At 43.8% G+C, this 60,948-nt stretch overlaps 1 protein-coding gene across 4 annotated transcripts; it reads right to left on the reverse strand.

The window, feature by feature from the left end:
- Nucleotides 1-6,824: 6,824 nt before the first annotated feature.
- LOC139678673 (calpain-5-like) lies at nucleotides 6,825-60,409 on the reverse strand. Of its 4 annotated transcripts, none has more exons than XM_071569677.1 (14): nucleotides 60,113-60,409; nucleotides 52,720-52,800; nucleotides 51,741-51,915; nucleotides 29,563-29,694; nucleotides 28,909-29,117; nucleotides 28,356-28,548; nucleotides 24,492-24,685; nucleotides 22,758-22,835; nucleotides 21,349-21,544; nucleotides 19,663-19,785; nucleotides 17,361-17,563; nucleotides 16,577-16,698; nucleotides 10,676-10,812; nucleotides 6,825-10,080 (listed from the first exon to the last, which is right to left on the reverse strand). In XM_071569677.1, the coding sequence occupies exons 3-14, from the start codon at nucleotides 51,903-51,905 to the stop codon at nucleotides 9,898-9,900; spliced, it is 1,935 nt and encodes a 644-aa protein (XP_071425778.1). In that variant the 5' UTR covers nucleotides 51,906-51,915; nucleotides 52,720-52,800; nucleotides 60,113-60,409; the 3' UTR covers nucleotides 6,825-9,897. The 4 variants fall into 4 exon arrangements, with proteins under 4 accessions (XP_071425778.1, XP_071425780.1, XP_071425777.1 ...); XM_071569679.1 differs by having other exon boundaries at nucleotides 51,741-51,911; nucleotides 60,113-60,118; XM_071569676.1 differs by lacking the exon at nucleotides 60,113-60,409 and adding an exon at nucleotides 55,852-56,200 and having other exon boundaries at nucleotides 51,741-51,911.
- Nucleotides 60,410-60,948: the final 539 nt, after the last annotated feature.

A 60,948-nucleotide genomic window follows, 5' to 3' on the forward strand; every position in this document is an offset into this window, starting at 1 on the left:
TTATGAAAAAAGGTTAAAGGTGTATATTCATGTGAAAATAATGTGTACCTTTTAAGTACAACTTAAGTAATAGTCTAGCAGAGCCAAGTGCTGAGCAGACATTTAGAAACTCACCTTGGCATATTGTTTGCTTTCTCACTAGGGAAAACAAAACCAAATGTGTTAGTGAACTGATACAAGAAATCAGAAATTGTTTTAAACTGTTATTTAAAGAAATCAACAAAGCAGAAGCTCCCACCAACTCAATAATATTCATTGGAATATGGTGTAAAGGGGAGCACTCTGGACTCTGAATCCCAAGGTCCTGAGTTCTAGTCTCAGTGGGGACTGTCCTCTGGCAGTTCAAGCCTCCCTGCCATCCGAACCTGTCAGATCTTGGATGCTGAGCAGGGTCAGCCCCTGGTTAGTACCGGGTGCTGTGGACAGTCCCAAGGACTTCACTGTCACTGCCAAGCTCGCTCAGCCATGGCAAATGGATAGGACTTAAATGGTGAGAGCAGTTCTGTGCACACTGTGCCTCACCTAAAAAATCCACTGCTCAGGCTGGAAGGGCACACCCACGTGGGGAGAGCACTTCCCAAATCTTCATTCGTGAAGTCTGGCCATAGACATATAAACATTATAGAGAAAGTGAAATTCTGTTGAGCTACACATATTTGCCATAAAGCTTTAAATTTGCACTTCTGCACTAAGCAGGAGTGAGGAGAGCTGCAGTGGGTTATTCTTCCCTACTGCAGAATAGCCTTTAGTACTGGCCTAGGAGCTTTCTCTGTGTGGGGGAATGAATGGGGAAACAGGAATCCACTCCTAAAGAAACAAACCTGATTCTTAACTGACTTGAAGAAATTGTGGTAATTCACAAATATGCCACGAGATGGCAAGTTATGATTGCATAAGACATCTTGTACTGTCACAACTGCAGCGAGGCAGTCAAAGGAAAAATCAACCTACAATTGCAGGGGTGGGGAAGGTGCATTTAGAAGAACCATTTATGAAATCTAATGTTTCTTTCAAGACTGAAAATAGTTTTGAAACTTTTTTCTTTCTCTGTCTTTAAACTTGGTAGGTCCCCCGTTCCCATCCCCATCCCTAGTCTCAACCCTACTCCCATCTCCATCCCCATCCCTGGTCCCAACCCTGTCCCATCCCCATTCCCATCTCCATCCCCATCCCCATTCCCATCCCCATCCCCATCCCCGTTTCCATCCCCATCCCCATCCCCATCCCCATCCCCATTCCCATTCCCATCCCCATCCCCATCCCCATCCCTGTTCCCATTCCCATCCCTGTTCCCATCCCTGTTCCCATCCCCATCCCCGTTCCCCATCCCCATCCCCGTTCCCATCCCCATCCCCGTTCCCATCCCCATCCCCATCTCCGTTTCCATCCCCATCCCCATCCCCGTCCCCGTCCCCATCCCCATTCCCATCCCCATCCCCACCCCGGCCCCGCTCTCCGGCCCGACAGCGCCCCCTGGCGGCCCCGCTGCAACAATCCCTCCGTCTCCCACGCGCCGCCAGCGAGGCCACGCCCCCTCCCCGCCGCCGCCGCCGCGGATTGGTGGGAGCGGCCCAGGGGCGCGCGGAAGCTCCGCCCCCTCCGGCCGCCGCGTGAGAGCCGGGCCGGTGGCAGCAACAACAACAACAAGAAGAGCAACAACGACAATGACAACAACAACGACAAAACACCACCGCAGAGGAGCGGTGGGTGGGGCCCCTCCCGCGCACCGCATTCGCCCCTCCTCGGGCCGTCCCAGCCGCCGCGCAGCCCGGGTGGGCCCTGGCCGGGGCGGGCACCTGGAGCATCCTCTGCCTCAGCGGGAGGAATCAGGGCGGGGGGCTCCGTCTGTGCAGGGGGACGGAAAAACCTCTTCAGATACACCGAATGAAATCCTGGAAAAGGAATCATTGCTTCTGAGAGCTAATTATTTAAAGGCTTTTAGTTTGTTTGTTTATTTGTTTGTTTTCAAAATCTATTAACAGCAGATGGGCGCTCATGGAGAAGATGAGAAGATAATTGTTGGAGCAAGGCACACTGCAAACACGAGGTGCGCTTTCACGCTTGAAGCTGGATAAATCTCCGTGTTGGATAAATCTCCGTGTCTCCACTGGTGGATAGTGAACCCCACCCCGGAGGAATTCTAATGGATTCCGTGGTTAACCCCCAGATGCGCCAGAGCAGTGCGTAAGTAAATGAGCAGGTTTATTAAGATGGGGAGCCCTACAAAAGCCATTGCAAATCCCTTGGTCAGGCCCAAAATGGTTAGTAAGGGATGCCTCGCTCCCTTCCCGGTGTACCTGAAGGAGACTGTATTGGTGTGCCGCTCATTTGTTATGCAGAGTGTGGGAGGTGACAGGCATGGGAGGTGGCAGGATGGCTGTGATCATTGTGGGGTGTCGGGGAAACGCCGTGCACCCCAAAGGGACACCATGTGCTCTCTGTGTAAGAGGAGCACGGAAGGTGGAAGGGAACAGCTTTAGGACTGAGCTGGTGCAGGTGCAGGACCCAGCTGGGGGCAGAGGGGAGGGTGGGTGAGTGCAGTGTGCATGTCCTGGGTGCAGAGAGCACCCCACGGTAGCCTGGAGGTGACACAGTGCCCAGTGCTGGAACTCTGCCTGCATGGCAGCTCTCCTGGCAGCCTTTTGACTGGGGTCAGACACGCCATGGGACAGACGGGGGATGAGAGTGTCTCCTTCACTCCGTGCTGGTTTGCAGAGGATAGGGAGTGAGCTGCCTTAGCATCCGGAGTGACTGTGGATCTGTGCTTTCCCCAGGCCTGGATCCAAACGCCCATTCCTGCAAAGCCAGAGACCTCCAGCACGGGTGACCAAGCCCCAGCCCAAGGGGGTGATGCTGAGATTCTGATTCTGTGGATGGCCAACCAGGTAGAGGATTGTTGAAAGGACAGGAGGCACCTGGCACCCTGCAGCAGCCCTGCCACTAAGCTGTTAACACCACACCCGGGTTTCTGGGGCTGCCAGCTGGGTTTATCTAACATAGCCCAGGAGGAAAGTCCTGGAGCCATGCTGGCCAGGTTGCTCACAAACGTAAAGGCACCTGAGAAGTCTGTTCAGCAAGTACAGACTTAGCTCAGTTTTCCTCAATCTGTTGGCAGGTCCGTGTACCTGCTTGGAGTGTGAAGATCTTGCTGTTAAGTGATCCTGGCCCAGGGGAACCAATTCACTGTTGGTGCTCCCTGCTCCTCAAGAGACACACAGCTCTTCTGGGCTTTGCTCTCTCTTTGCTCTGGTGACCTTCTCAGTGCCACATTTTACACTGAATATGGTCCAAGAGTGCTAGGGCAGCTCAAAATCCTGTTCCACCTTCACTGCTGGCTTTTTTTGTCTGAGCAGTTTGGTTTTACTTGATGCCTTGTGTTCAAATGCCATTTCCTTACTCCTGTTCTTGCTGAGGATACCTGGTGATTTGGGGCTGGGTACTGCTTGGAGCAGAGAAAGACAAGATTGCAAGGAGCTTCCTTTCAAACCTGGAGAACACGGGATCCTGCAGAGACAGATACTGGGACTGTGCCCAGTGCCTGGCAACCTGCCTTCATCACAGTTCCTGGGGCACAGAGTCTGCTTGTGAAGCCTCTTCCTCTCTCTGCCTATCCCTTATCCCTGAAATCTGTATTTCCTAAAATAAATGCTATTTCACCCTTCAAAAGTTTTTCCCAAAGCAACAGAGTAAAAGTTTTAACAAAAATACAAAAGTCACATTTTCTGTGCTTCCTAAAGTAATATGACAGATCTAATATCTGCATTGTTAACTATGAGCATGGGGTTCTTTTCTTTCCAGGTGCTTTCTAACACAGAGTGTTTCTCATACTGCACAAGCATGTGGCTGTAGCCACTCCCAAGAGCCTATGGGAAGCAGCTCCCTGGGACCACTAGTTAATGTCTTGGCAAAAGATGCCCTTTCACTGCAGAAATAGGTGTGTAAATGTTCCTTTTTTGGAAAAAATTGTATTTTGATTAACTGTCTCTTTTTGACCAGATGTGGACTTGCTGTGTTTAGTGATTCTTTGATGGTTTTTTTTTCCTCCTTTGGTTCTGTCTCCTCCCAGATTGTTTTCTCCTTGTCTTGTTCCCTTCAACAAGCACCATAGGCTTGTCCCTCTCTCCTTGTTTGCTAGAGCGCTGTCTGACACCCCAGTGAGGGCATTTCTTCTGCAGCAAAAGCCTGAGCTCAACTGCCTTGCTTGTCTGTCATGTGTGTTCTGAAGTGTGACACGTGGGAGGCTCCATCTCTGTCAAAAGTCTGGCAGATACTTATTTATGAAAGAACATAATAAATAAAACACCACAGCATCAGCAGCTGGGGAAGAACACCCCCACACTCCCCATGTTCCGGTACATGCTCAGAGCCTGGTGCTGAGCACACTTGGGTTGGCCAAGAGACAATTCTGTCCATCAAGTCCAGTCTGGGGAGAAGTCCTGATAACTGGCAGACGGTTTTTTCAAGCAGTTCTGAAATTCAGTTCCCTTACCATTAAAAATTGTCTTTCCCCCACTGAGGAGATGGTTTAATCCATATTCCAGGAGGGATAACAGCACTTTGCTTGCTGGCTTAATCATCATATAACCTTCTCCCTCCTCTGTCATTACCTTGCTGTGCTCCTCTGATAGTCATTTTGATAATGGTTATCCCATCTCAGCCCAGGAGGAACTGCATTTCAGCAGGGACCAAAGTGAACTGAGCCCCTGAAGAATTATGGGCTAAATTCCCAGTCGTGGTGAGTTTCCCCAGATTGCTACTGACAGTAGCACCACACAGCATGGTGGGTCTCTGCACTTGGTGGGGCTGAATTCATACTCACTGAGAACCTAAGGAATACTAAGACTAGCAGAAATAATTCTATAAATAAACAGAAAAGTTCTCCCATCTATGGAGAAGCAAAACAAAGTATTTCTCAATTTATTTGACTCTGGATGCAATGCTTTCCTGAGTGTGGAAGAAGAGAAAAGCCTGTGTTTTGACAGAAAAATCAATTTGTAAAGGGCAGTTTTCATTCTGTTTTGAACTGGAGCAATCCTCATTAAGGCAATATGTGATGGAGACCAAGGACCAAGAACACAAGGGTGGGAGGAAGATCAGAGACAGGCAGGATTGCTCCCAGCAACCCCACTGTCCTGATGTGCCATTGGCACGCCAAGACTGCTAAGACATTGTTGCAAAATGTCATTAAAATCTTTAAGGAAATGATTTAGCTGTAATAAAAAAATTATGGAGATAGCATTATATGCAGTAGATCACTTTAGTTTTTAGGTAAAAGCTGGTGGAACATAGTGTGTGATCACTTCGTATAAAAAACTCCATAAAAATAGCACATTTGGCAAAAGTGACAATTTTGCACCAATAGCTGAGCTATCAAAGACAGTTACTGAAGGGGTAATTTGGGTAATTTTAGTCAGTTCTGGGAAAATGAGGATTAGGAAGAGGCATAATTAAAATATGCAAAGCCAAAGGGGAATAGAGAATAGATATTAAGTCACTTTAAATTAGTAATTCATAGGAGGGTGGAAGAGAGAGAAATGGATGATTTTAAGCTCTGAAAGGGCCCTGATATTCCATTGTTGCAGAGAGAAAAGCTATTCAGGGCCTGAGTACATCTTATACACACTCAGAAATTGGATAGGAGAAGGATTTAAGGCCTCTGTGTCCACTGAGGGTTCCCACCCTGCAGGTTTTCTACAAGCCTAAGGGAATTTCTTTTTGCAGTGGCACCAGGAGCTCAGTGCTGGGCAGAGAATGTTTTTGAGAAAGTCTGACTTGAATGGCTGTAGGAGAAGTGGTGAAAGGGAGGACAATAGGCAGGAAACACCCATGGGGGCACCCACGCTGTGACAACTGCTCTGAGGGCTCCTCTGCCATGTGTGGGATGTGGACATGTCCCTGATGGATTAACAAATGCTGTCCAGTGTCAGGAAATCACAGCAAATTTGGGGCATTGTGTTGTAATGCTCTGCCACTGAGAATCAGCTGGGACTGGTGGAGGGAGTTCAACTCTCTGCTAATTTGATAATTAAATTGTATTGGGACATATTGTAGAACTGAGGCCCATAGGACCAAGTGCCTGTCTAGATTGGTTTCTAATGTCTGTGTGTAATTATCAAACCTCCCAAGTGGCACTGTGGTGACTGTCACTGATGGTGCTGATTGTCCCTGGGACACAACACTGGCACCAGAATCTGCTGGCTCCCTCTGGTTCTGGACAGGAGGATAAAGGGGAGGAAGTGGAGAAGAAACCTCCAGCTATTGCTGGAGCAGAGCCTGAAGAATCAGTAAGTGCCCTTAGAAGGCAGCATGCCAGGTGTGGGCATTACCCTCACCTTTGCATAGCTTGATTTTATTGTGTAGCACAAATGTCAGCAGTGGGCATTTGACTGCATGGGGGATTATTTACACACTCTCTTTACCTCATTTCTCTGAAGCTGCTGTAAGATTTGGCATTCTCCAAGACAATCTATAAATGTACTTTGTGAGTTGGAGACAGTTACAGAAGAAAAAAAAGGGTGAATAAAGAGTCAAACAGGGATTTCACAGCTAAATTCAAGCTTTGGTTAGCACTGCTTTTGGTATAATTCAGAGCTGCAAGGTGCCTGTCATTCATGGCTGAAGATTCTGAGGTCTGGAGTCCTGCCATGATATGGTGCTTCAGTCCAGACACTGACACCTGGAAAATGAGTTTTGACCTTCGTGTTTCATCATCAGATTGCTGTGCAGGATACATAGGAGACATGAGAAACTGTCCCCTGGAGATACCTGCCCCTCTGCATGGCAGGCAGCATATGGAGGATTCCCTGCCCTCCCTCCCTCCTCTTGGCAGAACATTGTGACATAGAAGACATATAAATATATATAGACTACTAAAGTGGTGTATATAATGCATAGAGATTACTAAATGTTAGAGCATTATATGAGGGGGGTGCAAACTGAAAAAATACATAGACACACCATGTACTGTGTAATTATTATACATATAGGCAGTGTGTTACAGTGCTGGGGACCTACATGTACTCTCTGCTGTGTAGGGCACTTGCACAACACCCCACAACTCTCCTGCACTGTAGCCCCTTATATAATGCTCTCTTATATGTAGATAATGTATATATGTGTGTATATATACTGTGTATATAGTGTTATATACATATTGTGTGTAAATGTATATATACTATATGTATAAAAATATATTTTTATATACATTCGGAGGCCCTTCAATAACTGCTACACACTGAGTCCCTTCTATAACTGCTAGAGAGATATAATATCATGGATAGGATACTGTGTGGTATCTTCTATAAATGATGCACTGTGTGTGTCGTCGTGTCGGTACCTGGCCGTGACTTTACCTGGATGGATAGATGGATGGATACAGATCGCCCTCTCGCGGCTGCCAGTGGGGCAGGCGGAGGCAGAAATCCCTGAATATGGGTATTTTTTTGTAAACCTTTGCTTAGGCCACTTCATATTGAAAAGTTACAAAAGGTCAAAATGAAACATTTCCCACCCTTTCTCCCCGTTTTCATTTCTGAGGAACTCTCTGCTGAAGGTGGCCTGCAACCTTCAGATGCAGCATCCTCCAAAAAAACCCTGTTTTCCCACAAGCTGACATTAATTGTTAAAAAATCCTGTCCAGCTCTGTTAGGAGCAGGAGCCCACAGAAAATGGGCATCTTCCCTGCCCAGCCTGGGCTCTCGTGCAGGGAGCAGACAGCAGCACAAACCCCTTTCAACCTGCTCTGACCTTGCTTCACCTGTGATTCACCTGGGAAGCCAGAAGCCTTGTAAATCAACACAGGCAATTGTGTTCCCAGGTTGGATCAGCTCCTTCTGATGGGCAAATCCTGCCTGCTCCAAGTACTTCCAAGGAATAATAAATGCAGAGGTACAGACACTCTGCTTGGCCTCAGCCTCCTGCAGCTCCCAGCACTGCGATTTCCTCAGGGCAGCACTGGCCAGCAATGGTGTTCAAAGGCTCCTGTCCCGATGCCATGGGGACAAACTGGGAATGTCTGGAGCTGACATAATTAGCAAGGCATAAAAATCACCACTTTAATACTCACCATCCTGACTTCCTTCTTTGTCAGACTGCAAATGACCAAGAATTACTAGTCATGCTCCCTCTGCCCTGCTGATATTGGGGTCGACCCTTATGAGGCTGAAATTTCAGAGAATGAGGAACTCTGAAGCCGTGAGTTTACAGAGAATTTCACTTGCCTATGGGGCATGTAGTTCACACCCCTGACAAATGCTCTGTGTGCCAAATGGCCTGATTCCCAAGCTATTGGAAAAGAACTGGATTTAGGTACTTGGTACATGCAGCTGAGTTGATGGCAGTGTGGCATCATTCACAGCCTCATGTTCCATCTCCAGTGTGTCAGAGAGCATTTTCTTACCACAGCAGTGATCCTTTTGGAGCCCTGAGGAGACCTCAAAACTTTTTGTGAAAACATTAACTATATTAAGAGCCATTTATATATTATAAAAATTGCACAGTGTGGCTGGAGTGGTTATGAGGTACACAGAAATCCAAGTCTCCTGGCTGTACAAAAGGCAGCACAGTCACCCTTCAGCTTCCCTTTACAGAACAGAATTTGTGACTGAGTAAAATCCATTTCCAAATGTTTGACACAGTGAGCCCCTTGCACTACCGGGGTCACTGCCCAGTGTGCCCACACACAGACAGCTCTGAGAGAACCCTGCCATGGGGCTGCAGGCAGAATATAAGAGAAAGTTTGTACCAGAACCCTGCTTTGAAGGAAATGTTGAACAATACCTGTCCTCCATGACAGCCAAGTGAAACTTTATCAAAGATGTTGGATTTGTCAGCAATAAAGCAAAAATTTAAAAGTGAAACCTGGCACCTGCCAGGGCACAGAACCTTGGTTTTACAAACCCATTCTTGCCATGAGCTAATTTTCTCCTCTTTCAGTCTGATGCCACCCATCTAACAAAACAAAAGGAGTGTTATTTCATGTTTAGTGTCATGTGGATTGAACAAGTTTTCCTTAGCTAGGAGGCTCCCATTACTGAATTTGTGCTCTGAGCAAAACCACAGCTGAACTGTGAGGTGCCTTTCCTGTTCTTGGACAGAGATACCAACTTGTGAGTCATCAGCTTGAAATGGATAAAAGAAGAATAAGAAAGTCAATCTGAGAGCCTTTACATGGCCAAAGCTCTTATTTGCTGTGGTGTTCAAACAGGTAGTGCAAGATCTGACCCTCTGTTTTAATTGCCCTGGCTTGCAGGGTCTAAGCCCATGAGCTATGACTGAACTCCTTGAGTAACGACATTTTCATCAAAGAACAGAAAGATCTGATCTGTACCAATAACAGTGAAATTCATCAAGAAATATATATCCCTCTATTAGGGGAAAAAAATCTCCTTCCCAAATCCGAACTGGTGATGAACAAGGACTGACTGATGTGAATCCACCTTGTGCTTGCCACTCCCCAGCCTGCTGGTAGGTGCCCATGGAGCTGGAGCCATTTCTGCCTGCATGCAGTCCTGCTGTTGGGAACAGATAAGGATATGCTGGGAACCTGTGAGGACAGTCACATGGGCTTCCAGCTTATATGCTGAGAGCTCCTGAAAGGTGCCACTGGGAAGATGGTCACATCTTAATGAGCTTATTTGCTAACATTTTGTCTGGCCCCTCTTCTACTGTATGTGCTGTGTCATGAACTTATATATGTATAAATACGTATTTTCCTCTCTTTCAAAGCCTCTCTCTCCCCATTATCAGTGATAACGTGGAGAGTTTTGAGGGCTTTATCTTTTTAAAGCAATTATGTTGATGTGCACCCAGTGCTCCCGAGTCCCTGCCCCGGCAGGCACAGACGAGCCCCGCTGCTGCGAGGTGACAGCTCAGTCTGGCTCTGCGGGGCTCCGGCGCTCAGAGCTCCGCGAGGTCATCGCTGGAGAAAGCCGTGATGGTGATGTGACCCGGCACCTCGGCTGCTGCCTGGCCGCCTCTCCCTTGGAGCTGCAGCGTCTGCCGCTCCCTGGGGTCACTGGGGGAAGCTGCCAGCACCGCCTGCCCCAGGAGCTGGTCACACAGGATGTTGCTGTTCCAGACCTAGAGACAAGGGAACAGAAATAAACCCAGCTGAAGCGCTGCTGCTCTCACACTCCACCTGAAAGGGTTGTGCTCGAAAAGGGTCACCCCTATTAACCCCCTGAAAAAGCAGTGAAGAGTGGGCGTACATCTAAATTTAGCTCACTGTCTAGAGACCATGTGGGAGAGTCTGGATTTGCATGCTCATTTACATACTCTATGCAAATAAGGAGTGAAATGCAGCATTTTTCCCTTCTAGGTCACAGTTTGCCTGTGGTTTTCATTGAAACACTAACTCTGGACTAACATGGCTTTGTCTCTATTCCATCAGGTGGCGTATGAGGCAAAAGGTAATTTGGTAAATTCTTTCAAAGCCTTGGAATGAAATATGCCTTCAGATTCCTAAGTACCATCAGCTGGTGTTTATAGAGTAGACTTAGACCACAGAATCAGCAGAACAGCTCCAGACATAGCCCACTAAGGGGAGCAGAGATTCTCACATTTCTCCCCTGGGTATCAGCCACACAAAAGAAGAGTTGGCACATGTGAAGCCCAGTGATGATGCTGTGCTCCCCTCCCTGCCCTCAGTGGCCCTGTCCTGTGTTGCTTGTCTCACCTGAATCATAATAGGACTGTCGATGTTCTTCTTGTAGAAAATCACTTGTGTGTTGAAGACGGGACTGGTGGTGTTATGCTGCACAGGGGAGCGCACGTGTTGGTTCTCACACTGGACAAGCACATAGGGATCTGCTCCTAAAACACAATCAGCAGCACAGCTCTTAGGACACAGAATGGCAGCTGAGACCTGCCCAGAAACCCAGGAGAGACAATCCCCTCGTGTGCCTGGCAGCACTGCTGCTACTGAGCACAGGGACACAGAACCAGAGCATGTCACAGCCACTGCTCCCTGCCCAGGTGAAAACACAGTCATGGAATGGCTCGGTTTGGAAGGGACCCTAGAAATCACTTCATTCCAAGCCCCTGCCATAGGCAGCAACACCTTCCACTAGACCAGGTTGCTTCAAGCCTTGTCCAACCTGGCCTTGAACACTTCCAGGGATGGGGCAGCCACAGCTTCTCTGGGCAAGCTGTGGCAGGGCCTTCCTACCCTCACAGGGAGGAATGTCTTCCCAAAATCCCATCTAGTCCTGCCCTCTGGCAGTGTGAAGCCATTTCCCTTGTCCTGTCACTCCAGACCCTTGTCCCAAGTCCCTCTCCAACTCTCTTCGAGCCCCTTTAGGCACTGGAAGGGGCTCTAGGGTCTCCCTGGAGCCTTCTTTCTTCAGGATGAACAACCCCAACTCTTTCATTCTGGTAACTGGGTGCTGAGAGCTGGAAACCAAGCCCCATTTGCTGTGAACTCGGCTCACTCCTAGACAGGGATGATGATTTTTCCACATTCCCTTGCTGTGCATTCTCCTGGTTCATCTAACAGGAAGTTTTCAAAGGGATTCTCTGAGCTTCCTGACACTGCTTTAGATGTGAGAGCCAAAATGCATCTGTGTACTGACATCTGATATGAAGATCTGAGTGCCTTGGCCAAAATTAAAGGTAAAAGCTGATAACTTCCACAATTCCTGTGTAGGGCAAGGACCAGGAACTGCACAGAACTGCTTTTAGATCCCTGAATGCACACATCAGTGCCCACCCCTAGACTGCCAAGCAACAGAGTTCTGTCTCATGTACTCAGATGTATTAGTATTAGGAGGTAGTTTTCAAGAAGCAGTTTCTCTTCCAGAAAGCAAAATATTGGCAAAATACTGGCAATATTTTGTACAAGTGCACTGCTTTCAACAAAGTTTTCTGTGGAAAACTCGTTTGTCATTTCATTCCCATAGACCTAAGACAATCTCTTCAGTTCTATAATTTGGATTGAGGTAATTCTAAAGCTTATGTTATCACAACATATTGTGTATACGAGAAGTCCTAGTTAATATTTTAAATTATACTTGAGTCCCACCTGACCCACTGAGATTATTTACCATTCTAGAAATGCTTTGTTGTTTTTACACTGAGCATTTTTATTTGTTATTAATGTTGACTTTTTTTACAATTAGGATCAAGAACCACCTGTCTTTATCCTCAAATAGAATGGGTCATTCCACTTTTAATTAACTCTTAATTAAACACAGGCAATGCCATTTTTTAATATTTCAACACAACTATCTCTGTCCATTCCTGTTGTTACTTATTACACACTGATTTTAAATAAACCAACTGAGTGTAAGTCAGGCTCATAATAGTTTCTTACACACATTTTGTCACCATCTACTTGCAAATACCACCAGTGGAGTGACAGCCCTAAGGAACCATGATCTTAAGGCAGCTTTGTTTTTTTAACAATCCACATCCAGGATGATTTTCCTCAAACGCATCACTCGTTTACAAGAACAGATATCAACATCTCACACAAACAAACCATGTAACAGCTGCAACCAAATCAGGAGGAGTCACTTCCATGTACAAGACACAGATGTTTCTATATTCTGCACTGTGGTCGCACCTGGCCAGACCTGTTACCCTGACAACACCTCACAGTTCTATAACAGGTGACAGGGTACTGGCTTTTCTTAAAGGCAATTACTTTCTGTGTCACTGAATGTGATAATTTAGCTCTGGGCCATGGGGTGTCACCACGTGGCATATCAGGGGTGGAAAATCTGCCTCTTTGCAAAGCAATTTGGAAAATGGGTCTGAATAAAATGGGGTCTTGCATGACACCCCAGTGGTGTCAACTGAGGGCAAAGAGCAGAGCAACCTTTGATCATTAATAGTAATTAAGAGATAACAGGCATAAGAAGGGGTGGGGAAAGGACACAGAGCATAGAGGTGAAGGTATATCCGCAGAAGGGGTGAGGGAGCAGGTATTGAAGGGACTTGCTCAGCGAAAGGAAAAGATAATATTTGAAGAGAAGTTCAAATTCTCAACAAGAGCTCAAGAAACAGAGGGAGGTAGAAGAAAACACAAAAGGTTCCTGAACATCAGGACCCCATGATGGCAGTGCTGAATGGTCAGATGTATGAGGACTACTGGCTCCAGTTTGAGAACAAAAGGAAGAAATGGGAGAGAGGAATATGATGATGAGTCAAGGGATGTTCTCAGCTATGGGTGGCCCAGTTGTGGGCCTGGTTTATTTACCAGCACAGAGACAAAGCAGAAAGGGCTGTTCATATGGAAAAGCAATGTCCTAGTGCCAGCCATGAGCTGGGAATGGAAACAGCTAGAGCCACTACTCTGGCTACTCTTCTGGCAGTGGAAGGAGGGCTGGGTTCAGTTCTCAGGCACACATATATGTTCCCAGTTCAGATGTAATGCCAGTCTAAGTTCTCAGAAGCTCCAGAATGAAGTTCTCCTTTATCTCTCCTCCTTTATCATCAGGGTTTGTCTTCTCTCTGTGCTAAGAGTTGACAGTGAGAAACCAGGCAGGTGGCTGGCCAAGGTAGAATACAATTGACAGGAGACAGGGACTGAGCATAAGGAATGAGGCAGCTTGAGAGCTGAGATGCTGAGGATCTGAAGGTGCAGGAGTCAAGAAGCCCTGGTGAAATGCAGTAAGACTAATCAGACACAGCAGCTCCCACAGAAACAAGTTGCCAACAACCTTTGTACCAGAAAATGAGTCACCTTTGTGTGAGGTCCTCTTAGCAGCAGACAAACACAACCACTTCATCTACCTATTTTCTGCTTGAATAAACATATTGACAGGACTTAACCTGAAAGGAAACCTTTCCTTGTCACTCCCAGTGGCAATTGCTGTGTGGCCTCTTCCCTCATCTCACAGTGCTAATTAGACAGAAGGCCTGCTGTTGACTTTTAAATGTAGTTCCCATCAGGAAATTCTCCAGGAGCAGCAGGTAAGGCCAGTTTTTTAGTAACTGCCCATGTCACTTTTTCAAATTTCTGGCTGTTATTTCTGCTTGAAGTAAGCATGGGAGAGTGTCCAGGTGTGGATCAAGAGAAGCCAGAGAGCACACCAAGGAGTTCCATCCTTTTGTGGCAATACTAGAAGGCAGCCTTGTAACATGGGATATTTCTTGCCCCTGGACACATTAATTTCTAGTGTAAATTTACAATCAATGTGTTTCAGGAAATTTCTAGATACACTCTTTTAATCTACTGAACAAACAAAGTGAGAAATATGTACCATATCCAGGTTTTTCTGCTACCAAAAATGGACTCTAGTATCAATCAGGAGCTCTGCCAAGTTTCCCAGCAAGGTGCCCTTAGAAGGCAGCATGCCAGGTGTGGGCATTACCCTCACCTTTGCATAGCTTGATTTTATTGTGTAGCACAAATGTCAGCAGTGGGCATTTGACTGCATGGGGGATTATTTACACACTCTTCTTACTTCATTTCTCTGAAGCTGCTGTAAGATTTGGCATTCTCCAAGACAATCTAGAAATGTACTTTGCGAGTTGGAGACACTTACAGAAGAAAAAAAAGGCTTATAAAGAGTCAAACAGGGATTTCATAGCAGAATTCAGGATAATAGGGAAGTCACGGAAGTGAAGTAACTCAGCTCTCCTTCAGAGCCCCTGAATGGATGAGATTTGGAATTCCAGGCTGAAAAAAACCAAAGGCTTTTACTGAAAGACTTACGTTGATACAAAATGAAAGTATTTTAACTTTTTTTGGTGAAGTTTTATTCAATGTCAAACAATAAGATTCATCTAGGGTTTGTGTTCACTTCCCTGATGTTTCTGATGGATTTAAAATTGATAAAATGTTCCACACAGGGAAATGGCAACACTTCTGAAAAAAATGATAATGATGGACTGATATTTCTTTAGCCACTTGATGGATTGAATACTAATTCCCAAATAGTATCACTTGACCCAATTATGCACTTTTTCAGCAGATAGAATAATAAAGCAGAAATTTTTGCTTAGGTTTAAACACAAAACCTCTGAGTCCATTTCCAACAGACTGTTCTTTCCACAGCTTTTCAGTTCTGTCAGGGTAATTATCAGCCCAATACTGGTTGTTGAAACCAAAGTGGAAAAAGATGTTTCAGTTCAACCTGACCATATGTGATAGTACTGGGTCCAAAAGGTATTTGGGCTATACTGTAGTTAAGATATCTATTAGACACTGATTGTAAGTCCTGTGTCTGCATTCCTGAGGTTCTGTGTCACAAGGCACCAAATCTCACAACGCTCTCAGCTGAAGCTTCATCTTTGGCATCTGCAGGCAATTTGTTCTAATTGGATCCTGTCAGTGCTGTAATTGTGCTAAATACTGTGAAATGCTAAGGGTGGAAAATTGGCTTTTGTTGCTTTATTGAAAGGAATGTCAGAGGAAAATGTTTAAGGAATTTTAAAAGCAAAAAATCCATTCTTAAAAATGAAAATGTCCTTCACAGGGCAGGAGCAAGAACATGCTCTTTTCAGTGCACTGCTCTGCTACTCTTGTCATATAAAGCCCCTTCAGCTTCACCCATTCACTCTGCCCAGCTTAGAACAGGGAGCCAAACCTCATCTTGCTTGGTTGAGGTGTTTGTGACTCTTATTTTTCAGGAAAATTACCACTGAATCAATTTTATGCATCTCTTCCCAAAGAGACACCCACACTTGACAGAAAGTGGCTTTCCCAGTGAAAAGTACATTCAGTCACCACTCACTGGGTGCCAGGAACAACTACAAAAAGGAGTCTGGAATAAAATTGTAGCCAGTGAGTGGGAGAAATTTTGCAGCTGCTCTGTGAGACCGAAGATGGACTGTACTGCAGGTCTGAGTCTAATGCTTCTCTATCACATGGAGTTACTGCAACTGAGCTCTGCATCTGAAGAGAGTGAAGAGTCACCTGCAGCAAACACAGCAGATGTTTCAAGAACCTCTGTAGTTTCCTCATCCAGTTTCATCACAGTATCTTTGCTCCATTGCTTTCTCCCTGCCAACCACTCTGTGCTGGATGTGTCTACCTGTTTTCACTGCACTGGCCATGGAAAATGAAGGCTGAGAGAGAGTAGAGGAAAATAAAAAAGGAAATGACAACTGGACAAGTTTCCTAATGAAGTCAACATCAGGTGCGAGAAAGCCAGTTTAGTGTCCTTCAGGACACTTCCTTTGACAGTTATAAAGTCCTGTATAAAACATTTAACCTCTGTTCTAGTTTAACCAGCTGAAAGTGGTTGTTTGAAAGCCATAAAGTCCTCCCTGAAGTGCTATTAAGCTTGTGGTAATGAACAACAACTTTTTCTGAAGGCCATGAATAACATTCTGAGGCAACACCCTCCATGGGTCTGTGCCATTCAGCTGTCCCCCTGGATATTTTCCATTTAGAAAAGACATAACCCTGAAAGAAGAATTTCTTACTAATCCCCACATGCAGCTCCTCAGGAGGGCCTGGCTACTCCTGCCCATCTGGACCAGTGGAGATAACACAGAATACGAAATAAAAAAATCCCATAAATCTTCAGTTCGTTTGGATCATTTCTGACTGCTTACATATCAACCTAAATTGTTTTTAGAGGACTGAAAAGTCCCTTCCACTCTTCCAGGCTCACTTTCCACTTACCGCCTGATCTGTCTTGCTTCTGTAAACCCTCTGCAGAGTGAACTTTGATTTGGGTGACTCTGCAGGGATAGCCACAAAGAAGACTCCAACATGTCCTTTTAGGCTTATCTGCCTTCAGCTCCCTGAAAAATCATGGGAAAAGCAACTGAAGAAAAAGAACGTCAAGTAAACAATCAATTGTTGTGGAAATCTGGCATTTTTAGAACATAAGATTCATATTTTTGTCTCATCTGCCATTTTGGAATCCTGTGGTGGAGAAATGACATTTAAAAAATAAAAGTGGAGCAAAGCAAAGGTAAAGCAAATTCATGTTATCTTTTGCCTTGCAGCAAAAGGGATGGGATAAAACCCTTTAAATTATGGAAGATAGTATCATAGCATAAAAAAATTCAATGGGCCTGATGTCATGAAACACTGGTTTTAGTCTCACAGCCACCACTGGTTTCAAACAAGATGCTCCCAGAAACAGAGAACATCAGCTGTAACCATGAGCATCAGTGCTCAGTGTTCTGACCTACAACTGAGGCCTCTACAAAAGCCAAAGTCAAAAGACTCAAAATGAATTGTCCATGAGGTCCCTAAGCAAAAGTGCCCTGACCATGTGCAAATCCCAGTGATCTGGAGATTCTCAGAGGTGACCTGACCATCTCAAGCTCTGGCCTAGTTCTGGAGCAATAGGAATTAGTGAGTCAGGGGTGTTGCAGCACAACCAGGCAACCTCTTCCAGGGAGGTGCAGCCAGTGAGGGCCAGGAAGGCTCTCCTGTCACTGAGGGTGCAGCCTACCTGAGTTTGGATGGCACATCTGTGAAGAGCCTCAGGATAAACTTTGTGGTGATGCCTGGAAGATACGTGGTTGGGATAAGGACATAGCGGCCTTGCTGAAGGATCCTCCTCAAGAACACAGTGCGGGTGTTGATGTAGGGAGACGTGGCCACTCTCTCCTGCACTGTGAGCTTGTGCAGCCGACAGCTCCTGTTATCCTCCACCTGCAGTCACAGGGCAGGACCAGGATTAATGGGAGGAGGGACTCTCCCTGCACATCACAGCCTTTCATGGCCGGAAAACACAAGGTGCAAAAAGGCAGAGCAGTTGGCAAATATTTTTCCACCCACTGAAGCTGTGGCAGAGACAGTCCTGATGGGCACCCCAGTGCCTGGGAAGAATTGGATTTTTTTAGTTGCTTTAAAACGTTGCTGCTGTAGCTAGTTGTGCAAGCCTCCTGACAGGGGATTGGAGAATAAGCTGAAGGGAGGAGGCCATAGCCCATGAATTTAAGTTTATGGAGACCCTAGGGGCTAATCTCTGGGGGGTGGTGTTTATCTCCTGTGGGCCAGGCAGTGCCAAAGGAGGTGCTGTGCACACACACACACCACTACCCAGAGAAGGACTGGTGGGGAACTGGGAGAGATTGGGACTGGCAGGGGATCGGGGGATTGGGAGGGGACTGGGACAAACTGGGAGAAACTGGGAGGAGATTGGGAAGTACTGGGAGGGGATTGGAGAGACTGGGAGGGGCTGGGAGGAAATTGGGGGGGACTGGGAGTGGATTGGGAGGGACTGGGAGGCACTGGAACAAACTGGGAGGGACTGGGACTCTTAGCAGGGGGGGTCTCAAACACATCCCCACACCAAGCCTGAATGACTATACAAAAACCAGCAACTCCCGCCTCTGAAAAACAGCATGACTGTGCAAAAACAGCCCCCCATACACACACAGGGGACCATCAGGAAGGTTTCTGAGGTATAGAAACCCACTGAACTTTATGTTTTGGGGCTTCTCTCTCCCACCTCTCCCTGTAGGACTAAGACATCAGCAACAACAACAGTCAGGTTCACCAGAGACCTTTGAGTGTCTGAGACAGGCTGATGCTCCTCTGCCTCCTTTCTCTAGCATGGGGAGAGCACTCCAGCCTTTCATAGCAGGCTCTCAATCCAAGTGCACATACCTGTATTTTCATTGCCCTTTTCTGAATACAAACCCCACAAAATAACCATTTATGTTTTGTTCTAAGCCTTGAAGCTGTGCTTAACTATTAACATCCTCTTCAGGGGACTGGTATTTGCCACAGCACAGTTAAAATATAAACTTATTTCTTAAGCAGCCCTTGAGGGCCAAGGCATCTCTACATCCTTTTCTGGCAGTTCTCTTCCCAAGGCCTTTAGTCATATTAATGAGCCTGGTGGGTTAGAACATTTCTAAAATAGAAAAATTATTGAACAGAAATAAATATAGATACTTTTCTGAAGGTACAATTTTCTTTTCCAAGCCTTTCCAAATTACATATACAGGCATGAGCAAGACAAGGTAAATTATGCTACTTTCTGTAATGACACTTTTCAATATATGTGGTTAACAGATGATTGTCAAATTAATAGATGTGATGCAGATGTCAGCAGCTCTAATTAACTGATAAAAATTGTTGGTTTTCTAGGGTAAGGCCATAGACTCAGTGTAGTCCCACTCAATGTAGCAACAGAGGACAGGATTATCCAAATCCTCAGTAAAAAATTGGGAAAATAGCTCTTTCTTTGCTTCCTTCTTGTTTTCATTTCACTCAATTTGCCCAGTGAGTGCAATTGAATTACTGTTTGGGATCCCTGTGTTTCCTCTTCCCTTATATTGATTTCCTACTTGCTGCTCCAGCTTTTGAAAAAACTCTTTTTTCTAAGTGGCAGCAGAAAAACGTCAGTCTTTTTGACCTCATTCACTTGCTGTATTTGCTGATGAAATGGAGGCAGAAACCTCCAGTGAGAAGGAATAAAAAAACCTTCCATGTTTCAAACATTAATACTATTTTGTCTTTCTCTTGAAAACTTGGTGTAGGAAAAGCACTTAAAATTCTTTTGCAAAAGGGAAAAATTACTTATGTTCCTTTAGTTCAAATAGATATTGAATTGAACTAAGTTCAATTTAGTTCCAGTAGTCAGTTTAATATCAGCTGTGCTGACTGAGTGCAGTGCCCACGCAGAGCTCCTGTTGAGGGGAGAGCCAGACCCCATGATAATCATGGCTTTATCTGCTGAAGATCTCAGGGTGAAGCAGGACTGAATAAACTCTGTGCCAGGGGTGCAGGTGGCTGCCTACCTTGAGTATTTCAAAGCCAATTGGGATGCTGTCTCCTCTCCCTTCTTTCTTGTATTTGCGGCGATCCTCCTGTTGCAATGAGACCAGCACTTTGTCCTCAGTCTTCTTGACATCAAAGACATACTAGAAGAAGAGAGAAGAGAGTGAGCTGTTACAGGTGCCTCAGGATGCTGAGGGTAAAGCCATCACCAAGGAAATATGTGCAGCCAGTGAGGCAAATACAAATATATTTGGGGTGGGAGGAGAGTTCTTCATATAAAAGGTAATCCCAGCAAATCACAGCTGAAAATTAATCCTCATAAATGAGGATCTTTAAACTAAAGTTATCAAAGACATTGAAAATGTAATCCTAGTGACAGGACAAGAGGGAGTATGCAGCAACATATAGTAAGGCACATTTTAATTCTTGTCCCTGTTGAATCATATGCAGTGTTGTCTGATCAGATAGCCCAGAGTGTTCCAAGGTAAATGGAGTTGTGGAAGGGGAGCAAGTGGAACCAAGAGAGCTCTCTTGGTCTGATGAGAGCTCTGCAACTGTGTCCTCCTTCTGATGACATTTCAGTTGTCTTAATGGGTAATGATCTAAAAGCCAGCAGGTGACTGTAGAAATACATTTACACTTGGCTTAAATTCTCTTATCAAAAAGGACTGAAGTTTCACAATTCCTCTCTGTACAGAAAAATTCCACGGGAGGCCCCAGTGTCAGGCTTTTCACTCAGGGGAGACAGACAGAAACTATCTCTAGATTATGGAAGTGCCTGCCACAGTCTTTTAGAGACTGAAATGAGACTCAGACAAGCACTTGGAATACATCCAGAATTATACAGGAGAGCACCTCTGGAAATAAGGCACTGACAGAAAACAGAGCAGTGAAGAACTGCATCTGCATCTACACCTACATGGCAGGAGAAGCTGGGAGCCTGTGATTCACCAGTAATATGAACAGCAGAGGCTGCACTGCTCCAGTATCCTGCTGTGAAAACACAGGGGTGCAGGCAGAAACCTTGCAAGTGTAGAGAAGCAGGTACAAAAACATCTTTAATTAATGTGGAGAGAAAGGTCAATTTATAAAATAATAACTAACACAGTGAGTGCTCAGCTGTCATTGACAGTAATGAAGTTTTATGCCTGAATTTGCATGTGCTGGGATGAAAATGCACCATATGGAGAAGGGCAGGAAAGTTAGAAATGGAGTAGGAAATGGATGAACAGATAAACTGAATAGCTTGAAATTACCAGGTAGGATGAGACAAGGAAAGTTCATGCTGATGGGAGGCTGAGCTTGGGTAAGAGACAAGATACTGTCAGAATCTTAGATTAATGCCTAAGGATACTAACTAAATACAGTGAATCAACTCCTCAGGCTGTTTAAGGGTGTTAAGTGAATGGAGCTCTGTCATTGGAAAATCGGATTTGTTGCCTTTCTACAAGTGAGAAACTAAAAGAAGTCCTGGAAGGATGTCAGTAATCCTGGTGTGTTTGACTCATCAGCCCCAAATGTGATCAGTCCCAAACAAATATCTAAACTCTACTGAGAGATTTCACAGCACACTCCCAGGGGACAGACACTGGCAATGAAGTTTTTTGGCAAGTACACACTGCCAACTCCTAAGTAGGGTGGATACTTCAGAAACTCCAGCTCAAGGGGATACAGTCCAATACCTCACAAAATGCAGGGTTTCCCACCTGGGGATTCTGAAGGAAGGTCTCTCTGTTATCAAAGCAGCCACCAGAGCGATTTAACAGGGGCTCTGAATTTTTGGTCCAAGCTCCATGCATCATTTTCTTCTCCCAGGTCTTGTGGATGCTGAAGTAGGAGGTATTCACAATCCGGCAGATGTCCACATCTGTGAAATTCTTACACCAGTCTTCAAATGTCATCCTGTTCCATGGGACACCAGAAAAGTTGTGGCTTATTTAAAAACAAACAGTTATACTCATGCAAAGAGCCAAAATAACAGAAAATCTTCCAGTAATTGAAGAGGAGTCATTGCTCAGCTGTCCAGAGGACAAACTGATTCACTGGAAAGCTCTACATGTGGAAATACTTGTGAAGCCACAATCACACAATCTTGGAGCTTAATTTAGAGAAATATCACTTAGTGTGTTTGGTCAGATCTGAATCTGTTTTGTTGCATCTCCTAAGCCTAAAGGACAGGTTGTATCTATCAAGATGGATTTGATAACATGTATTTTGCAAAGGCAAAAGAGATCACCTGCAACCAAAGCATGACCCATTCCTCATTATTACAGTCCTTATTGTCACATCTGTCCCTGAGCTCAACTCAAATCTCTGTGCTCTGGACATAGCTTTTATTTATCACTATCTCACTGCTGCAACATACGCCTGATAAAGCAACATGATGGATTGCAGAGCAGTTAAAAATCATTCACCGCCCCCAACAGCTTGGGATCTCTGAACTACCATCATGTCTTGGCGTATTAATGGTCCAGAATCAAACCCTGTGGTTGCCACTTCTGACCAAGCCAAGGGAAAACTTTTCATACTGTGCCCTGCCAGCACACTTGATGCAATATTGATGATCTACTGAAGAAGTTGCTGGGCTAAGTATCCAGGCTTTAAGCAAAGTGAAAATTAATAGAGTTCTAGAGATACCTGTAGATAATGAACACTCCTTATGCCCATGCTGGAAAACACCAACAATTACCAAAATTCATTGGCTGCAATTCTACTTATAGATAACTCAGCCATGGTTGACCTGGAATCCTACAGAGAGGCACAGGAATCAGTAAACATGTCTGACTGTGTGTTCAGTACCTGAAGTTCTGTCATGTAAACCAGCACATGTGTTGCCTTGATTCTAAGTGAATGTCCTAAATATAGATAATAGATTTCAAAGGTATTTCAAACTTATATGTACTAAGAGTTATTAATTTTGTTTTACTAGTTTTACTAGTTTTCAATCTGCTTTTCTTATTCTTCTCTGTCATCCCTTGAGACTTTAAAAGAAACAGAGATTGTGCCAGGACTGGATAATCTTATCCACTTGGGGAAGTTGTTTTTGAAGGTATTAAATGGCAGATTTACTCAATGTAGCCAGTGTCTCCAAACCCCTCACATCTCTCCTACTCACCAGAACTCTCCATCATTCTCCAGAGTGAGCCCCAAGCTCTTGCGCTCTGAGTCACTGACTTTCTTCCACTCCTCAGAACTAAAAGCAAAAAAAAAAAAAAGAAAAAGAAAAAGAAAAAGATGGTTAATAAATTAAATGCTTCACTTGGGAAAAAAATGCCCCCTTGTTTTAAAAGTGACATTGGAGTACTGAAAAGGCAGATGATACTCAGGAGGAAAATGTGAGGCTTGCAGGAGGAGTTTTAAACCATTAATTCATTTGAAAGCTACTAAAAAAGGAAGAGATGAATTGGGAATTGGCACAACTAGAGCAGAACCCTATTGATTTCCTTTTCTCACACCCTCCATTAGGGTGCCTAAACACTTAAACAGCTGCTTTGGAAGGTCATAGGAGATTGACTCCATTCTCTGAAGGCCCTTCAAATGAAACCTGGTTTTCCTCCTCAGGAGCTTATTGGGTGTGTCACTTAGACCAGTGTATTCTCTTTGTCTTCTAATCACCTTAATAAACAGGCCTGAGATTTCCCCAGAGACCTACTGAGAAGAAACTGCTGGAGCATGAGCCTATGTCCAGTTTCCAGAGGAGCACAGGCACTTCACAGACACTTTACTGCCTGCATGAGCTCAGTGCTCTGCCTTGGCCCCTGCAGGCACCTTCTTCTTCCCACTGACTGCAGGGGAGGGAGCACAGATGCTAAACACACCAATCTCATCCTGAAATCCAACAACAGGCGGTGTGAGCCCCTTCCCTGCTGTGTTACATTACACAAACAGACCCACAATTCCTCACTCCCTTTCCAAAAGTACTTGGAGGCTCAAGTTGAAGGTGGTTGGCCGGAAGGAAGGGAGATTGCTTACTATAACAGACACTTTCTTAACCTATTTGGAAATTGTCAATTTAATTCTGTGAGGCCAAAAGCCATGGATTAACCTCAGAGCCCTCAGTGCTTCCACTGGCATGAGTGGCAGCTGTGCCAAGACACACAGACCAATAGAGAACCCCAAGGGCTTATGTTAAAAAAGACACAGTAGCCCTTTTGCACATTCTTTGCATTTCATCTAGACCAATCTCTTTGAAAGCATTAGATTTTTACTAGCTAAAGTGTAGGATATAAAAACTAATGTGCTCTTGTTAAGAACACTGCATTGTTAAATACTACAGTGGCTGGTAAGCACAGTGCTGAACTGTAACATATTTTTCACTTACAAATCACCCGTGATGGAATATGTTGCTTCCAGTGATCATTTCTGTTGCTGTAGAGGTGACTGCTAAGATCATGGCCTACATGAAAATTCATTAGAAAATAATTCAAGAAATCACAAATGTGGCAGTTCCACAGCATTTTTCACCAGTCACTTAAATTATCTAAGAATAAAAGACTTATACCATCCCCAGCACCTGGCAATTACAGACAAGAAAGGGAGTCACAGACAAACTCAGTGAAGCTGGGAACACACCTCATGTTCTTGACTCATCTCCTTAATTGTGGGCTATTTTTCAGCCCATGTGCCAGTGTGCCAGAACAATGATGTATATAGCAAACTAAAGTCCAGGAAGCCATAAACTCCTCCAGGATGTCCTCATTTTCTAAGAGAAAGCTCTGCTTGGCAGCAGATGGCACAAAGGTTCAGCTGTCGCTGAGAATGGCTGTGTGTGAAGTGTTTAACCACGTATCTAAAGTCCAGTGGCCCCAGCACAGTTTCATTCCTTTGACTCTACATTTGTAGCACTCACTTGTCGCTCCAAGCGCCGTTCCATTCTCTTTTCCCCCAGGGATTCCTCAGCCTGATCATGAACAGCTTTTCTGCCTTGAAAGAGAGCATGAGCCCTTCTCCAAGGCGCAGCTTCCGAATGGCAGTCACTGAGTAGGCATGGCTGACGATGAGCCCCAACTCTGTCTCTGCCTCACTGGCACGTCCAGAGGACGCCTTGAGCATGAGAAATGACAATTAAAAAAAAGAACTCACATCACTCAGAGACCTGACAGCTTCAAGTTCAAGGGGCAGGACAAGGAAGGCTTGTTTTCCGCTCCCTTCCCAAGTGATTTGACTGTGCAGGAAAATAACAGCACTGGGGCTCATAACTGGTGGCTCACTAGTCTGGTGTTGTGCAGGACAGTGCTGGACAATTCCCAGCAGGCAGAAGTCCAGAGCTTAGGGGAATCCTGTCTTGCTACATCTATTTTGTCTCTTCCTGGGCTCAAGAGTTAAAGACTTCCAAAATCTTGTAATCTTTACAAAATTACTCTTCTAGATATTGATGATTGTGCTCAGACTGTCTCGTGGTACCCTCAACTAGACACTCACTAGGGCCTAGGAATTGAGCTCATGAGTCCAGTGGTTTTTTCTGTGTTGGACTAAATGTGATATCCAGGAAGAACTACTGGTAGTGGGTAAAAATAGAGGTCACAGGCAATAAATCTTTCTATCCATGTGTCAAACCTGACCTGGCAGGCCTCTCTTACATGGCAACAGGCAGGTTTTTTAGGAGCTGAGTTTGCTCCTCATGAAATTCACATAAGCAGCCTAATTTCCAGCAGTGATCAGGCAGTAAACTGTCCTGCTGTATGACCTGGGCCTGTTCAGAAGCTGATCTAAGAATACATAAAAATTGTCAAGTTCTGAAAAAGACAACAAGTTCATTTAATGCGTACAAATCTGCTAATCTAAACCCAGAAAAGCAGTATCATATAAACATGCTGGAGCTGCTTTGAAGGATTGACCCTTTACAAAGCCAGTCCAATGCTAATTCTGAGCAACACAGACCAGGCAGAACAGTGGAGAAAATAAAGCTGTACCAGTGCTATAACCCTTCTTCTGAGTCAGGAACTATCCAAATGGTCCTGCCTCTGGATTCTTTACACCCTCACTGGGGGCAGCATGAACATCCTGGCACTGAGCCATGTCAAGAGTCTCTCTCATCTATATTGGGCTATAACCCCTTGTGCCTGAAGACACTCACTCTGTTGGACAGCAAGGAAGGAAGATTTGACTCAGTGCAGATCCTTGTGTGTAAACTTGTAATAACTTAATTAACAATCACCTAAGCCTTTCCTGGGGCAGAGAGCAAAAGTTATGGACTTCTGGTATTATTCTAAATGTGAATATTAAAATATAAATATCTTATTTATTGTTTCTTATTTTATATTAATAAATTGTTATAAATACATAAATATTTCAACATAAGCAAGGGCTTATCAGAGTTATGGAATGCACATTGTACTTTCTCAGACACTTTTACCCAATTCAAAATTTAGCTGGTCTAAATAGACAAGGTCCTTCTCCTAAAGGAAGTGTTGCACTGACATGAGAGTATTCAGTCCGTAATGGTAAGAAATTAAAAAAAAAAGGAGGAAAAAGAAATTTATATCAAATTGGAACTGACAGATGGTCTGGCAACTCTGAGAGTCTCACCAAGGCCTTTTTGCCTTTCACCAACAGCTCCTAAAGTATCAGCTCATGTGTTACATGGAGACTGGCTGACATTTCTAAAGGGTTTGGGCTTTCTCGGGATAACACTTTCACTCGCATTTTTCACATCTAAAAACAAACAAAGAGTTCTTGACAAGGAGTCTTTAACTTCTCCTGCTGCCTTTATTACCCCCCCAGGCTTCTCTTACTGCTGGGCTGCCTTTCCCACCTAATTCTGAACGCATTTGTTTGTTTGTTTGTTTGTTTGTTTGTTTGAATGAGAGATTTAAACCTCTAGTGTCTGTTCAAATTTCCAAATGGTGATGCTCAGGGCTATTTTGTGACCTAAGGAAAATTACGCCTTGTTTGTAAGGCAGCAATGAAGCCACTTGAGTATTAAATATTCTACACCTAGAGCTTCATTGTGTGACAAGTGACAAATGCAGACAAACATAGAAATGGCCTCTCTCTAATCAATGTTTAGAAGTATTCGTGTTTAATTTGGCAGATAGACACATAAAGCCAGGAAGAAGTGAAAACTGCCTAATTAATTGCTTTTTAAAAACCAGCTCCCTGTACTGAGCCTATCTCCTCACCAGATCCATGTTAAGAAACAGAACTGCCTTAGCACTTGGGAGCAACCTGTCATTCCAGAAACAAGGTTTACAACAACAATTCACACTAGGAAGTCTGATCTGCCAGCCTGGTCTGAGCAAATTGAGTGGAATTCTTTCAAATAAAAATGCAGGCCGTATGAAAAAGCTAAAACAAAACCCAAAGACGTAGAAGATTTTCTTTCTGAGCTGTTGCCTGATGTTTCTGGGAGGGATAGTTCAGGTCTCCTATACCAGCTGAGTTCTCAGGTTCAAATTAATCTCCCAGGAGATACAACACCTTCTTTGGCACTATGGACTGGCACAGGGCAGAACACAGCCAGGGACAACCAAACTGATAATGTGCTCAAGCACCTCCAAACACGACTGATTTTCTGTCATTCCAGGCAATTCCATGACTAGCATGATACTCACAATAATTTCTAAATGCATCAGCCCTTTGGATCCACCACTTTACCATGGGTTTAGTGCTCACACCACACTATTGCTGTAGCACTTCACGAGTGTTAAGCACTTAATACTAGTTAAGTACTACAACAGTATGATCTTCATTTCACAGTTGTGGAAATTACAGCAAAGCATTTAAGTGATTAACTAAGTCCACAAAAGATCAGCCTTGGCTAAAGTCTGTAACTGGAAGCAGGGGCCATGGGAAGAAGATGCACTAAACTGCCAACCCTGAAGCTCCTGGAGAATGATCCCTTTCCTGCAGGCTGTACTTTAAAAATCATTGAAAAGGCAATCTTTTAGGAAACATTCATGCAGCTTGTTAGCCCTTTATGTATGGTAACAGCTTTGGACAAGGTGAGAATTTCAGCACTACCCTGTCATGGCCTGACACTGCAGACTTAGTCAGAAGGGGAGTTAAGCCTTGTTGTCACTGGTTTCCCTCCTACAGCAAGAGGCTGTGCAGGCCCCTTGTGTGCCTGTGGTTTGTGAAGTATGTAACACCCTTTGGGAGCTGCTACCACAGAAGTCATCCCCTCTCTCAACTAAAGTAACTTCAAGGTCCTGGTGTCCTAATGTGGGCACTTCAGTTATTGCCTCACATAAGCCAATGTAGGCAAGTTTTGCTGGTTAATTCTAATGGGGAGATTATTAACAAGCAGCACTACCTGAACAACCAAGTGAGCTCAGCCTTTCAGCTCATCTCCAGTGTGTTACACTGACTGCACCATCACAACTAAGGTCAAGAAGTCTCAGCAGCTTGGTGTCAGCAGAACTGTTTTCTCTAAACAGATTCCCCTAAGGAATAAAGAAATTGAACATTGCCATCTGGCCTGTAAATTAGGGCATTCTAGGTGGATTAACCTCGGGTCAATACACAACTGTGACCATTGAGAAGTAACAGCATTTTAGACCCACACTGAAGTAGCAGCACAAGCAGCATTGCAGTTTTGTGATTGTATTTAGTGGCTCCCAGAGCTGCAATGGGCTGACAGCGCTGCCAGCTTGGTAGATTTCTCCATACAAAGAGTTTCCAAACATGCAAATGAACTCAATCTACTAATAATGGTATTTATCAGAAGATTTTAATTGAAATTAACTCCTAAAAGCCAGGTCTCTGCACATACCGAAATGGAGCAGCTGATCAATCCGCCTCTTCTGTGCACTTTTAACAGGTCTTCAAACAGCTTCATCTGCTCAGAAATAATCTCTCCATATTTGCCCTGTACCAAATCAAGAGATTCTGCCACTGCTCCAGTGAAATCTACTATGGCATCTGCGGCACTGCCTCCATCAAGGGCTTCGTAGGATCCAGCCAACCTGTGGGCAGCACAGAACATTCTCAGATACCAAGAGGCTGTTACCAGTGCTCTAATTGAATGTAGGTAATATATTGGGTGTTTCACCAAGCAAAAACCAAAGCAGAACAAGAAAACCCCAGAAGACTGCAAACAGACCTTTTCTGGTTTCTAGGATCCTTAAGGCTTTGGACTGCTGAAGTTGACTACAGTATACTCCTTTATTTCACCCCTTCCATGCAGAGTTTTCAGTCTTTTTTAGGTTCTTTACTAGCAACAAGCTTAAAACCTATGAAAAATCTGATAGAATTGAAAGACAAAACAAGCAGCTGGATAGAAGGGACAACACTGAGGACTGCAAGGACAATGAACCAGCTCATACTTTGCATAAGCTTTCTCCAGCAATGCGCTCCAGAACTCATTTTTCACATTGGAATGGCAGTAGATCAACTTCCCATCTATTGTTGGCAGCAGATCATCGACAACCACCTCTGTCCATTCTCCAAAGCACCAGAAACGGAAGCGGAAAATCCCTGCATATTTCTCTGGGGTTTTAGGGTCCCATTCTTGTTCATTAAAGTCTGGAATCACCTGAGAAACCACAGAAGAGAAAGTTCGACAAGTCCGCTAAGGTTTATTCTGAGGGCAGAGTGCCCTGGAGCATGCACTGTGCTGGCCTTCAGCTTCATGAGCAGTAGACCCTAAATAGATGAAGCAGTGAAAAAAGAGGGTGAATTTGGCACTAAGTGAAATACAGTCCCACTTAAAGGAATCTTTTAGGAAAGTAAAATTCGTATTTATCTGCAGAGATAAATAAAAAGAAGCCCTTGCACTCTCTGGCTTTATTTTATCTGTTCTTTGGTACTCAGTGGGACTGTGGAATGAGGAGCTCTCATAATATGAGAAACAAATTTTTTAAGAAAGGCAAGATTTGAATCGATCAAAATTCAGTACTTTGTAGTCCTAGAGGGAAAAACATTGGTTGATAGGCAGGGAAACAGCTTTATTTCATGCACCATGCACATCCATCACCTACTTGCTGCCAGAGGTGTTTCCTCAGGGCCAGGCAGGAACATGCAGCCACAAACCAGCAGTTCCCCAGACTGCCCTGGTGTAAGTCGTGGGAGCTTATTCCATTCACAAACAGATGAGGGTCTTCACAGAGGTCCTGAAAAATCAAGCCAGAGATTACCAGAGACTCCATTCCAGCAATGATCACAGCATCCTTTCCATCAAGAAAAGCAGCAGGAAATTATGTTACTTACACCTGGAGTCCTTTCTTCATTGCCATTCCCTTGGCTGACATACTGGAAACCTCCTTCTTCAGCAGCCTGAGTTGCTGCAGTGACCCCAACCACACATCACCAAAGGAGGCAGAGAATACCTGTCTGTGAAACACACCTTCCATTCTCTGGGTCTCATAATTTTCATTTAACTGGCTTCTATTAGAACCACTCACTCCTCTCCCATTGCTCTGCTGGTGCCATCTCTATTTACATACAGGTTCCCACCGAAGCTCAGCTGAATCTTCCTGTGGTGTCTTCCTGCTCCTCCCTCTCTTGCCCCTCACCTGCAGCTCAAGGCCCTAAAAGGTCCAATATCATGGACCCTGGGAAAGCCACAGAGGTGTATTTTGCAGTAGCATTGTGTTTGTTACCAAGAAATCTTTGGAGACAGCATTCTGCTGAATGGATGCACATGTGGCCTTGCAGTCCCAGGGAGAATCTCCCACACAGCACTTAAGAAAACAGGTAATCCAACCACCCCTGGCTAATATGGAACCTGCTGGTTTCAAACCAGGGATTGCTCATGACATTCTCCTGTCAGTCATTGCTCTTCCTGACTGGCTGAGAGGATGGCAGTGGTAGGAAATTCTGCTCTGTCACGGTACAATAACCCTAAGTTTCAACACTGTGCAAATGATCTTATAACCAGTCATTAGAAATGCAGAATGAGTAACTTCCTCTCACCTCAAAATGGCAGGAGACTGCAGATTTACTGCAGGCTTTTCAGTTTGCTATGAGCAGTACAATAAGGAGCTATGCTTCCTACCTCATGGATTCTCACTGCCCTTTGGTAATTATAGATGCTGATCCCAAAACATCAAGACTGAAATCAAAGCCTGGCTACAGACCACAGGCATGTGGAAACCTCTCAGTCTTCCTCTGATGTGACTGTAACAAATCAGTGCCAGATGAACCTATTTTCAGAGGAAAGAACCACCTCAGTGCTGAGCTGAAGGCTGGTTTTCCAGGGCTGGTTTAGACAATGTCACCTGGAGTCAGTTCATGGCATGGGATTCATGGAGTTGCTGCCATTACCTTTAAGAAAATTATATTTGTGGCATGAGGCATTTCTCATTAAATAATGGTTGACATTTTAAATGCCTTTTAGGAAACAAGTATCTGTAATTACATGACACTGTTATTCTGTCCATATTTCTCACATGTGCCTCCACTTAGAGAAATTCCAAAGCTTATTAACAGACCTTAGTAAATATCTGTATAACAAAATGGTCCCTACAAGGAAAACTGACCACATGCAAGATGCTCATCAGCATCATGGACAGATTCCTGGATGTTCTGATATGGAATGGCAACAGGACCTTCAGCCTGACCCTTCAGCTCATGTAAATCAACCCAGTTGTCTGTTGCAAAGGCTGACATCAGTTGACTACTTGGCTTTCACAGTGGCAGCACACATTCCACAGAGTAAACTCAAGTTTCATATCCCATTTCCAGGCAACTCTGGCATTATTGATTTCTAGTTTGTTTTTCCTTTCAAAATGTTATTTTATTGGAGTAATAAACAAGTGATAAATGGAGCCATGAGGATTAAATTGTCCAAACTTTTTTTATCACTAGAGGAAGCCAAAACTTTAATTGGTTTTGAAAGAAATTAAGCACTGCTGTGTACTACAACTATCTTCTCTTATTTGTTTGTTGTTGTTTGGGTTTTTTTCCCCTAAAAATAATCACATTAAGCTGTCATTTTTCAATTGAAGTGTGTCTTGCATCTCACACAGTCCTTGGAGGAAAAACAGAGCAGCATGTGCCAACTGCCAAAACTTATGGATGAGATTAGCCTTTGCTGACTACTGGAGTCCAAAGCAAACATGGAACAGCAGAACTCACAAACAGCACCTCCCTGTTTCCACCAGTCACCAAATGCTTCAGGATCTTGCTTGATAAACTTTATTAAATTGCCTAAGAGGCTGCACACCTGAGCCTAAAGAACAGCATAAAGAAAAATTGTATCAGTTCAGTTCCTTTTGTCATTAATTACAACCATTATAACAGCTTCTGTGGTGGCTCAGATGAGACATACAGTAACACTCAGGCACAAGCTAGATCTAATTTCTGCTGTTTGCTTTTTTCTGCACTTTTTGATTTTCATCACTTCTGCAACATAGCAAACTCTAAGGAATACTTTTAGCTATCTAAACCACAATTCCCCCAGTACAATTAGAAATGTGCTACTTCAATATATTATTCTGCAGTCCTTGTGAGGATCTTTAAGCATTTTAGGTTGCCCCAAGCAAATGAAAAAGCCAGGAATTTAAAAAATCACTTTTCCAATAATGCTCCCAGCAGTGATAATTCAGGGTAGCTGAGGACCAAGCCAATTACTATCAGAGGAATCACAAGGAAGAGACACTGATGTGAGATGTGGCTCAAGCACTTCAGGAGATCTGATGCCTTCTCTCTTGCTGCCTAAGCACGAAAGCGCCTGGATTCTGGGTTCCACCAGAAGTAGCTCCTTTGCATACGTAGTGGTTTGACCCTTATCCCTTTTCTCAGGATCAGCCTGTGACATCTGTGCTGTAAAAAATCTTCACCTTTTCAAGAAAATTCTTAAAGGCGGTTACTGGATCTTGTTACACATCATCAAAGTCTAACAGCCACACTATTTCTGATATAACACTGCTAGTAAATAAAAGCAGTTGTTGTGTTGTTTATGTCTACAGGGAACATTCCACCATCCAATATACAGAGCTCTTCCAGGATCTCCCCTTACGTGTGTGCACAATAAAATAAACACTATCTGCAGAACTATAACTGGTCTGTACAGAGTCTGAAAGTGAGATGAGAGGTTGCAGGGAGTCATGGTTCTTTTGAAAAGCCTGACACTCTTATTTTCCTGCCAATCTTCCATTTGTATAGCAGAAGTCTATTTGTGTCATCTCCCATTCTTGTTGTCCCGAGTAGGTTTGAAATATCTGACATTCTCTGTTACTCAGCCACTGATGCTGTGAGGAATACAGGGGCTCACAAACTCTCTTTTTTATGATTTTAAATGGTTCATCTCTCTGTAACAGAGCAAGTAAATGAACTGGTTAATGAGCAGACTGGGAGAACACTCAGCAGCCTGTAGATGAGAACTCAGCATGGGATCACAGAAAATAAGAGTAGAAGAGACTGTGAACAGGTCAGTCAGTCCCAACAAGTGCCCAAATTGGCTATCCCTGATCTGCTTGTGCCTGAAGCTTCTCTAACCTGCATTCCACACAGACCATGAAGGAAAGTCCATGTGCTTTCTCCACTGGTCAGCAGAGAAGTGCATTGCTGAGCTGCATTATAAGTCCTCTGTGAATGGAGAGGTCAGTTTACCTTTCCTTTCTACAGCAACTCCTCAGATAATCTACAAACCTCTAGCAGTCATAATAACTGCTTCTTAATGTTTTGTGTCACTGGTGGCAAGTGGTGCCCAAGTCCAGGCCCTGTGCTCCAGACAAGGCTGAGCAGAGTTCGATGCTCTTGGTTACTGGAGCTGGGGGGCATTTTTGTTTTTTTTCACTTGAACTTTATGTTTTTAACTTATGTTCAGACCGTGATCCACCCTGTGATCCTATTCTATGGTCTTTCTGCCTACTCATTCTTTCTCCCTAAGTGATCCATGAAGCCACTTAATTCCAAAGCACTGCACTTGAGTGCATTGATGAAGTGATGCTGAATTCTACCTTATTTATTTCACGTTATTTTCCCAAGATAAGTTTGAATTCTCAACCCTGTGAACTGGCTTGCAATCCTATCCCAGTCTGTGTCCTACAGCATTCCCATACACGCCTTCCTAGCCCCTCATCCAAGAAATAATGAAAATACTAATGAGTACCAGACTGAAGGAGATTCCTGTAGGACTTCATTGACACAAGGCCAGTTTGAGAGTGCTCCAAGTCACTTATTTCACCATTACAGAAGTTTGAATTAATCCAAATGTTCATACTTTGGAGAAATGTATTAGACACTGCCAAAGTCTTAGGAAAAGCAAACTACATCACATCTACTGCTCTCTATGGATACTATAAGATCTGTCCCACTGTAGGTTGGAAAGAAATCAAGGTGGTACAAATCAGAGTATCTGAGACAATACAGTCTTACACTACAACCCATAGCATCAGACTGAGAGTCATCTGCTTAGGTCTGATAAATCACAGTCAGAAATTTCACTGAGATACAAAAATGTTTGAACTGCAGTGCAAATGTGAAGATGGCAACTTAACTATTTTCTATGAGAGATCTCTGAGGTCTGAGAAAAGGGAAAGACGATTTTTAAAGATTAAGGTCTGTCAGCTGGCTCAGACAGGAAAACAGAGGTTCAGGGAAAGGAAGAAGAAAAAAGAGCAAATACTGCTTGCAACTATGGTTTCCAAAGGATTCAGTAGCATTTAGAGCTTAATTTCTCCAGCACCCTTCAAAGAACCCAGCCCTAAAATAAGAAATAATCCACCTTTGCTTGCACACAAGACCTATGGATACAGGCACTGTCCATGATTCTATTAGACTGATCTACTTAAGCCCAGAACACCATTCCCATAATATTGTTTAGAGCAGTTTGAATTCTGCCAGAGCTGAGGATTGTTTCCATTTTTTTCTCTTCCCCAATCCCCATATCTCCCTGAGTCAGCTTCTGTAGTGAGTGAGGTGAGTGTAGGGAAACAGAGGGAAAGGCAATTCTTCCTGAACATGGATGCAAAAATTCAGCTTTGGCTGCAGCTGACTGTGAACTGACCTCATTTAAAGGAAGGTAGCAAAGACAACACTTACTTCGTGGTTGTGTTGCTTAAGAGGTAGAGGAGATTCTCTATCCTATAATAAACCCCAGCTGTGCTGTCATGGTTACAGAAACCCTCTCCAGACCAGGCTGTGTGCCAAGGCATTTGCAGTTAGCCCTAAGAAGCCAAATAATTCAACCCAGCCATGTTCAATATTCCAATGCATGCAAAAAGTCTTTTGTAACTTTGTTATGCCTGAAAAAAGTCTGCCTATAGAGTGAAAATAGAGGAAGTGTTGTTAGAATCATGACCCATAGTGCAGCTGTAACACCTGAGGGGACTGTTCACAGAGAAACCTCCATCTGAAGAAACACAGGGTCAGGTAAGACCTTATTGAGACCAGGAAGGGACTATTATCAGTGCTGTTGCACTGTGCAAATCCACAAAAGGCAGGTTTAGCCCTCAGGTTTCCTTCTGTCTGTACACCCTGAGCTTAAGAAATGTAAGTCCTCTGTAAACTTCATGCCTATTGCCCAGTAATACCAAGTCCTGAGAGCAAGATAATGCCAAAAAGTGCTTGAAAAGAAATGGAGCTGTACATAAGCATGGGCAACAGCATGCCAATGTGCCCTAGTCTTGTATAAGAGAAAACTCTGAGGACTGAGAAATGCTTCTTCCCCCTCCTCCCTCTCCAGTAAATCCCATTACAAAACCAAATGCATCACAGTAATTTTTATAGTGTTCTTTTTTTCATATTTTCAGTTTGGGGCAAGTGGTGACTAATACTCAGTAAAGCCCCTGGGTTTCAGCCTTGCCCTGCCTATGTCTATGTATGTGGGGAGGATCTGAATCAATGTTTTGGAAGAAAAGCTCCCAAATATTGGGCAACATGGTGTGTATCTTGGCTGCCTTTAGGTTTCACCTGACCCCTGGAGTGCTACAGCTCATTCCCATCCAGAATGCTGACGGAGGCTGGAAAAGGTACAGATGATGTGCCGTAGGGCTGACCTCTTCCTGAACCTCATAACAAAGTGTTTACTGAAGCCCTGCCCTGAGTTCTCTGCCACTGAGTCCAAGGAATCACTCAAGACTACAATGAAGGATTTTCTGTTCTCCCAGAACCCTCATACAAGTGCATCAAATAATCTCTTGCCACACTTAGGTTGTCATGCTTTAGATAGATGTTCTACAGGACTGTAGCACATCCATAACACTTTCAGAGGAGAGCTACCTTGTGTTTTTTTCTCACTGAACTTACAAGATAACAGCCTTTGTCTCCTGCCTCCTTGCCCTCTTACCTATTCCCTTCTCTAAACTCAGTACCACAATTTGTGTGACTTCCACTCATGAGCAGCAACCAGAGATGCCATTTTTAGGACAGGATTCACCTCAGGCAACAGTCATGTTCTTTCAGCAAAGTGTCTAAACTCCCCAGAACCAGTATTCAAGTTCTTTCAAAGGGCGAGGTACAGACCTTACCTTGCCACTCCCATAGTGCTGTAACACTGGAGAGAGTCTTGTCTCTCTACTGATCATATAAACCAAGGTAGTAGTTTGGAGCAGTTCCAACCTCTGTGAAATTTCATTCTCTGCTATTCCAAAGCTACAATAATTGTGACATAATTTGGGGAGAAAAATTTAATCAAAGTATCCTGTTCATTGGTTACAAAAATATAAATTTAAATTTCTTGGAAGATGTAATTATTTTCCATCAGAAAAGACCTAAGTTTTGGGTCACTAACCCAAAGTTTTCTTGTAAAATGCTGCCCAACAGTAGGAATAAGGACACTACAAATATGTTCCTTTATATCTAATAAAATCAATCATAAATGAGCTCAAAGGCATTATTAAATATTACAATGACAGAATGGGGAGAGACAGCAGAGGGACAAGAGCCTCAGACATGTCAGACTCGCTGCACATGAACTTCTGAGTATGCACTAATCCTTTATTTGAGAGGGTTAATTAACTCCAAACAGGTGTGTCAGCAGTCCAGAAACCTCAGAACAACTGGCCTGTTTTTCTCCAGTGGAAAAGAAAGAAGTCAGAGGCATTTTAGAGTAAAATTGAGTGTACTGTTCTTTTGAGCGACAGGTGGTATAAGACAGCCTAACCCTATTTCTGCAAAGAGCAACATACCAAAGCAGGGGAAATGTCTCTGCACTAAATGGAAGTAACAGAGGATCAAAAGCAATTGGTTTAGAGAGAATCCCTGATATTACTTGCAGGCAAACACACCAACATGGCTGAGGTCAGACATGGGCTGTGAGTCCACTCACAGTTCATCAGACTGAAAGACCACCCACCGTTTAGCTAAGGGCTTATTATTTGCTTCCTCAAAACATGTTTTTCTATCAAATTCTTGGACTAGTTTCCTAAGATGGGAAATAAAAACAATAAGAAAAGGAAGGTTGGAATAACTCACAAGCAATTTCCCACCGCAGTGAAATATTCAACACTGGAGCAGTGCGGAATAACCAGTTCCCAGGTCTGTACTCCTGATTGTCCAGCTCCTGCCTGGGGAGGCAGTTATTTCTTTTGCCTGATAACAAGCATTTTGGCTCAGTGGCCAGGACCTTCCCAGGCTTGCCCAGTCTGATCTTATGCTGTGTCTCAGGGCACTGGCAGCTGATGCTTAAAAAAAGTTAAAAAGCTTAAGTCTAAACCACCATATTAAAGAGCATAAACACCTTTAGCAACAGTTTATTCCTTTCCACATCCCTTTTCCAGCAGAGTTTGGGTTCAGCCTAAATTCCAGTATCTACAATCATGGCATTTATCTCAGACACTTTCTTAGCTAGGTGGGGGTTGGTCTCTTCTCCCAGGCACTCAGCAATAGGACAAGGGGGCTGAAGGGGCTTAAGCTCTGCCAGGGGAAATTTAAGTTTGATATCAGAAAAAAATTCTTTCCAGAGAGAGTAATCAGACATTGGAATGGGCTGCCCAGAGAGAGGGTGGATTCACCATCCCTGGAGATTTTTAAACACAGATTGGACGTGGCACTGAGTGCCATGATCTGGTAAAGGAACTGGAGTTGGCCCAAGGGTTGGACTCAGTGATCTCGGAGGTCTTTTCCAACCCAATTGATTCTATGATTCTATGATTCTTAAGGATAAAAATCCCTTATCCTCTTCTCCCAGTCTCCTCATCTTTTCAGACAGCACCTTGAGGTGTTCTCCCACTTACTTCCTTCAAGTAAAACCAATTTAATGCCTGGGATAACCATGCAAGGAGTAGCCAGTGACATCTTCCAGACATACCTTTAGAATGCCACACCATCCTGGACTAGGTATTTGCTTCACAACAACAAAAAAGAGGAACTGTAAAATCATATAAAACCCTGAGCATAAGACACAAACTTCTTCAACAAATAGGTGACTTGAACTGTATCAAATTTTGGATTTTGAATTTTTTTAATAGAAACTTTGCTCTAGCCAGGACAGCACAACTTTGATGAGCCTAAGTCAGTCTGTGGAGTGTCTCTGTCCCAACATGACACATATCAGACTCCTGAATTCTGGTCTGGACACCTTTTCTGGAAAAGATCAGACCTAGAATGTGTTAAACAGGGTGTTTTATCTTTTAGTAACACAGGGATATGCAGAGTATCACAGAGCTTTCATGCTATCAGAACTTTATCAGATCACTCACACAAGCTCTAGAAAAAGCCTTCCCATGGGACTATTCCCTGAGCCTTCTGCTACAGCTCATTCCAGCCATTCGCTGTCCAGGCTGGGTGTGAGCTGCAGCCAGGACAGTGACACCAGCATCTAGTGCATCCAGTCTCAACAACCAACCACCTTCCCACTTTAGGAAATCTACTGCTTGCCTAATAGTTCAAATTCTAAGCTATGAAATTGTTGCATCAAAAGTGACACAGCATCATCTGCTTTACTGCTGAGTACAAAAAGCACTTTATGCCTCAGCCAAATCAGTGGGCCATAGTATCATAAATTCACAGAGACTACCAGAAAGGATTTTATTTACACATCTTGAAAACAAACAGCAGCTTCTATTTCTAAAACATATTTTAAAACCTTATCTTGGAAAGATGTTTGTTTAGCAATGAAGTTATCAGCACATGAGATAAGTTTCTTCAGTTTCTGGTGATGAAACTGAAAAACCCACAACAGTGAATTCCACAGTAGGATTCTTAAACAAAGTCACAGTTGTCATATCTGCCAAACAATCAAACACATGTTTTTCCCTTCATGGAGGTTATTTTGTCTAGATAGATTGCTGTTAGAGGACTAAAATAAGTAAAATATTTTTCTGCCATGGCCAAGCGAGCTTGGACAGAGGCAGGGAAGTTCTCGGGACTGTCACAGCACTCGGTACTGACCGGGGCTGACCCTGCTGAGCATCCGAGATGATCCGGTCCGAGATCTGATGGGATCGGATGGCAGGGAGGCTTGAACTGCCCGGTACAGCCTCCACTGAGACTCGAACGCACAACCTTGTGATCCAGAGTCCGGAGTGCTCACCATTACACCACGGGTTATCCACCCCAAAAAGGGAGAGTCCCAGACCCTACAGTGACTACATCCCAGGAGACTGCACTGAAACCCCATGGCCCAGCTCTCCTTTCCCCGATCACAGAATGGTTGAGGTTGGAAGGAAACCACCTCGCCCAACTCCCCTGTGTGGGAAGGCTGCCCAGGGAATGCCCAGCTGGGTTCTGGATACTCCAAGAGCAGAGACTCCATTTCCTGAGGCACATGAGGAGATCAAGGTGCCCTTTGACACTTGCAACATCGGCCAAAGTTAAGTGCATGAAAATTGGAAGATAACATTTTCTCTTAACAAAAAGTGTATTTTCCTGAGGAAGAACATTTTATTTCCTGAAAACTGGAAAATATGCAAATTCAGAATGTTTTAGCCTTTATGATTAAGTTAGAAACAATGCAGGCAAGACAGCAGTTCTAAAAGGTTCCTTTGGCCATGAAGGATTTTCAAAAGCTTCTTTTTAGCCAACAAAACATATATATTTATTTAATCTTTACCTAGAATTATTCTTGAAGGAAGCATACATTTAAATCTCAGGGAAGCAGCACGAAATTCAAACAAATTACTCTGCAAATCTAAGACAGAATGGCTTACAAAACCTCAAATTCCAGGGCTTTACTCATCCCAAATACCCTTTTTAAATATGAAAATAAAATGAGAAAAGCGTAAAGCTCTTCACATAGAATGCCTTTTTTGGATGTGGATCCTTTCCAGCCTTGGTGAAGAGTGTTGACAGAACAATACCTTAATTTCCTTTGCAACTGGCATGTTTGGGCTGTAATTTTTCCTTCAGAGAAGTCAGACATTTCATTATTTTGCAAGACTAAATGAGTGAACTAACAATTACTGTAAGAAGACTTATGCTGGCTGGGGATGTGATCCTCAGGCTTTTTGTTTTATGGCCCCAAAATACATTTTACCATGTCATTCTTACCATCACCACATTGCCTCAGGACAAACAGGAGCTGATTCTCTCAGAAACCAGTTTTCATCTACTGATGATGGAACCAATTAAATAAACCCTGATATTTCAAACTTTAAAGAAACATTCAGAGCCTTGGAATTGTACTGTTTATGTTCTGCAAATGACATTGAGGTCGTTTAATATTTTTTCTTTGGGGGAAACAAACTGCAGCAACATAAGAAAGCCTCCATCAAATCTGAGAGAGGGAAATATAAACAGGAAAAATTGCCAAGAGAGAAGATAACAAAATCCTGGCATCCGGAGAGCTGTCTGCTTGGCAAGCATGAATGACATTTACAAATGTTTGCTTTTAATTATATTCCTGGAAGACTTGGGTGAATAATACTGTTGAGAAAATTGCCACTTTCAAAACACCGTCACTTCATCATATTGAAATAAGTACAACACTCATGGAAGGGTGAGTGTACCTGAGGATGTCACCATAAAAAAGGGGAACTCTTGCCTCCCAAAGTGCTGACACCTGTGAGACCAGAGGGAGGAAGGATGCAGCTGTGTGTGGGATATCCACTGAACATCCAGCTCCTCACCAAGCCTCTGGAGGAGGGAGGGCAGGGATGCTGGCAAGGTGCCACTGGGGTTTTTTCTTCCTGTCATGACACAGCCAATGCAGAAGGGCACAACTAAGCACAAAGTATTTTCCGAAACAACATCAGAAATGGGATTGAGCCATCAAATTGATGTCGTGTGGGGTCCTCACAGTCACCAGATTGCATTGGGGAGGTTAGACATGGATATTTGCTGATGGCTGAAGGCTTTATATCTCGTTGCTCATCTCTTCTTCTGAGCAAGCTCCATCCATTTTCCAGGCAAAATAAAAATAATATTGTGGCATTAAGAAAATAAGGGTGAGCAACAGCTCCATTCTGAGAACATTTTGGCAATTTCAGGAGAATTATGTCACAACTTCCCCAGCTGAAAACATTAAGGACAAAATATTTTGGGAGGATTGTTTTATCCAGCCAGAAACCAAGAGGGACACATGCCAAGCAATGTTTACATCATGCCTCCCATCCTCAGCACACTGGGGTAAAACCAAGGTGATAAACAGAGCACAGTGAAAATCCCAAGACTTTGAAAGGGTCCAGCACCCAAACCCCATGACATTGAGGTACACCAGCTTGTATGACTAAGGGGAATGAGTGAATTAAACTAAGTTCATAAATTCCTATTTTTTAAAAAAGGATGCTTGTTAAAACAACATCCTTAGAAGAACAAAACAGTATCTGTTTCATTCTCAATAGAACTTCCTAAATTAAACATCCATCTCATAAAAAGTGAGGCCCTCCCATCCCAAGTTCTGGAGCACTCTGTTCTCCCACACGTTCATTTTTCAAATTGCTGAACACCCAGAAGCACAATCAAGGTCTCTTCAAAGTTGAGCTCATTGCCAGAGACAGGAGTCACCAGTCTGCTGCAGAAAGGTGAGTGGAGACATAAAATCCTAGAAGAAAGCAGAATTCCGGATCCTATTTCTGATGGATCTTCTCAAATACAGAAATGGAGCCCATCTGAAAGAATTACCATAAAGTTCTCCGGGCTTCTTATTTAGGGCATGTCTGAGCCACAGCAGACTGCACTCACCTCACCCTTGATTTGGACTGCAGACTCTGCTGTAGGAAAATGGGACACAGACAAGGGTCACACAGCTGTGGGTAACCCCCCGAGACCTGAATCCCAGCCACTGCCAGCAATAATGGCAGGGGTGGATTAAAGGAGTTAAGAGATCCCTCCTTGTTTGTTTGGCTATGTGAGACGAGTCCTCAGGGCAGCACACACAGCTCTGCTCACTTCCTGGCCACAGGAACAAAACAATTAGGAAAGAAAGTGCATAACAACACATCTACAACAGCCCTTTGGTGACTGCGCTGTCCAGTAACTTTTCCATGGTTCTTAGACCCATCTTCCACAAAAGCAGCTGGCTGCATTGTCCATATGGAATGTTACTATTTTCCCATCACTACTTTTAGTGCAGAAAAAAACCACATTAAATCCCCCTTATAAAGCTAACACACCTCAAATTCTACAGCACAGACTCTTTCTGCCTTCAAAATGGCACCAGTTTGCACTGGGGTGACAATGTAAGTCCAAAGTACTGCTTCATCCTTCTTCCCACTGCACTATTCTGCTTCACGAGTCCCTTTCTGGTGTCATGGATGTACATTCCTGCACATATATCCATTTAAAAACATCCCTGCCTGCCTGCTCTGGGTTCATGCACCCACAGCCCATCATATAGGCTTCATATTTGTATTAGAAATTGAGCTGGTCTTGTCACAGACAGAAATAATATTGCAAATCAATCAAGATTTCAGGTTGCTGGGGGTTGATACCAGTGAAATTTATAGTTGTATGTGAAGTTTATATTGCTTCCCCCTTAAAATCCTCTTTAACAAAATGCCATCAAATTCAAAATATTTGCTGTTAACAGGATTCTTGCAGGGTCCAATGCACTGCAAATTTCCAGAGACAAGCTTGTTAATTATTACTTTGAGGTTTTGGTGACAAAGGTTACTTTGGAATAATAACAGGCCAAACCTGCAGACAAAGTCAACACACATTTTCCAGTTTACCTGACAATATTGAAACACCTGCTGGGAGCTGAGGCAGGGCTTGCAGCAGAACATGTCACAGCCACTGTGAAAGGATCAGTATCATGTTGAACTTGAACTAGCACAGTGGCCACAATCTGGGCACTTTGACCCACAATGGTGTCCCATCCTCTTTCACTGTCATCAACATAATGTGACCTCAAGTGATTATTTTATATTTTTATTATATTCAGCAAGGGATGTCTTTTCTACTCTGGCAATAAAGGCTCTTTTGTGCTACAGGTTTTGGCTTCATAAAAGGTTAGCTAACAAGAAAAGATGAACAATAATGTTAGCCTTAACATTAGGGGCTCCTTTGGAGTTTCCCTTTTTCCTCAAGAGGCTTCTTTCAGATGTTGTGAGCTATCAACCATGTTGTACATGGCTAATGTACCAAAAATATTTCTGTTTGTATCTTCCTTTTCTAGCCAGTTGTGAAAAAAAGAACCATCTCCCTCTTGTAAAAAAAACAAACACACTACCCAAAAAACTCCACCTTTACTATCTCTCATCCAAGAAAGGGCAATGGACTGTATGAAACAGCTGCTTTTATCTCACTACCTTCAGCCACCAGGGTGCTGCTAAAGGGTGTCACACTGGTTCTGGCCTGTCCTTCTGCTCTTTATTTCCCCTTGGCTACCAGCTCCCTCTGCCAAGTTTCTGAGGCAGCACACCCCAGAGACAGCATCAACAGCATCTTGATGACAGCCATGAACACCCAGCCTGAACACTCTTCTGCCCCCAAAGAATGTAGTCATTCAGATTTTTACCTCCTTCCTCCTCAGGGAAGAACCCCTTTCTCTCAAAGTAAATCAAGATAAGAAGAGATAAAAACCCTCACATGCTCTGGTACCACCACCACGTCAGACTTATTTATTGTGCAAGGCAATTATGTTGATAGAGTCCTAAACATAGGTCCTAAAGAAAAGGGCAAGAAAAGCCCAGCATGACTCTCCTGAGAATCATCAGTCACAACACCACAAGTAGCAGCAGTTTGGATGATTTGCCTGGACACTTCGGTTCTGTTATTTCTGCAAATAACACAAGGAGGAAGATGGAAGAGCAGCAGCAGAGAGGGAGAGTAACATGTAAAAGTGTGTTCTCTTGCAAAGGGAGAGGGCATTTTCTTTTCAGAACACATTCAGTGAAAAAAAAACAAACAAAAACCCTCCAAAAAATCCATAAGACAACAATCTCAAAACCTTAGAAGAAAATAATAATGGGAGAAGGAAAGAAACAAAAGAAAGCCCACAATGTTTTCAGTGAATTGCTTGGCCAGAAACCATCAGAACATGCTGTTCCAAGTACCTTACAAGACCAACAAGAGAAGGCCCTTTACAGTTGGAAAATGTTTCCTTGCCTCCAAGAAAAGAAATTCAAGAAACATTTCATTTTTATTAGTGTAGTTGAAGGAAAGTTTCAATATTAAAATTAAAAACAAAATGTTGCTTTAATTCAGTATTTTGCCTACTCCCCCTCCCCCTCCAAAGGTTGAAATCCAAAGACTCCTCCCTTCCATTTTTTTCAAAATGTGTTTGCTCCTCAAAAAATATCAATTATTTGGAACAGCCAGGACTATTATTAATTTTAAAATAATTACAGGATCATTTTAGAGTAGCAGTAATAATGACAATGTTAATCTACCATGATCCTCTCTATGAGAACTTACATTCCTGGTTGGCAGAATGAGAACTACAGTTCCAGTGGATTCCAGTTACTTTTTTCATCTCTGTAGATTGGTACATACTACATGTATGAGTTATTAGCACTGTTATTTAGATTACATTTAGATTTTGGTATCCCCTTCAAAATACTGGCAGATGACTTATATTTATGCTTTTTCCAGGAGCAGAAACAACATCCAAAACAGCACTTTCTGATGTTATTTCTGTTAAGCTTTTAGCAGCCATACACTTGCCTGGTCATTCACATCACTGAAGTCCCTTAAACAAAGGTCTTTACTGCCCAGACTTGCCATCAACACTCAGTGGGCTTAAAAATCAGTTCTGTATTGTGACTAGAGACAAGCTCAGGACCTTGTAGTGAATAAAACCCATTGTCTGAACCATTTCAAGCAATAGTTGGTTAAGTGTTCTTGCCTTTGGTTAAGTGTTGCTGGACTACCAAATCCTGGGAAACATTGGTCTCAAGACATTTACACCAATACACACCAGGGTGCTGGTAAATGCTTTATAATGTTTTGAATTTCAATGAAATCCCAGGTATCTCATGTACCAAATCATAGTTGACCACCTCTGTCTTATCCCTCCAGTGCAAACCAAGTGGCAACCACTCTTGAACATGACATTGCATTTCTAACTGATGGTGCAAATGGTCCAAATCAATTGGTTCCATCAAATATGGCAACAAGAAAGCAGACTCCCTATCCTGTTGATCCAGAATTACATCCATACAGGAAGGTCAAGACTTATTTTGACCTGGATTGGAAAGACCTTGCCATCTACTTAAGGCCAGCTTCCCCCAGTAGCCCAATTCCCCAGGGTCATTGTAAACCCTACAGTTCCAGTCTGGGGATCACCAGGATGCAAGAACAGTAATTGCTGAGATTGCTCTACTAAATCTACCCTCTCTAAACAAATAAAGCTCTTGAAGCAGATTTTTCATCTAAAAAAAACCCAAAAAATGATTCAGAAGCCAAGTGCCAGCACTAATTTTACCCTTAAAGAAACACACAGCATGAGGGAGACCTGCCTACACCAGGATCTCGGATGGATTGCAGCTCATTGTAAGATCACTAATGTGCACCCACTACCCCTCCCCTTCCTTCCAAGCTCAAAATTAATTCCAACAACATGAAAACAATTTGACTTAATTGCAACTGCATCATCTTCTGCAGGATCCCATCGCCAGTCCTGCCATCTGAATGTGCAGTTGCTAAGGCAACGGGTGTGAAGAGCATGTTTTTGTGCTGCCACATGCATGTGAGCTGTGCCAACATCCAAGCTGCTGCAGCTGGGGGGGTTTAACGCCTTCTTCCCCATGAGCAGGCTGTCCTTACTTCCATTGTAGGGTTATGGCAGCCAGCCCTTGGCAAAGCAGCTCCTCCTCCTCTGCAGATCGACACCAGCACGAGAGGGACAGATGGCTGCAGCTCAGCTCAGCAGGATTGAGCAACAAGGATGCTGGAACAGCTCAGCTCAAACACGCAGCAGTGCCAGACTCCATTTGCAGGAGGTTCAGGGCACACAGTTCATCATGCACAGAATTAATAAGGAAAGAAAAGTTCCTTTGCCATCATTTAAGAATTATTTTCTTCTGGTGGTTTCCCACCTACCTGTTGTTCTCCCCTCTTCTACCTACAACACATGAACAGAGGTTTGCATCACCTCTGGAGGACTACATGGTCTCTTCCTCAACACTTTTAAGCTGGAAAACATAATTAATGTGTACAGAAACCTTCCCATTAATTTCTTGGATTATCTTCCTGGGCAGACTGCTTCCCAGAGTTCAGCTCTAAATAGCTTTCCTATTTCTTTAAGATGAAGGGTTTAAACTTAGGTCAGAGCCTACTTTGCCTGTGACCTTTTATACCATCTTTTGAGTCTGCAAGGCTTAAGCTTTGCTATAAAAATTAAGGTGCCCTGCAGCCATATACACATACATACCTTTAGCAAAGAAACAGCTGACTTAAAACTTTTCCATGCATAATGAGCTGTAGCTGAAGATGACAAACTAAATATGCTTTTAATGACACATAAAATTATTTGTAACAATGGCAAACATCCTCTCTGCTGCTGCACTGGTGTGTAATCACAGTTAATTACGGCATGCAAAAGTGCCTGTTAAAATGATCACCAGTGTAATCTAGGAAGTCCTAAACCCCTCAAGTAGTCCCAGCAATTGTGGAGTGTGTGTCTGAAAGTCACGCCCTGGGGGTAACACTTGCTTTGCCTGTCTGTGGAGGACAACATTTATGGTGTTAAGATCTAGGATGTGACAGACACACAAGGAAAAGGAGCCAGTTAGGATTTATTTCATCTTAGAGCAAGGCTGAGTCTTTCACAGCCCTTTTCTCCTACAAACACATCCCAGAGAAGCACAATGAATAAGCAAGCAGCAGGACACTGGTGCCTGGATCATACAACCTGCAACCTGAAACTGCCTTTGTATTCCCATCAGTGTTTGAGGAACATAAAAGGATGTGGCAGAAGTCAGAGCTCCTGAGTTCTCTGGCACCTCAGTCCCTCACACTGCCCTGGATAAATCACCAACCTGCTCATTCCACACTTCCCAGTTTGGGAACTGGGGAGACACTTGCTCTATTTATTCCTACATGTTCATCACAGAACACAGTGCCTTGTTTCCTGGACTTTTCATTTGCATGGTGATAAGCACACCTGAAAGCACTGGAAAATTGGTGAGAAGAGTAGAGAGTGGGGCCAATGGCACACAGTGTTTCCAGGAACATGGGACAAGCAGTGGGTTCTCCACCTTCAGCCAGGTGTCTGACCTTTGCCACCAGTGCGTTAATGGGGATTTAATGAAAGACAGAAGTGTCCCTTCTGTGTCCTGGGACACAAGAGGGGTTTCTTGGGAAGCAGCTCAGCAGTCCTGTCACACGGTGTCTTTCTGTGCTGTCTTACTTAACACAAACTAGCTCTGTCTTTCCAAAACATGAGGGTACAATCACAGCCCTTTCATAAAGAGAAGATGCAGATGAAGGCAAAACCAGGGCTTATAAAACAGAGGGTCAAGCAAGGAAACCAGGAAAGCACATGATAAGACTCACTCCGCAGGATCTGACTGTTATTTTCCTTTATGAATAACTAAAGAACTGTGTTTATCTCTGAAGAAAGCTTATCCGCTCTTCCCTCACATGCCTGCCTGCCCTGGTTGGAGGATCACTGCTGTTTGTTTAATGCTGACAAAGATGTCCCTGGGATTTCATACTTTTTGCAGGGTCAGTGAAAAAAAAAAAGAGACACTCGAGGTTTAGTTAAAAACAAGACAGACAAAATATCCATTGAGCAGAGTGACTGTCACTCCCAGGAATTTTCACCCCATGCTGAGCAGGACCACCACAAAGAGGCAGTGTTCGCCTCAGAAAGGGGTGGCCAAGGACATCCCAGGGCCAACTGAGATAAGGGGAGGGGGGGCAAGAGGCTTTTCCTGCCTCTTGGAAGGACACAGCTGCCCCCAGCCCCACTTCAGCCTGGCAGAGAGGGAGAAACTCCAGGGGAATCACAGGAAAAGAGCAGGATGAGTTTCGACATTAATATCAATGAGCGGGAAAATTGCCAACATGGGGGGAGCTTTTCTTGCTCTTTTTCTCACAAACAAGTAGGTTTTCCCCACAGAAAATTTCAGGGGATTTGTGTCTTATATTGTTGCTTTTATCTAAATGATGTGGGGCTGGTTCTAAAAAGGAGAGTCTCTCAGCTCTGCATGAGGTTCTAAAAGTCTGCAAGATCAGCCATTTACAAATCCTCGTTCACACCCTGAGCCTTTCTGGACACTTCTGATCAGCCCCTTCATGACGTCCCCCACAAAGGCAGAAACACTGTCCCTCTGCACTGGTGTGGAGCAAGCAGAGGAGGGAAGGACATATCTCAATTCCTTTGTGATGGTAGGGAGTCAAGTGCAGGTGCTGCAATAGGAGAGTGGGGATTTGGTCACCTGGAATGGCACAGAAGCAGTGGGAGCACTTTTTGGTGTGGTTTCTGGGCAAAGGACTGAATAAGCTGTACCTCATAAAAACCTGTAACAGCTGAAGGCTTCCTGCATGCTGAAGGGCTCTGAAAGATGCTGCAACTTTAAATTGGTCACCTCAGTTATTACTTTACAGGTGGAGAGGGGAACTAACACATTAGCAGAGCCCAACATCCTGAAAAACAGCAAAGGATTCAAGTGCCAGGAGAGGTCTAGATTAGATATTAGGAAAAATTTCTTCACCAAAAAGGTTGTAAAGCACTGGAACAGACCGCACTGGGAAGTAGTTTGAAATCCCTGGAATTATTTAAAACACATGTAGATGTGGTTCTTAGGGACATAGTTTAGTAATGGACTCAGTAGTGTTACGGTAATGGTTAGACTCAATGATCTTAAAAGCCTTTTTCAACCTAAAAGTATTTTCCAGCCTAAAAGATTCTAAGGTTCTTTGTTGTTGGCATCAACACCTGAATTGTCCCTCTGAACTTCTGCTCAGCAGAGACCAGGCTCTGGTGGGGTATGGCTCATCTCAGCCAACATCTCAGGTGTGTCAGGTGAATCACACCCTGAATACATCAGCTCCTCTCCATCACCTGTATCAGGAGCTGGTGGTGACACCCCCATATCAGACACTGATCATGAGCCTCTTGGGCAAGGCGAGTCCTGTCCTAACTGCCCATAACCTGCCTTGGGCTGAGCAGCCAAAGCATGGCCAGGACGGGCCCTCCCCTCCCCTGGGGCAGGGATGAGACATGGATTGCCAGGGAAATCACGGCCAGCAGCCTGACACCAGTGTCAGGTTCTGTCAGAAAATGTCACGCTGACAGAGATGACTTATTCTATGAAATCAAGTCAAACATTTCCAATTTCCTTTCCCAGAAGTGAAAAACAATTTGTCATTTTTATACTTTTCATAACCCATCACTGGTGTGGGTTTTCATAACCCACCACTCATGTGGAGAGTGTCACAAAAGCAGGTGATAGAGAAACCAAGCAAACCAAGGTCCAGGTGCATTTTAAAGCAAATTTTCTGGCACATTCAAATATTCTTTCTTCTGCTGTAGTATAAAATACACACCCTGGCTCCTGTGCACAGTCAGACCCCACGAGCCTCACGTGCCAGCTGCAAACCCTGCCATGCTGCACCCAAAGGAAACACCACCCAGAACTGCACATGCACACTGCTCTTATTTGGTGGGTGATCTTCCTGTACCATTTCTCCTTGGAAAGCCAAGCCATCCCAGGGAGGCTGCGCAGTAATTACAGAAGGCCTTTTGTGCTCACCAGTTTCTTAATACTGGGGTGCCACAGAAGTAACGCTGTCTTGCCTTTGTCTTCTTTCTCAAAGAGACCTTAAAGGTACAAACCAAGTAATTAATGTCAGATTGTTAATGGTCTATTGCTAATTCTGACTAGAATGAGCAAACAGAACATATTTAACATCACATGTGCAAGTCCAAGGACAAAAATAAAGTGGAAGAAACTCTTTACCCCTCCTCCTAATTTTCTCTCCCTCAATGATTTTTCTTCCATTAGAATGGAATAAAATCCTTTTGGTTCTACAGATCCTTTTCCTGAGCATTTGCTCTCTCTGGTCACCACCAGCCATTTAAGGTAACTGAACAAAGTATGAGCATATTTGTGAGCTGAAACTAAAACACCAGTTTTCACCTCTGCTCAGAAAAGCTTTAGATTCACAGATTCCAAATGTACTTGTGTGGACTCCAGCACAAGCATCTGCAGCAACATTCCCCAGCTTCTCAGGCAGTTACACAAGGTTTCCAAGGGAAAAAGCTGCTTGCTCCTAGTAGGATGCAAGTGCCAGCATCTGCACAGGCTATCCACTGCCTATGAAGATGGCAGCAGGAAACAGGGTGTCACTGATTAGTTCCTTTGCATTTGAGATGCTGTGCAAATACCTGGGAGAGACAGAGCTGTGGGTTTTGGCTGAGGAAAGATGACTAAGTGGTCTGCTCAGAAGCTCTCCGATGATGACAGTTCTGGCCTTCACCCTATGCTCATATTGAAAGGCCAAAAAAGGAAACCCACTGAAAAGTCCATCACTCCAACAGGACAATTAGTTGCATGAAGTAAAGAGGAGATAACCCATGAACAAACATTGGGAAGTTGACCCTCACCTCCGCTTTTCTGCAGAGAGACAAGCCTCTCTCGCCCAAGATGTTCTAACAGGCTCAGCATGAGAACAAAGGCACCACTGGTCACCAACTTGAATGAACTCATACACACAAAATGACCTAAAATGACACCCTTGTCTAGAGTCTAGCTCTTGCTTCAGATCTCTTAGGAAGCACAAAGGCCTTCCCTGACCTCACTGTGACTGGTTATATGGTATTTCCCCTCCTAGGAGGGGATGGAAGACTTCAATAAACAGGAAAGTGTTCAGAAATGAAAATAAACCTGTAGACTTTGGAATGCCTTCCTTCCCCCCCCCCCCCCCCCCCCCCCCCCCAGTTCATTCTCTTTCTTCAGTCTCTTGTCTTACGTGGAAAATTGAAATGAGGAGCAGGAAAGCAACCCTTGGTCTGCTCACTGAAATTTCAGTATAGAAGCTGCTATAAGAAATGAACACCGTCAGGAAAAAAAAGAAGAAAAAAAGAGAAGCAGTCTCATGCCATCCTGGAAAACACAGTACAGCCTTGGTCAGCCTCATCTGTTATCCCTTGCCTCAGAGGACAGGGAACAGTGCCAGATGCACATGAAGTAGATCACATTGGCATCATGTTTTCTAAGAAAAGACACCCAGTTTTGTGCTTCCAAAAGACTAACCTTTATCCCAGAAGTGGACATGGGTGAAGTAAAGGAGAAATTCATCACACTTAAAGTCAAAACCACCATGTGTATCTGGCTAAAGGCTTCCACTGTCATCTTCATTACACTTGTCAGAGCATGAGAACAGATGACTGTCCTTAATGGAAAGCCACATTGGGAATGATGGGTTTGTGTTCCTCTACATTCTTTGGTTATGGCTCTCAACCACTTTATAAAGATATGTGAAACACAAAACCTCAGAGCAAACCAATTAACAGACCCCAAGTACAATTAACAATTTGAAATACCTAATATATTAGTCACAAATGACGTGTTTGTTTTCCTGTTAAGATGCCAGTAAAAGTGGCAAATAGACACAAGCATTATTGGTTGCTTACAGGCAATAGCTGTCCATTTAGAATACAAAATCTCTGGTGTGTGATGGAGGTTTTACACAAGTCAAAGGCAAAACCCACAGTAACTTCAGCATAGCCATGCAGAGCCCAGAGATTATATCGATCAATAAAGGAAAACTCTCCATTCCCTCTGGGTAAAACTCTCTGCTAACGTTTCCCCAGAACCAAACAGAAACACAACTGAGAGAGTGCCAAGATCTGACAAAAGAAAGGTTTGCTCAGGCACCTCTTGGTGGAGGTGTCTCTACTGGAGGAGACAGCAAGAGGGAAAAAACGTTCATCAATTACCTTTGGGCGCTTCCATTCAACTTTCCCTGGTGGTGCCGACTGATAGAAAAGGGACCCATCTGAGGCTGGAAACTCAGGATCTTCAAAGAGCTGTCCCTGCTGGATGCACTGCCTTTTCAGCTCGTGGTACTTCTGATCTCTGAAGAGTTGCATGGATGAAGACATGGCTACCTGTCTAGATAAGATGAACATTGGCTTGTGCAAATCATGAAGGCTCCTTAAAGTCCATATATGATTACACTCATTAGTGCATATAACTTGTTCTGAATGAGGTTACTGATTTATTTAAAACAAAACAACCAAGATTATAAATTAAATTATAGTATTGGACTAGAAAACTATTAAACCTCAAAAGATCATACATATAAGGATCATATTTTCGTCTGAACAAAATCCTTATCAGAAAAGAGCCCAGACAAGGCACAAACCCAGCATTTTGCTTTGTCTAATTGATTTGTAAGGTAACAGAGTGGGGTTTGGCTCTCAGTCTGCACCATGTGTGGAGAGCTGGACCATCTTTCTGCCCTACATTCTTCTTCTGGCCACTAAAGGTCTAATTATCTACTCCAATTCTTAGGCCTAATAAAAACAAAACCAGATTTCCCTGGTTCTCCATCTTAATTTAAGTGACAATACTTTGGCTGGTACTATTGTCTTTGAACTTTATGTTACATTTCAGGGAACTGAATTCCCAGAAGCAGCAAATATTTGCAAATAATTGATGAGATTTAAAATATTTTAAAAAGCACAGCAATAAAACTCCCTAAAAATATGCTCTCAAGACTTAATTCCCAGAATCCTGACTGTCTAACCTGGCAAGTTTATGGTCACAGCCACAGAGCTCAAATAAATTGCTTTAAAATGTTTTACAAATGAGAAATCAACTACAGAAATCATTCAGGATAGTTTGAAATTTGGATGACATGAGGGATATTATCTCTGCTTCAAGAGAGGGAGTGGTGAGAGCGTCTGAACTTACCCTGGAAGCTCCTGTGTGTTGATTCCTCTTCTCCTCCTTCTGGCTTCGGGTTAGAGATATATCTGCCCTTCCTTGAGTTATCTACAGCAATAAAGACAAATGCAGGTTGTCCTATGTCAGACCATAAGAATTAACCTCTATGCCTGTTCTGGAGCTTGGCACATCATCCAGGCAGTCCTGGCAGCTCTGTCCAGCTGTAGTGAGCTCAGCTGGTGCTCCCTGAGCCACCTGCAGCTTGAACTGGATGAGATTCCACATACTTGCAAAAAACTAAACCAAGGCTTTGCAGGTGTGAAAGTGAGCACAGCAGGAGGAACACAGAAGAGTAATGAGCAACACTTGGAAATGTCAAATTTATCATGGTCTTTTTCTTCTATCTGAAAGCTACAGTGGCCAAAATAGGGATGGTTTTTACACTCTTCCTTTCTCCTTTTTTCTCCCTCTCCACTCACATCTCCCCTCACTTCCCACCCCCAACAAATCAAAAGGTAGTTTGGTGATGAGAAATGTTGGTAATGGGAATAAGAATAGTATTCAGGACTGCCCTTCTACCTCTTTGCCATTCTTACACCCATCTGCCCCTAAGTGTGAGCATGACTGGATTTCTACCAGCAGAATCTTACACAGCAAAGTGATAGAACAAAGAACAAGTTTAGTTTTGATATTTCAACCAGTGAAAGCTTCAAACGCCAGATCATTCTCCATCCTTTCTCAGGGCACAAGTCCAGCTATAAATTTTGTATACTGTAATAACTTTGAGTCAAATCTTGATATTGCTGGATTCAGTGGAAAAATTCTTATTCCTTCAGCCAGGTCATGGCTCTCCCTTCCAAAAGTGGACCATGGAGTCCCTTAGTGACTGTGTTATCTGGCCTTAAAACAAAACTACTCTTAAAACTACACTGATACTGTGGCATTTTTAGCAAATTCCTTTCTCTTAAGGGCTATTCCACAAGAGCATGGAGTGACAGGCCAAGGGGGAATGGCTTCAAACTGAAAGATAGTAGGTGTAGAAGAGAGATTAGAAAGAAATTCTTCCCTGTAAGGGTGGTGAGGCAGCGGCACAGATTGCTCAGAGAAGATGTGGCTGCCCCACCCCTGGTGGTGTTCAAGGCCAGATGGGATGGGGCTTGGAGCAACCTGTGATAGTGGATGGTGTCCCTGCTCACGGAAGTGGGTGGAAGTGGATGGCCTTTAAGGTCCCTTCTAACTCAGGCCATTCCATGATTTTATTATTTTCTTTTAAATTATCTCCTGACAAAAAAATTTATAAGGCATCTTACTTGGCAGGTGGTCTCCAAAGACAAGGCAAATAGACTTGCTTTCCCTCACAAAGCAGTTTTTCAAATTCAAGTGCAGAACAACTTGTTAATCATACAGAGATAGCTCAGGGACCATAAAAAATAGTCTGACTGATTTGGGTGGGATATAAATTATTTCATGGTAACTGGCATTCTTGCTTATTGAAAATCCCCACAAGCTAAATAACAGTCGGAACTGAGCCTATTTGTTTTTAAAAATAGCCTCTGGGTGGTAAGGTTTCCAGCTGTCACTGCCTAATTCATTGAGATAGGTCTTCAGTGACCTCATTCCCCTGCTCTTTCTCTCCTGTTATCTGCCAGACTGGAGAACTGGAACGTGAGTCCTTCCAGGAATAACACCCCATTACACAACACCCAGTCTTGTGGCACTGCACAGAACGCAGTGATAAAGCACAGCACATAAAATCAGGCTGCTCTCTGCCTCACCCTGGGCTGCACGGGGCAGTGCTCACCAAGGGGACACTGACAAAGAGGAGGCTTCTCCTGCCAGGCTTTTCACCTGCTCCTCTCCACCCTTCCTGTGCCATCCAGAGCACACAGCAGAGTGTGTGTCTCTGCACTTGGCTTCCCAGGGCTGCCCAGCCTGACTGCTTCCCATCCACCTAGGAGACACTGAGCTCTGGAGCTGAACTGAAGTCCCATTGCCATCTGGAAAACCAGTAGGAATTGACTTTTGCAGGAACCCAAAACTGGCCTTTTAAAACACAACTGAAGTTTCTGTCTCTCATTGGAAAGTCCACAGGCAAGAAAGTCGATGCAGTTTCTGTGCAACAGGGCCACAGCTGAGCCCTCCTCTCATGAGGTGTTCACCTACCAGGACATGGCCTGAGGCAGACATCAGGCACCTGGCTCCCATTCCAAGTTTTATTTTTGAACCAGCTCCCAGTTTTTGACCCTTTGCTGATCCTTGAAGCTCCCAAAATTAGAACCACACTCCCTCCTCCTTCCTCCAAGTCACAGTATGCAGCAGAACAGCTTCCCCTGCTCCACACCCAACAGCTTTACTCTGGCTCAGCTGACACTCCCAATGCACAGTACTGAGAAACCCTTGCAGGGCTTAGCAGCGTCTCTGTCCAGGGCTCCCTGCACTGCCATGTGATACAGAATGAGCTGAGTACAGTGGAAGGAGGGCTAAGAAACACAGTCCTAAAAATACTACAGCCCAGCTCAGAGACACTCTACCACTCTGCAGAGAGACAGACACCACTCCAGGGGAGGGACAGAGGAGAGAGAAAGAGGGAAAAAAACAACCCTAAAGAGCTCTACAGGTAAGCCACTCTTATATTTTTGGTTTATTCCCTCACCATATACCATAGCAGTTTTGCTTTTTATCTCTTACAGCCACTTCTCATCTCCAGGCAGAACAACTCCACAGCTGCCCCCAAGGTTCCTACAGCACCTGTGGTCAACCCCCTGTGGTATCAGCAGGAGTAAAAGAGGTCCCATATCTCTCAGCTTTCAACCTCAGAGCTTTTTTCTGACCCTCTGTTTTTCCAGTGTGTTTCCTATTTTGGTTGGAAAAAGGATTTCAGCAGAAGAGTGAAGTCCAGCCAGTGCAGAGTCCCTTCCTTAGCCCGGCCACAGAACAATTTCATTTTTACTTACAGTTTATACTCAGAGATGCTTCCCTTATCAGAACCAGCCAGAGCACAACTAAATCACATTCAACACAGTGTCAAATACCAGCTCCTGGCCTCATGAGCAGCCATAAATTAAAGAGACATTCACTTGAAATCCAGGTCTTTGCCAGAGCATAAAGATGAGATTCAAGTGTTACTTAAACTATCCAGCAGTGTTTCTTTACACTCACATTTTCCTGTAGTAACCTTCCTCTTCCCCAGCTGCTACACAGAAGATCCACAACAAACAACACTGACTTAGTGTCCAGACAGGCGTGTGAGGTATAACTACACCCCCACTTCCATTGAATCCATGCAATAAGTGCACAGAACCAAACAGAAGTCATGTCTTCTCAGCCAATTTTTGTTATTCTGTGTAACTAAGTGACACACAGGATAAAAGCAGGGCAGTTAAGCCCAGCACACCCTCACTGCGAGCCTGTGTGTGTGCCAAGCATCCCTCCCAATCCCACTCCAGCTGGAGGGGTTCAGGAACAGCAAGACCAGATTTCCCTTAACCAAACCCAGCACTTTCAGTCCCAGAGGTGAACGTTGCCAAGCAGCTGCAGAGAACCCTCAGTGCTGGATGAAACTCCTCTGCAAGGAGGAGGCTTCGTGTGTTGTAACACTTAACATTTTATCACACACCCCCACTTTTCTGTTCCAGTTGCAAAACTCAAAGGAATTTCCATGCACAGCACCAGGACTGAAAGGGCAAAGTGCATCTCCAGGCAGGATTTAAGGTCGCTGTTGGACACATCTTTGAACACAAAACTTATTTTCCAGAGGTGGACCCTGAAATCAAGCTGCACCATGTTCAGGCACACTCCAGCCTCAGGACCACATCCCTACTGGTGGAGGAGCCCCCATGGGGGAAGACCATGGGGGAATGCCAGAAAGGATACACACAACATATGCCATGCTCTGAGGTACCATCCCAGGCTGAGAGAGCTGGGGTGGTCAAGCCAGGAGAGGAAAAGGGGCTGGGAATACCTTATTGAAGCCTTTTAGTACCTAAAAGGGGCTTATAAAAGAAGGTGAGTGACTTTTTTCCCAGGCAGAGAGTGGAGACAAGGGGGAGTCATTTTAAATTAAACAGGGGGAGATTTAGACTGGATTTGAGGAAGAAATGCTTCTCTGTGGGGTTGGGGAGGCCCTGGCATAGGTTGCCCATAGAAGCTGTGGCTGCCCCATCCCTGAAAGTGTTTAAAGCCAAGTTGGGCAGGGCTTGGAGCAACCTGGTCTAGTGGAAGGTGTCCCTGCCCACAGCTGTAGGTTGGAACTAGAGAACTTTTAGTGTCCTTTCCAACCCAAACCATTCTGTGATTCTATGAACCCAGTTTTAAGATTATTATCCATTTGCAGGTACCAAGCTTGCTTTTGTTTCATGCAAGCAGTCACCTTATCAGTAATAACAACCACCAACACCTGGTTTTCAGGTTTCTCTTTTGTACCTGCAGTTGTGGGCCTACCTCGACAAGACACAAAAACCTCTCAGCTCTAAACTCTGCTCCTTCAACACTGACTTCTCCCCAAACCTCAAAGCCACTGTTTGGATTACGAGAGCAAAACAAGGACTCAGGTTTACAAACATACTTTAGTGATTTCCCAAACATCTCTTTCTCTGAACTCATAGTTTGCTTCTGAGCAATCAAGTTAATAAGTGTCTCCAAAAAGCAGCCCTGCAGCCAAAAGTTTTAAATTCCTCTGAACTGGTTTTCTGTAAAAACTAATTAAAGGCATTTCCAGAGCTCCATCTGGAAAATGTTGTTGCCCTCTCTTCCTGTGAAGAATGATCACAGGTTCTGACAAAGCAGTGACTTTGCAAATCTGTATTAAGAGGGCAGGGAAACTTAAAGCAGATGAAAACCTTCCACTTCACATACGCTGTGGTTTCATGATCTTGGCTGTCCCACTGCTACTGCTGCAGCAGAAGGATCTCTTCTGGAGAACTTTACTCATTTAAATTCTTTAAACAACACACTAACTTCTCTGGGAAGCTTTATGCCAAACTGAGCATCCTCTCTTCCTCTGCACAAGAGGCAGTACAATGGTATAAAAGTCGATGTGGAGTCCGTGCCATGTGTGTGTGCAACTGCATTAATCAAAACATATTCAATTTGGGTCAAATTCGCTGCACAGGATGATTTAATAGCACCCTGTCCATTATTGATGACTGTGGTCCCAGGCCTTCCCATGGCACCTGATTGGGTGAAACACCAAGTTTTATTGTGTGCTCTGGGGATACCATGATTGTGAAGTATTAGCTGTTCTTTCATTCAGTTTTTGGATTTTTCAACAAAATAAGGTTAATCTGACTATTTTATGGTCTGTGTAACTCAGTACTTTAACAGGCATATGAATATTTCTCTTTTAGCTCAGCTGAGCAATTGGCTGCAGGAGGAGACACAAGCATTTACCTTCTTATAGAAACAGAAATGTACCAACATTGTTCTGCTGTGGAGTTTTGCTACACTTAAGATCAAGAGAGGAAAACACATATTTTTGCGTGAGAGTATCTGCCCATATCCTATCACTTCTGAGCAGGAATGTGGGGGAGAGTAACTGGATGTCAGGAACAGGACTGGCCACAACCTGCTTGCTTTCATGGACATCATCAAGGCCTGGCAGAAACATCTGGCTATAAACCAAAGCTTTTCTCCAATAAAATTAATTGCAACACTTGTATTGAGACACCAAGGTGCTTAACCAGGCTTTTCTTTTGGGTCTCCCTCTTCTGGGGCAGAGGGAGTTTCTCCAGCACTTCAGCTGGAAGTCAGAATGCAGATTGCATTGCAAAGTCTGTGCAAGAGGATATAGGGGGTGGGTGCACCAAGACTCTTGCACCAAGACCCTGAGGGGCTCAGCCAGAGGCACAAACTTGTTTGGCAGACACCAGCTCTGTTCTGCTGATCCTGTGTGAAGTTAAGGGCACAGAAAGTCCACAAGCTGTAGGCACACGTGGCAGCTGCCATTTAGACTTTACCGTTTAGACAGCACCGTTTAGACATTAAGCAGTAACTTGAGGCAAATTTTTTATATTCTATCTCATCCTTAATGTCCCAGTGTTTTGCCTCTGTCACCAGTGCAGAGGCTCAAGTCTCTTGCTAAGTCTTGGCCAGCATTCAGAAGTTCCAAACTCTCTGCACATCCAGGCTGTGGGGGTCTCTGACTCCGAGAGCAGCAGGGTGATGGTACAGGATGAATACACGGCACTGCAGATCAACACCTGTAGCTGTCTGCAGCTGGCAAGTAAAATTGCAATGCTTTTCCAAACAACTGTGCACCGGCACCATGAGTACATGTCCCTTTTCCAGCAGGTCTCAGGAGCAGGTATTCAGGGTGACAATTATCACCTGTTCATTTTATGCTGCACTTTGCCTCTCTAGTGAAAGAAGTCCCTGCTGTGGGGCCGTGTATGTTGTACAAGATCCAGTCTCAGTGTAGCTTGATCCTTCAGCTAAACTGATATCATGTCTCCCTCTTTAGTGAAGACACAAAGTAGCTACAGGACACATTTTGAAGGATCTAGAGACAGATTTTCCAAAGTGCACAGGTATCTGCATGCTTCAAAAAAATTTACCCTCAGTAGCTTCCACTATAGCCTCAAGATGAGACACATTTTCAACCAACTCTGGGGAGCTATAATTTGAATTTGAAAGGTTTTTTGGGTTTTGGTTTTTTTTTTAAGTAATTAATATGGTAGATGCCAGTTGTTACAATTACAATTAATCCAGTCTAGTGATATGTAACAAGCTCTGAAGAAAATGCCAACAGCATTGTCACTTGATTGATTCAAGCCAAGCTTTTGTGCTGAAACCACAGGAAGCAGAATTTCAGTACCTCTCCATTCTGCCTTTTCATAAAAGTTAGTTAGAAAAAAATTATTGCAAATTAATGGCTAGCTTCTTATAAGGCCATTCCATTATTTTGTATATCCACTTATCAATTATTTTAGACGTATTATAAAAATCTCTCCTTCACAAGAACTGAAACAACAGAAAAAGTACGATGCTCACTTGAATTTCACAATGAAAGAACCCACAATAAGAACGGACAGTATTTTGGAAGATCAGAGACAGTATGGCAAATGGAATTATAAGAACAGAGATCAAATCACACTTTATCAGGCTGGCCCCTTTATTTGGAATAACTGTTAATGATGCCTGTAGAGAGAAGACTAGTGTGAAAATGAAGAAAGCAGCAGAAGAAAGCAGAGCACCCATACTTTGGCAATCAATCCTGCAATAAAGCTTGGCTCGGAGTTAGTACAGAGTTGAGATGTGACTTTCAGAGAGAAATGTACATTTTAAAAAATGAAACAGTAATCAAAATCATTCTCTCACTGTGCTGGCTGAAACGCTCTTTACTGGTGACACAGAGAGTTTTCATCCTGGTGATAAAGGTGCAAATCCAGCAAATGGCAGTTTTCAGGCTGCCCCTTGCACTCACCTGGATGAGGTCAGACCTTGCTGAGGGCACATCGAACTCCCAGCTGGATCCTGCAAACACTGATCCCGCAAAGTCTCAACCTGGAATTCTCTGGACTGTACCAAGATCACATCTCCAGAGGGGAGTGTGTGTTGGGATGACCCTTCCAGGGTTGTCACAGGGACCCAAAGTGCAGAGCCTTGTGTACTCCTGACAGACAAGCTGCCTGTTAGCTGTGACAGCGGCTGTAACTCCGAAAGAACTTTTAAAGAAGGAGATGAGGACAGGCTGTTTGGCAAGAGTTGCAGGAGGGGGATTTTTTTGTAGGGAAAACAGAGCAGATTAATGTGCACCATGAAAAAAAAGTTACATTCCTTATTAGGCTGCACAGTGTTCCTCACTTGCGTAAAGCCAGTGTCACTGCCTCTGCCTCAGGGTGTCCCGCCCGACACACCCGGCCAGAAGAGTCCCACTCAGCTTTCATGGGATGCAGCTGGATGGGGCTGTGCTGGGCAGGAGATGCAGCAGAACCCAACAGTGGCTTTGCACCCAAAAAATACTACATTTTTCTGTGCTGTGGCAAAATAAAAAGTAGGGCACAAAGAAATTCTCCATAAGAAATGCTTTCGGCAAAACAAACTTCTCTCTAGTTTTAGCTCATCCTCAATTTCCTTTTGGGTAAATCCTAAACATCTGGATTAATCTGACTTGATTTTTTTTCTAATTTGAGGACAATAACACCCTTATTTTACCATTATGTGGCTTTTATTCATATTTTAGTAAATGTAGTCCAATTTTTAAACAAGAACCATTTCAAAATGCAGTACAAAAGTTCATCTGTACTTGTAGTTTTAAAT

Source organism: Pithys albifrons, chromosome 14, assembly GCF_047495875.1.
Source record: "Pithys albifrons albifrons isolate INPA30051 chromosome 14, PitAlb_v1, whole genome shotgun sequence".
NCBI classification, from domain to species: Eukaryota; Metazoa; Chordata; class Aves; order Passeriformes; family Thamnophilidae; genus Pithys; species Pithys albifrons.

Excerpts from the sequence above, each read along its gene's own strand:
- LOC139678673 (XM_071569676.1), bottom strand. The coding sequence starts at position 56,007 with ATGACTTCTGTTTGGTTCTGTGCACTTATTGCATGGATTCAATGGAAG. Across the intron at positions 28,549-28,908 it reads CTGGAGAAAGCTTATGCAAA|GTTGGCTGGATCCTACGAAG; the intron begins GTATGAGCTGGT and ends TGCTGCCCACAG. Across the intron at positions 22,836-24,491 it reads AACGGCGCTTGGAGCGACAA|TTCTGAGGAGTGGAAGAAAG; the intron begins GTGAGTGCTACA and ends TTTTGCTTTTAG.